This window comes from Delphinus delphis, chromosome 21 (assembly GCF_949987515.2).
Source record: "Delphinus delphis chromosome 21, mDelDel1.2, whole genome shotgun sequence".
NCBI lineage: Eukaryota > Metazoa > Chordata > Mammalia > Artiodactyla > Delphinidae > Delphinus > Delphinus delphis.
This window is the reverse complement of record NC_082703.1, coordinates 13,650,413-13,722,302: the sequence shown is the minus strand read 5'-3', so window position 1 is coordinate 13,722,302 and position 71,890 is coordinate 13,650,413. Positions and strand designations below refer to the sequence as shown.

At 43.7% G+C, this 71,890-nt stretch overlaps 1 protein-coding gene across 7 annotated transcripts; it reads right to left on the bottom strand.

The window, feature by feature from the left end:
- Nucleotides 1-52,659: 52,659 nt before the first annotated feature.
- Nucleotides 52,660-64,709, bottom strand: PPP1R3B (protein phosphatase 1 regulatory subunit 3B). Of its 7 annotated transcripts, XM_060001252.1 has the most exons (4): nucleotides 63,618-64,582; nucleotides 62,738-62,907; nucleotides 59,634-59,717; nucleotides 52,660-57,997 (listed from the first exon to the last, which is right to left on the bottom strand). In XM_060001252.1, the coding sequence occupies exons 2-4, from the start codon at nucleotides 62,800-62,802 to the stop codon at nucleotides 57,118-57,120; spliced, it is 1,029 nt and encodes a 342-aa protein (XP_059857235.1). In that variant the 5' UTR covers nucleotides 62,803-62,907; nucleotides 63,618-64,582; the 3' UTR covers nucleotides 52,660-57,117. The 7 variants fall into 7 exon arrangements, 6 of the variants coding, with proteins under 6 accessions (XP_059857235.1, XP_059857233.1, XP_059857234.1 ...); XM_060001250.1 differs by lacking the exons at nucleotides 59,634-59,717; nucleotides 62,738-62,907 and having other exon boundaries at nucleotides 63,618-63,746; nucleotides 64,469-64,709; XM_060001251.1 differs by lacking the exon at nucleotides 62,738-62,907 and having other exon boundaries at nucleotides 64,469-64,709.
- Nucleotides 64,710-71,890: the final 7,181 nt, after the last annotated feature.

The following is a 71,890-nucleotide window of genomic DNA, read 5'->3' as shown; positions in this document are numbered from 1 at the left end:
TGTGGGTTAATTCCCAGTCCAGGGACTGAGATTTAATCTTTAACCTATATGTTTATGTGTGTGTGGGTGTGTGGGTGAGTGTGACATTAATAGTAAAAGGAAGGAAAAAAGAAATGTGGACAAGGCCTTACAGATGAGTGAGTCCAGTTTCCACATTTTAAGTTGAGGAAGCTGGATGCGGTTGATTGCCAGGATTACACAGCTTATTAGAGCAGAACCAGTGCTGAAAGCCAGGTCAATGGACTCCTAGTTCAGTGTTCTTTCTACCTTAGTTTACTTCTCTCCTGTATTATGCAATGTTTCTACACATATTAGCACAGAGTATTACACCACCTATATATAACGTTCCTCCCCCAGCAGTCTCCTCCCCCAAGCAAGAACTTTCTACCAAACCTTGAACTATTCACTTAAAGCTTTACAGCTAAATAAGTAGAGGAAGCAGAGGGCATGTATTTTTAGAGCCAGAACTAAGCCAGAATTGCTTTTCTCTTTATCATCCATGTACTTCTTTCAAAATCCAAATTTTTCCCCTGATATCTCTGAAATCTTTTTATATGTGATTGACTTGACACCGTCTTCCTTATGCAGAAGCATTTCTAGAAGTTCCACCGAACAACCTCCGTTGCATCTCACATGCCGTCCTGCTCTTCAGATGGCCAGGAAAGATGGGTTTAGTTTTGTGTTTTCTTTTTGAGTTGGGGCTCTCTTCTTAAGGGTGAGAGGGAGGCTGGATATCGTCAGGGCAACAGCCTTTCTGCCACAGGGGGCTTTCTTGACGCCGACAGAAACGAGTTACTTCCTCGCCTGTAGGCCCCATCATATCCATGGCTTACTTCTCTTGTCAGGATTTACCACAGTCTGAATTTATTTTCTCCCTTCACCTGTGTTCTTATTCATTGTTTTGCCCTCTCTTCGTGAGGATGTCAGTTTCCTGAGAGCAGGGAGCTCGCCTGTGTTGGTCATCAGTGTACCTTGAGTGTGTAGCATTTGATAGGCACTCAAATATTATTAAAAGAATAAAAGATTTGTGGGGTCAGTGAGTTGGAACATTCATAAGATTTGGATCCATATGTTCAAATTGCCTCCCCCAAAATGTCAGAGTTCACATTCTCATCAGTGATGTCCAGGAGGGTCCTTTTCCTTGTATCCTCTCTGAACTTGGGTATTATAACTCAGTGAAAAGCCCTTGTTGATATCCGAGACAAAAAAAGAATTCTTATCTTAATTTATATTTGTTTGTTTCAATGTATTTTAGAAAGATTTTTGTTCAAACTCATTAAAATTTTTTTTCTTTTTTGATTATGGTAACATAAAGGGATAAACTTTAATGATGAAGAAAATTCAGTTAATCTTCCCTGTGTTAATTAAAGATTACTGTACAGCTTCTCTCAATTACGAAGATCAAACATGTTTGACAGCATTTTAAGAAGTATAAACAAGTTATGCAATCATAACGATTTGTTACACTCAAGATGGGAGTGCAGAGGATACTGATGGTTTTACTCAGCATATTTAAAGTACTGTAAAGATACTTAGTTAGACAGTCGGGGCTTCTGTATCTGTGGGTTCTGCATCCTCGGATTCAACCAACCTCAGATTGAAAATATACATACAAAAAAAAAAAATCCAGAAAGTTCCAAAAAGTGAAACTTGAATTTGCTACATGCCAGCAACTATTTAGATAGCATTTACATCGTATTTACAACTTTTTACATACCATTTACCTTGTATTAAGTATTATAACTAATCTAGAGATGATTTAAAATATCCAGGAGGATGTACATAGGTTATATGCAAATACTATGCCATTTCATATAAGGGACTTGAGCATCCCTGGATTTTGGAATACTTAGTGGGAAGGGGTGGGAATCCCGGCACCAATCCCCCACGAATACCAAGGGACGACTGTACTTGGTGAGACATTGGTGGTGTTCAGAACAACCAGTACGGACAGAAAGGAAGAAATGGATTGGTTCTCTTCACAACTACTTATTCACCCACAGAGCATTCATAATGAATACCCACAAGAACTCATTGCTTACACGGACCAGTTAACCCACTTAACCAATGCATTTCGTCCTTGCAGATGCACACAGAAAGAGAATACTTGCTATCTAACAGGATCTGGCTCCCGTCTCAAGGGTATAGGTCAAAGTTAATTTTTTTGTTTTTTTTGACTGTCGTTCTGTGAACTCTTGGGGCTGACTTTCTTTTAAATCCCTCTTTTTCTCAGCATGTTGGCAGTCCATGCACATGTGAAGGGCCCAGCGGGGATGACGCAGTGGTGGTCTGGGAGTGAGGGGAGAAGATTTCAGGGGCATCACAGTCTGCTGTCATCCTGAGCTCTCCAGAGACTGCAGGGTGATCCGAGTCAGACTTCTCTCTACTTTGTTCTTCTGGGTGTTTTGGTCTGTTGATTTTCCAGTGTCCGTAACCCAAAGCAACATATCTTTCTTGGCATGTTTGGAAAGGGAGCTGTTGCTAAGATTATTAAGCTCACAAGGGAAAGTTCTTATAGTTACACATATATAATACATTATTCTAAGCTGAAGATTGCATAGTTATAGATATCTGCTAGGTCAGTTTTTCTTAACCATTTTAATAAAACTAATGCTAACCAGTAAATTTGACACAGTCATTTCTCAAAGGAGCTTTGGTATTCAATAACTACTTTCCTTTTTCTAGGGTTTATGTTCTAGATATTACATTTGGAAGTAGAATGTACACCCATTATAAAATGCCTAACCTTTAAGCTCCTTCTTTGGAATTCAATATAATTAAAAACAGAAAGTATTTATTAAGTTTCTGGGAATGCCAGCCCTATGTGAGGAGCTTTGGGGGACACCCAAGAAGTCCAAGTCCTGTAAGTGATGTCCTAATAATGTAAAGGAATAAAAAACCTTTACCGGGTTTCAGTTCCCAATTCACTCATCTAAGAAACGCTTTCTCTAGATAGGACAGGATAATGATTCCTTTAATTGGACCCCCATTCTGCAGGGAGATGTGGAAACTGCTCCCATTGAGCCATTCTCTGGCTGGTACCACCCTTTCAAGTGTTTGAACTGTAACACGTTCATCACACCCATAGTTTGTGGGCTCCAACAGGGCAAGGTAATTCAACTTTGGAAATAGTGGTATCTAGACAATGACAGAGAGGCAGAATTCCCCTAAGAGGTGTAAAATATGGAATATGATGATTTTGAGTTTCCCTGTGATTCTTTACTTAGCATTTGATAATATCTTTCCTTTTTGGGGTCAGTTATACCCAAGTTTTTACCTTCTAGCCCTGGGAGGTTGCTGTGTTAAGGCTGGTTCTCATGCCACATTGACCCATCTCTCTAATTTCTTATAGGCTTAAAAAAAGGCTTTATTGGTATGTAATTCACGTAACATACAATTCACTCATTTAAAGTGTACATTCAGGGACTTCCCTTGTGGTCCAGTGATTTAGAACTCTGTGCTTCCATTGCAGGGAGCAAGGGTTCAATTCCTGGTCTGGGAACTAAGGTCCTGCATGCCATGTGGTGTGGCCAAAAAAATAAAGTGTACATTCAGATATGTGCAACCATCACCACAGTCGATTTTTTATTTTATTTTATTTTTAATTAATTTATTTATTTTTGGCTGTGTTGGGTCTTCGTTGCTGCGTGCGGGCTTTCTCTAGTTGCGGTGAGCGGGGGCTACTCTTCGTTGCAGTGCGCGGGCTTCTCATTGCGGTGACTTCTCTTGTTGCAGAGCATGGGCTCTAGGTGCACGGGCTTCAGTAGTTGTGGCATGCAGGCTCAGTAGTTGTGGTTCGTGGGCTCTAGAGCGCAGGCTCAGTAGTTGCAGTGCATGGGCCCAGTTGCTCTGCAGCATCTGGGATCTTCCCAGACCAGGGCTCAAACCTGTGTCCTCTGCATTGGCACGTGGATTCTTAGCCACTGAGCCACCAGGGAAGTCCCCACAGTCCATTTTAGAACATTTTCATCACCTCGAGAAGAAATCCGACATCCTTTAGCTGTCCCCTCCTAGCCTCCCACTCCCTCCAGACCTAAACAACTACTGATCTACTTTTTTTTTTTTAATCTTTGAAGCCCTCATGAATCAGCACTTTGATATAAATCTCCACTGTTTTTTGATCAGTTCTTCACCAGACCTTGACGTATGCTCTCCCCTTCAGTTGGAGCCAGTACCCTAGGGAACATGATGACCTAAAAGTAGTGCCTCAGAGAGGTTAAGGGTTAGGGTTAAGCACCAAGTGTTCTCAGGTGAACTGAAAATCTTGACCCAGATTTGGAGAACCTCCCCAGCCTAAAGTCTCTTCGTGGAGATCAAATTGCAGGATTCCTCTTTTGCCTCTTGGGAAGTACAAAAACATGTTGTGGTCTAGCTTTTTGCTGCACCTTCCCCCTCTGGTTTTCTTTAATTTACCTTTTACTGTGCTTGCCTTTAGGATGTTTCATCTGTATCCACCACATTTATCAGGGAACAAATACATCATCCTTCTTCTGCCTTTTGCTGTCAGTCTATTGGAATATTGGTTGGTTGTCTTCTCAGCCATGAGGTTTATCACAGCTTTGTCCTTGGTTTTGGAAGAAGAGTGAATCAACATTATTTATCTTCTCTGAAGGCTGTATCTTAACCACCTTCTGGTAGCATTAATCTGCCACATCAGCCCAAAGATGTAAGGTACTGTATACTGTCTAAACTGAGACTTACTGTCTGTTGAAGGGTATTATGCACTCTCTCATTAAAATATCTCCACTCATGACCCTGAATACTTCCAAGAAGGGTGAGCACAAGAGAAAGTATACGTGGGGACGTTTAGGTGGGGAGGAGAGCATGTAGAAAGCAGAACATGGTAGAGATCAGTGTAATCAGTCATTTATCATTTTGATGTAGAAGAATTTTGATGATTTTCTTTTGCTTTTCCAGTTCAATTTTTATTGTAACAATTACAAGTCTTTTAACCATTCTGTATTCAATTTTGCTTTGAAGACACTTGATGTTAGGCTTTTTAAAATGTCACTGAATAATTATATTCTTCTGGTGTGAAAAATTTGTGGTATTAGAATAAGCCTCCTATTTCTTAAATAGGCTTAAACATACTTCAGCTGTTCTCTTTCTGATGTAATCAGGATTGTAGAGACTGGAATGAAACTGTATCTAGTCCAGTAAAACTTTTGTTTTAGGGTCTTTCACTTATTAGTAATTCATTTCATGAAAGATTCAAACCCTGTAGTCTCTTATAAAATTCCATGATTCAGTCAATACTGTGCTTTATTTTTATTTATTTATTTATGGGTGTGTTGGGTCTTTATTGCTGCACGCGGGCTTTCTCTAGTTGTGGCGAGCGGGGACCACTCTTTGTTGCGGTGCACGGGCTTCTCATTGTGGTGGCTTCTCTTGTTGAGGAGCACAGGCTCTAGGCGTGCGGGCTTAGTAGTTGTGGCTCGTGGGCTTCAGTAGTTGTGGCACGCGGGCTCAGTAGTTGTGGCTTGCGGACTGTAGAGCACAGGCTCAGTAGTTGTGGTTCACGGGCTTAGTTGCTCCGTGGCATGTGGGATCTTCCCAGACCAGGGCTCGAGCCCGTGTCCCCTGCATTGGCAGGCAGATTCTTAACCACTGTGCCACCAGGGAAGCACTGTGCTTTATTTTTAAAGTGGCCACATATATATGGATGGATACTTCCTGTAATATCCACCTCCCTTAAAATAAAATTCCTGAAGCTTTAATTGATAGAGGGCATAGTCTTCTTGGCTTATTTCAGTCCTTCTGAGGGAAAATCAGCATGTGCTTGTGTTCTTAATTTTCAGAGCCATAAGAACAAGGTTTACTCCTCCGACACCTCAGGAGGCAGCATAAAAGAGTGGCAGGGGTACCATACTTTAACTTGCATTCATCTGGTCCTGGCTGAGTTAGTAGGTTTCCCACAAAAGCCCATTCTTCCTTTCCTGAATCATTTTTGAGCCAAAGGCCCTATAAGGGAAAGATTCCCTGCTTTGTGATGAAATGCCAGCACATGCCATTCTTTCTAATGAGTTACAGTCAATAAAAATTGTTCTCCGAATGAATCTGAGTATGCCTCCACACTGAGCTACATGAAAGAAACATCTTTTTCAAATCAAAACATCTCGTTTCATCCACTGAGTTCAGACAGACGTTTCACTTCTGTAAGCAAAGAGAATGAGTCTCCACACAAAGTGAAAATCCAGCCCGTCCTTATTTTTCCTTAGTTACACATGTTATGTCGTTTGACGAAATGAGGGAGACACATTGGAATATGTTCTCGGGGTTTGGAGGCTGAGGGGAAGCTACTGAGGAATTTTGTGTATAATAATAAAATGATTATTCATTAGTCTAAAGGTATTTTGAACTCCTGAGAGCTTCCATGTAAACATTAGGTGATAGGATTTGTTTATATAGCATGATTGAACGTGGTCTTATCTTGAAATCTCACTGGCCCTGTAATTAGGGGAAGGGGGCACTTGTTAGCAGTGCATTTCTGTTGTGTTGCTGCTAAGGAGACTTATAGTGGGCCCAGTGAAGCCACAAAGGATCCCCAGAGATGGCCACACATCAGCCACGGACAGAAAGGCTGACCTTTCAGCTTGGGAAAATGGAAATGAAGAAACAATGTAACGTTCGTCTAGAGACTACTATCGTTACACGAAAAGCATAAAGAAAATTTTAAGGAGGAAATACAAGCAAGTCTGGTGACACATTTAGGGGACAACAGAGAGGGTGTGAATTTCAGGGCTGGCATTCATAAAAGGGAAGAATGTGCAACATGTAGGGTTCAACTTTAAATCCGAGCAAACCCAAGTCAGAATGAGATGAAGGATTTAATTAACTACATCAAGCCTCCAAGGGGTCACCCATAGATGAATGAGAACCCACTTGGACCTTGAGCTTGAACTTCTCTCAAGTACTCCCAGTAAAGTTACCCCATAAAGAAAAGAGGCGGGGCCGGGAATTAAATTCTTATCCAAACATCAAGAGTTTGTTTGCTTAACTTATCCAAGTGCCTTTGGTAATGCTGTGTGCTTCTCTTTCTATGGGAGAAACAAAATTATATGCAGAGAAGGGTAACCAGAATGGCAGAGAGAGCCTCTTAAATGAGAAATGGCTGAAAATTTGGGTGTGCTTGGCAATAAGAAGAGAAACATGAATAAGGACGAGAGAGTTACCTGGAAAGTTAGGAGGGAGAGGGAGAGTGTGTTCTCCTGTAATGCTCCGGAGGGCAGGGCTGGGACCACGGCAGAGCTGCCTGGCGTTTTGAAAGGGGGAGATCTCTGGGGGAGATGATGATGTTTCAGAGGTTTGGGATTTACTCTAAGGCTACAGCAGTGGCGTGTGGGGAGGTGGTAAGGACCTGGGGTCGGGAGGGAGGGCTGTTAAGGAAAACTGACTCTTAACAGGTCTCTCTGCCTCCACAGCCTCCCCGTTCCCATCCCTGCCCACCCCACCCTGCCGTGTCCACAGACCAGTATTCCTTATCTTCTGAGCATGTTGAGCTGCTGATGAGAACCTTTCATTGGCTGCCCATTACCTACTGAATCATGTTCAAACTCCTTTTCTGGGTCCTCAAAGCTTACAGTAATGTGGCCTTAAACTCCTTCTCCACCTGTATCATTAGATTAATCATCTTCCCATACCCTTCATCTCCTTGTATGTCGTGCATGTTCCTGCCTTGCCCTTCACCTCCCTTCCCCACCCAGTTCCCTGCCTGTTTTTCCTGAAGTTCCCCGCATCCAACCCTTCCTCATGCCAGCTGAACGCATCTTCTTTCTCCGTGTTCTCATCACACTGACAGTCTCTCTGACACTGACCCCAGGCTGTGATCCTTTCTACTATTATGTATTTATACATAATATATGTAATATTTGTACAGCACTTTTCAGCCACAAAGAAGTTTCACAAACATGGGTATTATCTACCCGGGACGTTTTTATTCATATTTGCAGATAACTCAGGCTTTGAGAGTTTAAGTAACTTGTCCAAAGTCACAGAGCTAATATTTGGTAGAGCTGGAATTCGGATGCAGGTTTTCTGACCCTCAATCCAGAATCTACTTCCTCCTAGGATTGTGGTGAGGGCTAGGTTAAAAAAAAAAAAGAAATCTCTTAAGGATGAGAGCAATTTTCAAATGTAAAGTGTTGCTCAGATGAAAGGAGGGATTTATCCATCAGACTGCAGTCTTCTCAAAGCCAGAGACTAAGTCATTTTCATCTTTCATCTTTGCATATAAATGCATATTCTCAGGCCCACCCCAGACCTGCTGAATCAGTGACTCCAGTGTCTTTGTGCTGACCAACCCTCCAGGTATTCTGATGCATGCTCAGCTCTGAGAACCAGGGCTGTGAGAGAGGATTATTCTTTCTCTGTGGGTCCCTTGTCCTCCAGAGATGGGGCATTATCGGATCATTAGCAAGTATGCAAACCTTGATTCTCAGAGGAGAGGATGAGTGAGCAAACCATACATATATATAGTGCTGACTGAGTGAAGATTTTAACAGGGATTAAAAAATAAATAAAGACTAAACTGGCAAGATTTTGAGCTGTAAAGGGTGTTGTCTTCCCTGGAAGGCAGGTGTCAAGTGGAGCTTTAAGTGATGGAGGTAAGAAGACAGGACTTTGAAAGGGAAATTCTTCATGGGTGTCAGGAAAACTCATGGGGAGGGGAGAAAAAGAGTTATTACGGAGTTTTAACTTGGAAAAGAAATGACATTAAAGGGTTTTTTTCCTTTGAAAACAGTTGACAACAGGCCTTTGGTAAAAGAGTGGAACAACCCAGGTGTAGAGAACAGGTAATAAAGTACTGAAGGGTGAGGTTAACCCTTTAGTCTAGAGAATGGACTTGGGCATTTGAGTTCCTGTGACCATTTTCTTTTGAGTTCAGCTATAGACTGTTTCTATTTTCCCTAAGCAATGCATTGTTCTAAAGAGAGAAAAAAAGAAAAACAAACTCTGAAAGGTTCCTGGTTTCTTTAAGCTATTTTGAATAATGCAAAATGTTGCTTGGTACCCTCATTTGAAATGTATACAGAATTAGCTAGTGAGAAAGAGGAACCTGCTAGAGTTCGCGGAACCCGAATAGTCTATCGCCAGAGTGGATGTGTCCTGTAAGTCTCCAAGAACCCTCTGGTGTGAACTTACATCTAGTGTCCTGAGAGCACAGCTTGAGTCATCCTTCAGTACGCATATTGTAGGAAGCCACCCCCACCCCCCGCCCCGACCTTCCTGGAGGTTTCCGTGGGTTCCTGTTCCCTAGTCAACTTTGCTGTCACCTTATTTCAGAGTCTGAAAGCATATCCCCAGGGTGGAACTTGGCCCCTTTTCCAATTCTACCCCTCCTCAAAGCACCACTAACTAGGCTCCTCTAGGTAACAGGCTATGATATTGTGATTTATAATAAGAAATACATATTTGGCCTTTGTCCCTGTTTCTCGCACAGAGCTCCTAAAACCTTTGGAATTTTCTAAGTGGTAAGTGTTATGAAGGTGTCTTTTATTACTCATAACAAGCCCCTGTCAACACTGTGGACCAAAAAAATTTAATCAGTCATCTAAAAAGAAATAGAAAATTTTGTTTGCACCAAATAGAGATTTATAACCTGGGAAGCAGTCTTTCAGAAAGCTCTGAGGTCTGTTCTGCCCATTAGTAGGTCAAAACGTAGTTATCTAAGTTTTTGAGACATAGGGCTGTATGTTAAATGACATATTATGGACAATTTACACAATCCAGATCTGAGCATACAAAGTGAGTAGTGGGTCATGGATCATCGTGGCCCCTTACAAGATTAAGAAGGAATGTTATCTTTGAAGGAGTTGTCCTGGTGCCAGGAGAATGTTGCTTTTTATGGTTGAGCAGGTATTTCTGCCGATGGGGAGGTTTGGTCCATGCATAATGCAGATATACAGTGCACGGTAGAGGGACGAGAGGTGGCCAAAGGGCAGAGAAAAATTATGTTTAAATTTTCTTTGACTTGCCTTAGAATACGAATTTCATTATTTCATCAACCCCATCTGAGTTTATGTGAATGAAGTGACTTTTAGAAAGACTCTAAGGATGGGGGCTGGTGGCCAGGAGAGCCAAACACGTGATTAGAGGGTTAGAACTTTCAGTCTCATCCCTTGACCTCTGGGGAGGGGAGAGGGGCTGGAGATTGAGTTCAGTCACCAATGGCCAATGGCTTAATCATGCCTCCATAATGAAGCCTCCATAAAACCCCAAAGGACAAGGTTCCGACAGCTTGCAGGTAGGTGAACTCGTGGAGGTGCTAGGAAGGCGATGTGTCTGCTGGGGGCACAGAAGCTCCGTGCCCTTTCCCACATATCTGGCCCCGTGCATCTCTTCCATCTGGCTGTTCCTGAGTTGTATCCTTTTATAATAACCCAGCAATCTAGTAAGTAAACTATTTTCCATGAGTTATGTGAGCCGCTCTAGCAAATTAATTGAACCCAAGGAAAGGGGGTTGTGGGAACCTCTGGTTTATAGCTGGCAGGTCAGAAGCACAGGTGACACCCTGGACTTGTGATTGGCATCTGCATGGGGTTGGGGGTGGGGGAGTCTCGTGGGACTGAGCCCTTAACCTGTGGGATCTGACACTCTCCCAGGGTGGGTGGTGTCAGATTTGAGCTAGATTGTAGGACGCCCAGCTGGTGCTGCAGAATTGCTTCGTGTGGGGAGACTCTGCCACACATCGGTGTCTGAAGTGCAGTCAGTGGTGCTTTAGCAGGCTTTTGAGAGTAAAGGACACACGTGGGGATGTGTCTTTCTTTTATACAGGTTTTTAGGGAGGATATTGGCTTATTTAGGGAGACAACAGCACAGCCCAGAAAAGGCTACTACTTAAAATTGAATGCTATACTGAAATGTTTACCCAGGAAATATGATACCTGGAATTTCCTTCAAAATAATTTATGGGGGAGGGGTGAGTCAGTGGGGTGCTTTAGATGAAACAAGATTGACTGTGAGTTAATTGTTAAAGTTGGGTATGGTCCATGGAGGTTCATGATACTTGTCTGTCTACTTTTGTATATGCTTGAAATTTTCCATAATAAATAATTTTTTAAACGGATGCTAGGTATCCCTGAACTGTCCTAGGATCCTCAGCCCCCCCTGGCATGGGTAGTTTCTCTCTGGCCATCCTTCTGTCTATGGCCCTGCCTGTTGATGTGTCTGCTTGGATCCCCCTTCCCCTCTGCCACGCCTTTCTTCACCACTCTCTTCCCTTCTGTGACCCACTAAAACCCTGTCTTCCCCACCTATGGGGAACTCTAAAATAATGATAACAGTTATCCTGTTCTGTGCAAAGCAAGCACTTTCTTTTTTGTTGAGACTTCCCATCAGGCCTCCACTGGAAGCACCTACTCTTTTATAACAAAACATACCCATTCATACTGTTTTTCTGAACAAAAACCGTTCTAACCTCATGAAGAATTCTGCCTTCTTCCCAGTCCATCTGGATCCTGCCGCCGGCTTTTAAAATCACTGTATTTCTCCCATCAGAGCTCTCAAATTTGTTTAACTGCAAAGTAGAAGTCATGAATGGTAGATATTTCTATGACTTCAGGAAAGGGAATTTAGCCTCTGTCTAGAAACTTCCATCAGGAGAGGTTCGGCTATGAGACGTGACTCTTGGTTTGTCTCTGGTTGAGAGGCGCAGGCAAAGGGAAACTCCTGCAGTCTCCTAAAACTCGTGTTTTCTACATACTCTTCCTTTAAATTCCCCTTACTCCTTTTACCAGAACTTCTGGCAAGTAACATGTTGACTCATGCTATTTTGTCACTTCCTTCCTCTGGCTCACCTCCAGTGGAGATGCAAAAGAGTTGTCAAGTGACCAATAGGCAAGTCAGGTTGAAAGCAACGTCCCGCTACAAAAACTCGATCATCTGGAATTGGCAGTGACAAACTGAGACACAGTTAGGTTGGATGAAGCGATCTCTCCTGCCTTCCAGCATGAATCTCTCTTTCCCTGTTTCCTCTGGAGCTCAGATTCTACAGACCCCATCTGTGTGTATGAAGGATGCAGCGTCAGGAGTGACCTGTGCATCTCAGGGGTCTTAATTTCAGCCATGGTAGGAGGATATTGAAGGGAACTTGGGGGGCAGCTGGCTTTTAGGCAAATGGCTGCTCTCCTTCCTGACTTCTCTTCGAGGGCCAGAGGTCAGGCTGACAGTCTGAACCTGTCTAGGGTCGGGAAGAATGTCTTTCTAGGAACGTAAGGAAAGTTGATGGTAAAATACCCAGAGAGTCATAATTATAGGAGTCCTGTCTAATCACTCTGGGGGGAGGTGAGGTGTGGCATGAGTTGGAGAAGGGTGGGGAGGATGGACTCTCCTAAATTTTATAAGCCATAGAAGTAGAGTTGCTAGATAAAATACGGGATACCCACTTAAATTTGAATTTCAGATAAACAACAAATACATTTTGAGTATAAGCGTGGCCCAAATATTGCATGGGACACACGTATACTAAAAAAATGATACTTGTTATTTGTCGGAAATTCAAAAATGTAGCTGGGTCCTGCATTTTTATTTGCTGGAGACCCTGTATAGTAGCCCAGTTGTTTTGATCTTTTTTTGCTCCATTGATGTAACAAGTTGTCACGGTGTATTTGTTCAGTGAAGCAAGCACAATGATTATGCCTTATCTTTTTTTTTTTTTTTTTTTTTGGTGAAGTAGAAAAGAATAGCTTTATTGCTTTGCCAGGCAAAGGGGGACACAGTGGGCTCATGCCTCTCAAAACTGTGTGTCCCATGCCTTATCTTAATCGTGCCTTATCTTGGCCTACTTTCAGTGAAAAAGTCACCTATTTTTTCCCTTTGGGAATGTTGTTAAAACAATGATTGTGCTATGAAAATAACTCCCATCCAAAGGTCTTTCATTACGTCGTATATGCTTCTCGGAGAGAACATGCCATTGAGGGTTCAGAAATCATTACTTAACTCCGTGCTTTCCTGCTCTTGATGCCTTTTTAAATTTTATTATGAAAAATTTTAAACAGACACTAAAGAAAAAAGAACAATGAACCTCCATGTTCACTCAGCCTCAACAATCATCAACTCATAATCAATACTGCCTCGTCTATAACCCCCCTATTCTGTCCATCCCAACCCCAGCAATTTGAAACAAATTCCAGAGAGCTGGAGCTTTACTGTTTATAACCTTCTGCTCCTCACTGTACCTTTGCTTTCCCAGTAATGGAACTGTATGGATAGTGGTTCCCCCGAATCTTCTAAACATTGCTCCATATTGTTATAGTTCTCTAGTTGTGAGCCTTCCCAATATCAAATCCTCAAATCTGCCTTTTCCAGCCTCCCTTGCCCTCATGGCGCATATGCGGGACTTGAAAATCAGACCCACCTGGCGTAGGACTTTGGTTGGGACTCAGGTTACGGGAGGAAACAGAAGGGGTAGTGGGAACATGTCATTAGGCCCACTCTGCAGTGTCGCTCTGGCAGCTGTTCCTAGAAGCTGATCCAAGAACATATTCCTCCAGCTTTTGCAAAGAGCCTGAGCACTTTAACATACCTTAATACATCCTTCCCTCGTGCACTGTCTAGAGAGGATTCCATTGACTTTAACTTGCTACCTTGACCGAGACAAAAGCTAATAGTGCTTACCTTCCAAAGAGGTGAGAGAGGAGAGGCACACACAGCATTTAAGTCACTCAGAAGAGAAATGTGATGGCTCCTGTGAGTTTAATAATGCACTTCAGGCTTATGGGACTGCCCTAGAACAGAGGTGCTCAGAGTTTGGCCTCCAGCCAGCAGTATTAGCATCACGTAAAGACTCAAATGCTTGGGCCCACTCCCAAGACCTAGTGAATCCCTTGGAGAATGAGGGGGGCGGGGGGATGGAGGAGCCCAGAAATCTGTGTTTTCACAAGCTCTAGATGATTTAAATCTGGGGTCAGCCATGGCAACATGAGGACCAAATCCTGCCCACCACCTGTTTTTGTAAATAAAGTTTTATTGGAACACAGCCATAATCACTTATGTATGGTCCTGGCTTTCATGCTACAATGGCAGGGTTGAGTGGTGGTGACAGAGGCCATACGGCCGATGAAGCCTAAAATATCTGCTACCTGGCCCTTTACAGAAGAATTTGCTGACCGCTGATTTTGATTTATACTAAATGATGAGTCAATAAAAGTTAGAGGGAGTCCTCCCTGCCCTGGAAGGACCAGGCATTCAACTCACTTCCCCACACCCCTCAAACCTTTGTAAGCTACACACTTTCAAATGCTTGTTACCATATTTTAAAGTTTGGTTTAACATGCACGGAGTGCTTGCTATGTGCCAGATACTGTTCTGGGCTCTTTAAAACTAGAATCTCGATATTTTGGAAGGCAGCTATGCTCACCGCTATAACCAACATGAATCTCAATCTTTTGTATGCAGTATTTTATGTGTACACTGGATAGGATGACATGCCTTTTAAGATATTAATAACATCTTTTTAAAAGATTAAAGTCTTTTATCATGAAAGAAAAGAGGATGAGTCAATAAGAGTTGAACAGGAATGCCTGACACTAATTTGTGACTAAGTATAGCTGTGGGGATTGGCTTCCATGAGAGAGCAGTCTTCTACCATTTAGCTGAGGTCTGTGGAACAGAGAATAGCTGGCGATTTCTGACTTCTATAAATGGCAATCTTTGCTGCTGAGGACTTACATTTAACAGAATCTTATTTAATCAAACTACTTTTTAGAAGAAGGTGCGTGTGTGTGTGTGTGTGTCTGTGTGTCTGTGTGTGTGTGTGTGTGTCCAGAAGACAAATAATCTGTCAAACAACCAGGAGCAATCACAGGAAAATCAGAGCAAGGCCTAATTCTATCCCTGATATTAGAGAAATAACTCTAGTCCTCTTCCAAATCCAGATTTCTTTACTTGTGTTGTCGGGGCATTTTTCACAAATGATAAAAGGTAGGGATGGTGGGTTTACAAAGTGAGTTCAGAGGGTGCAGAGAGCGGCTAGGGTAGATTATTTGAGATTGATGTAAGACAGTAGAACTCTTCAGAAGCAAGTGTAGACAACTGTTACTTGGTCATGCTTCATTACTCTGCTTTGATCCTTCTCCATGAAGAAGAGGCAGCCACACAGCGAGGGCTCCACCCATTTTCTGGTCCCTCACTATGTGACCCCCAGGGCAACGCCCAGGAGACTGTTTGCTGGGTACCATAGATCCCGGGCAAGGTGGGTGTCTTCCTCCCTGGTCGTCAGTTTTCTCACCTGGAAAACGATGGGCTGGGACCAGATCTCTGAGTTCTGAGTTTCTAGTTCTAAAACTGCAATAATTGCTTTGCAGATGGTCTAATGCTTCCTCTCACACTGATTATGGTTTCTAAGATACCTCTTAAAGACCATGCAGCACTCAAACCTAGGCTTTTCAAGGAAGAGAGAAATAGCCATACTTATACACTGCTAGTGTGATAACTTTTCTGGAAGATGTGTTTCTAATATACATCAGAAGAGTTAACAAAGCAATCTCTTTGACCCACCAATTCCGCTTTTAAGAATTTATTCTAAGACAATAAGAAAGGGCGTATTCAATGATGTAGCAACAAGCTTCTTAGATTCAGCACTATTTATGACAGTGAAAAATTGAAAGCAGCCTAAATGTCCTACCTAATCAATGCAATGAGTAATCTGTGGTATATGCATATTGTGGAATGTTATGTGGTCATGTAAAATGATGTTGTAAAAGTATACTTGTTGACATGGATACATACTCATACTGTTGAAGGAACAATAGCTTCAAAGCATCGCTTTTTGTTACCATCTTTTTCTGGAATGGACTTACTGTTATTTATACCTATCTATATACCTACATTATAATTTATAAGGGTACATATAAAAATTGTCAAAATGGTTACTGCTGGATGGTGGGATTATGAATACTTTTGATCCCTTTCTTATCTTTATTTTAAATTTTTCTACAGTGATGAGATATTACTTGTGTGTGTATGTTAATGCACACAGAGGCACATGTGTATACATACACACATCTCAGTTCAGAGAAGTAACACAAAATTTAAATGGATAAATTTGGACAACCTGCCTTCTGTCCTAACTGAGAGAAATGCCTTCCCCATGTGGCTAGATGGGAGCAGCAGGCCTCATAAGGGTTACAGGTTGCTCTACTTTTGTGGAGAAGGAAAGAGGCAGGGATGAATTAGAGGACCCGTTGTTCCGCCCTCATTTCCTGGCCAAGGTGACCAACCATCCCAGTTCACCTGGGGCTGAGAGATTTTCCAGGATGTGAGACTGTCAGTGCTAAATTGGTGAAGTCCTAGGCAAACTGGGACAAGTTGGCCACCCAGTTCCTGGCTGACTGGAGAAGAATGGCTGGTACTCAACGCAGGTACATAGAGCCGCCGCATCTTCTGACTCACTCTGTGGTATGCGATCTCTTGAAAGATTATTTACAAAACTGTTGCTGACTCCTGGCTCTCCTGGCTAGGAGAGGCTGTGAGGTCAGCAGGGTAGGGTCAGGACTCAGAAGGGTGGGGTCAGGACTCAGAAGAGCCTTTCTGACCCCCAAGAAAGCAGAGCTCATTTCAGAAGACCCCTTCTCTTTTCTTCCTGTATCCATCCATGCATTTGTTCTGTGCCTGAGCCTGTGTAAGTAAAATGAAATGAAGTGTTATCTGAATAATTAAGGCCAAATTAGCCATTCAGTGACACAGATGACTTTGAATTTCCGACTTCAATTATTATTAAACTTTGAACTAATTAATGTTGCTGAAGTTGCATTAATTGTGTCCCATTAGCTCAATTGTGCCCATTCCACTAAAGCTCTCGACATCCTTTTTTATGAAAGTGAAAGAGAAAAGGGATCAGGAACGGGGAATGGCCAACCACAGCTGGTGTGGAAAGGAAAGTTGACATGTGATGAAAGCGGAAGTCTGTGTAAAATGCTGGGCTATCAACACTGAATACCTCTCTCTGTGTGTTGCACATGGACACATTTGAAGGTGGTGGCCAAGATGGTGCAGAGTGGGACCAGTGCCAGTTCTACAGATGGACGTTGTGGGCTCATCTGCCTGTCATCCTTTACTTGAAAGTAGAGCACTTTTTGCACCAGCTGAATCAGGGGACGTCCTCCTGGGTAGTTTCAGGGACTCTGAAATTACATCACATTCACATCATTCCCTTTGGATCTTAGGGTGCTAGGGTGCTCTTTCAGGGATGTGGAAGGGTGAGCATCTCCACAAAACAGACTGAGCCTATTCCCTGACTGGGTCATCAGGTCAGTTAACAGTGTTCCTTCTGTCCTCTACTCTGAAGTGCGAAATTGCATTGTTTTCCTGGCGCACAGGAAAACTCCTTTTCCGTTGAGTTTCTCTGACGGGTGCTCCTTTGTTGCCTGAAAAACATAAGGAAGGAGAGTAAGATTGATCCGGGGAGGTGGGGGGGATTCCAAGTGACTCTCGTCTTCTGGCACACGGGGCCTCAAGCATAGAGCCTGCATCTTATTCCTCAGGGGAACTTTCTTTTCTGACAAAGAGTGATGCAGGGGGTTGTAAAGCCTGTTCTGTGGACCACTGGTGCTTTACTGGTCCTCCAGGTGTCGTAAAATTCAAGGTGAGAGCGTGCTCATGTTTCCCTGTAAGGAGGAAACACAGGAGTCCCATTGGCTCTGGGTGAGGACTCTTGGTTCTGCATTAGAGCCCAGGGGAGATCCGATTCTTTTCTTCTCCGAGTAACTGTCTCAGTCTCACGAGAGCCCACATCTAATCCTTTGCTGTTTTCCCCACCTCTTCACTAGCAGCACAAAATGACAAGGTTCGGTGGCCAAAGCAATCCTTTGGGTTTTGTTGTTTATTTTACACCACTAGGAAGAACAGGTGGATTAGGTAAGAGACGCCACTTAGCTTTTGGGTGAGGAAATAAGAGGTGTGGTGAGATGGGCTCAGGTGTATTTTGCGGGTGGGAATGCAGATAAGATCCAGAAGAGGATGATGTGAATGTGAGCAATGAGACAGATTCCCTGAAATTACCCAGGAGAACACCTCCTGACGTGACTGACAGACGGAAAAGAGGGTGTGTTGCTTTCAAATGAAGGATGACTGGCAGCAAAATGAGATCACAGCTTGCATTATTTTTGAATTGGCATTTGTCTCACTCTGCATCACCTTTCTCAACTGCACATGTGTACGTGTGCAACACACAGACATCCACATCTGCTAAAGAGTGGGTAACGAAAATCCAAGGACCCCAGACACTTGCTTGACCCAATTATCCAGAAACTCAACCGCTTCCATCTCCTTACATTTAGCGAGAGAGAAAAGGTGGATGGAGTAATGAGAGGACAGGTGAGGTGATCTCAGGTGTATTCTGCTAATGGGAAGGCACATTGGTACCACATTTTAGAAAGTAATTTGCATGAATATAAACATCTTTAAAAGTTCTCATTCATTGATCCAATAATTCTAGTTCTAGGAATCCAGCTAGAGTAACTAACCAGTGATGCAGAGGAGCATGTAGTATGTTAAGGCTACTTACTGTAACTTTATATATTGTAGTAAAATATTGAGAAAAAATGGACATGATCAAGGGTGGGAAGTATTGAAACATTTTAAGTACATCTATCTGATGGAATTACACCACCAGTGAAGGTGATGCTTTAGATGTATTTGTTTTCTAAAATGAAAAGTAATACATGCATATTGCTTAAAGGCTTAAATAGCACAAAAGAGCAGAAACAAGGAGATCTGTCTCTCATCTCAGGCCCCAGTCCTTCTCTACAGATATGACTACTGTCATCAGTTATAGATTGTGTTTTAGAAAAGAAAGCAGTGAAATAAGAAAATGATTCTAAAGCAATGCTAAGTGGAAAAACGACACAGATAAGAAAACTAACTTTTCAGTATAATTGCAGTTTGAGGGGAGTGAGGTGAGGGTAATATGGAAAGGAAATATCCCAAACTGTTTCTGGGTGGTGAAATTAAGAGTAATTTTTATTTTCTGTGTTTTCTAATTATTTTTATGACGTATAATGTTGCTATCTAATACTCAGCATTTAGGGAGCTGAAGATTGCATTCAAGCTCGAATTCAGCAAAGAGCACAAATGATCTTTAAATAATAATTGTTTTTGAAAAAGCAAGGGTTTTTATATTTACGTGTATGTTCCCCAGTTCTTGTCATGTGTAAGTTTAAAATAGCACTGCAGGCCAATATGCTTTTGTTCTAGAAAACACAGAAAATCAAATTTATCTCCCCACCAGCCCTTCTCCATCATTCCACTAAATCAACACACACTAGAAAGTTAGAGTTCTTGCTATTATTTGTTGGTCTTGTGCTCAAATAAAAACTTCCTCTTATTTTGCATGTGAGGGCCAAATGCTGGAGTTTGAACTTTGCCTTTCTATAAATGAATCCATCAGGGAAAATAAACTTGACACTGGTTCTTAGGTCAAGGTCTAATGTTATGAGATTTTTGAAAAGAATCCCAGGGGAAAGTATTTGTCTGGTTTGTGTATGACAGCACTTAGGAACAAACTCTGCAAGTTCCCCAAAATGATAAATGTACATTTGACAGTCCATTGCAATGGTATTTCAGAATCCACACACGTTTTAAAGAGACAGACATTTTTGAATATCCCTAAAAAAACGCAGTAGCAAAAGTGTTAATTTCTGATGTTGGAAAGAGCTTTCTGCACTTATATTGGAGCATGTGTATGTGTTTTCATGATGAGATTCCCATGGTGTTGTGAAAACCCTTTTTGGAGAGGAGTTGGGAGGGTATCGACTTTTCATTCTGTTTAGAGTCTTCTTGTCTACACCATGCTTCTTGTCTATGCTTCATGTCTATGCTTCTTGTCAACACCAGCTGCCGGGTTCACCTGAGTCTGGGATGGAACAAACAAATATCCTATTTGTATCCACATGCTGGTTAATTGGTCAAGTAGATAAGGATGTTAGTAGCTCCGATTTGTCCTTTTTTTTTCCTAATATAAATTTGTTTGTTTATTTATTTATTTACTTATTTATTTATGGCTGTGTCGGGTCTTCATTGCTGCGCATAGGCTTTCTCTAGTCGCAGCGAGTGGGGGATAATCTTCGTTGCAGTGCGTGGGCTTCTCATTGCAGTGGCTTCTCTTGTTGTGGAGCATGGGCTCTAGATGTGCGGGCTTCAGTAGTTGTGGCACGCAGGCTCAGTAGTTGTGGCTTACTGGTTCTAGAGCGCAGGCTCAGTAGTTGTGGCGCACAGGCTTAGTTGCTCTGCAGCATGTGGGATCTTCCCAGACCAGGGCTCGAACCCATGTCCCCTGCATTGGCAAGGGGGTTCTTAACCACTGCACCACCAAGGAAGTTCTCCAATTTGTTCTTGCCATAGATAAAGAGATGAGGACTTAACTGAAGATTACATGGCACCAAATGAGCAATGTTCAGTCCTTCCCACACTTATCAACTTATTAGGATAAACATGAAAACTGTGAGCGGGTAGTGCTAGCAGCAATGAGGAACCAGGGCTGTGGGCAGTGGTCTGCTACTAGAACTAGTTCAAATTTTTACTTCCTTGTATTTTGAATTCTTGATTCCTGGTGATTTATGTATCTATAGATGTATTTTGTATTCATTTGTTAGGGCTACTGTAACAAAATAGCACAAACTGGGTGGCTTAAACAACAGAAATGTATTTTCTCATAGTTGTGGAGATTGGAAGTCCAAATTCAAGGTATCAGCAGGGTTGGGGCCCTCTGAGTGCTATGACGGGGGGTGGGGGGCTTTTCCATGCCTTTCTCCAGCTTTTGGTAGTCTGCTGGCACTTTTTGGCATTCTTCGGCTTGTAGATTCATTACCCCAATCTCCTCCTTCCTGTTCACATCGTGTTTTCTCTCTGTGTGTGTCTGTCTCCAAATTTCTCCTTTTTATGAGAACACCAGTCACACTGGATTAAGGGCTCACTCTACTCCAGAATGGCCTCATCTTAACTAATCGCGTCTGCAACAACCCTGTTCTATTCATTTTCTGAGGCACTGGAGGCTGGGACTTCAACATATGAATCTTTAGGAGACACAGTTCAACCCCTAACATACAAGCAGATGTGTGCATACATGTGTGTGTGTATAATGTGTTTTGAGGGCACATAAGCACAGTGAAGGCCATTTTGGCCTGTTCTGGACTCTGAATGATGGAGTCTTCCTTGAATACTACAGCATTACTGTGAAAAATGTGTGTGTGTTGGCAGTTAACAGCAGTTATGCATTACATACGTTTGTGGCATTGCCTTTGAATTTAACGTTTTGTGTCTTGCTATGTTTTGGGCAATAATTATAGCTACATGCACATGTGACTAGCATATGGGCCAATTGAAAAGCTTATGAGATGTGGTTTATGATTTCACAGAATTTCTTCCCTTTTGCACAGTTAATAGCATCATTTACTTCTTCATTTTGGTTTAGAAATGTATTTACTCCACACTAATTTCAACTTGGGCAATAGTGCATTGTCAGAGCAGACGCTCATGATATGGGTCAGGTGCATGATAGGGTTAGATCATCTAGAACTTAAAAACATCTACAGCCTTGTGGTGACTGAGAAAACGACACTTTATGGCATTTCTGGTTGGCTTAATCTCAGCAATGAGCCCATGTATAACCACGGAAATTCTGTGATATTACCCTGTCAGTTCTGATGGTCCCTGCTCTCGTCTGTTCTTTGAAGTCCTTCATGGAGAAACCGATGGGTATTGAGTAGCTATTACAAATTTCCTGGTACCAATCCTTCAGAGAACAGATCTGGCTTAACCTTTTACCAGGGGTCAGGAAAACATCACATCTGTCCGAGAGAGCAAAGCACACATTTAAGGAAACAGAACATAAGTCTTTGATTGTTCTAGAGAGCCTTATCCACCAGAAAACAGTGGATGAGTGTAGGGTACAGATATGAGGACACCAAATGAGAAGGCACAGTGCCCATATAAATAAGAGACTGTAAAAATAATTATTTTTCCAAGAGAGAGGTAGTTCTGAATTTTAAGAGAGAATGTTAATATATTTTAAATGTTACTTATTATTAAATACAGAAAAAACCTTTAAAAAATTATGATACCCACATACCTATCTGCTAGCTTCAACAATTATTAACAATTGTTATAAATTAATCGTGTAATCATCACAATCACAATAGCAGTTATTAGCAGTTTAAAAGTTTTGCTGAAGAATATTACAAATATCAAACAAGGCATTGAGGAAAATGGAAAAATTAGCTGGGATAATAAGCTCCAATTCCAACAGTAATAGCCTATTACATTATGGACACTAAGGGTCATTGTGGACTCTTTCGTAATGAATCCAGGCGGCCAGCAGAGTCTCCAGCAGCTGAGGACCTCACCCTGCCCTGGGCAACAGCCCAGAGGCCTCTCTGCAGGACTTAAGGCTTGCTATTTTGCCTAGCAATCCCTCCTTCCGCAGTTGCTGTTTGTATCGAGTCTCTCAAACTTTTGTCTGTGAACCTCTTTGATGAGGCAAAAAGCCTCCAACCATCTGCCCTACCTGTTGGCTCTGAGCACGAGGGGCGCTTGCCTTTGCTCACTCTTTCTGTCCAGTGTTTTGATGGACGATGCATTTCCAGTAACCCAACTGCTCAGAACAAAGACCACATCTCCTTTTCTCTTTTCTCTTTGTGCTGGTCGGGGAACAGAAATGTGTTTCTCATTATTTGGTCTGTTTTACAATGTGAGTTCCTGCTGGGGTTCATTGCTTTGGGGATTACTAGGTATTTCATCTCATACAAGACTGGCCCTTCCTTAATGTTTAACAATGGCAGCCTGTCCCAAGACAGGAAACCCTGAAGTGCTTTGCTAAATTTAAAGACTCAACCAAACATTAAGGTTCAGAAGATTTTTCCTGTCAAAAAAAAAACGTGTAATTTCCTTCTGGCTGGTGTGTATATGCATTATGAGGGTGTTGGGGGGTACTTGGAATGGGGTGGTGTGTGGTAGGATGGACCCAGAGATAATTCCTAGGTTAAAAGCCATTATAGCACAATGGAAAGAAAACAGGCCCTGGAGCCAGAAGGTTGGGTTAGAATCCCAAGTCTTTCTTTTTTAAAAAAATTTTATTTTATTTATTTTTTATACAACAGGTTCTTATTAGTTATCTATTTTATACATATTAGTGTATATATGTCAATCCCAGTCTCCCAATTCATCCCACCACTACCACCCCTCCCACTTTCCCCCCTTGGTGTCCATACATTTGTTCTCTACATCAGATGTCTCTCTACCTAGAGACATCTGTGTGTCTCTATTTCTGTCTTGCAAACCAGTTCATCTGTACCATTTTTCTAGATTCCACATATATGCATTAATATATGATATCTATTTTTCTCTTTTTGACTTACTTCACTCTGTATGACAGTCTCTAGGTCCATCCACATCTCTACAAATGACCCAATTTCATTCCTTTTTATGGCTGAGTAATACTCCATTGTATATATGTACCACATCTTCTTTATCCGTTAGTCTGTCGATGGGCATTTAGGTTGCTTCCATGTCTTGGCTATTGTAAATAGTGCTGTAATGAACATTGGGGTGCATGTGTCATTTTGAATTATGGTTTTCTCTGGATGTATGCCCACTAGTGGGATTGCTGGGTCATATGGTAATTCTATTTTTAGTTTTTTAAGGAACCTCCGTACTGTTCTCCATAGTGGCTATATCAATTTACATTCCCACCAACATTGCAAGAGGGTTCCCTTTTCTCCCCACCCTCTAGAATCCCAAGTCTTTCTTATTGGCTGCTGGAACCGTTAGTGACTTTGAGAAAGTGAATTGACCTTTCTGAGCCTTAGTTTATCATCTAAGGAAGAAGAAGATAATATAACCTACTCCTGGGGATTGTTGTGAAGATTAAGTAAGATGCTGGCCGAGAGCACTGGCACATTCTAGGTGTTCAGTAATTGGTACCTCTTGTTATTATTATATTCCTGTGTGATGGCGAGGAGTGTCAGCATTGCTAATATGGGGCCCGTGACCAAGGGTTACCCGAATCTATGGAACAGACGTTTACAGTAGAGCTTTGCTCTGTGTTTAAGGATCATCTATAGGGGGCAGGGAGAAAGCATTGCTTAACCCAGCTCTGTGACCCAGGGCGAGTCACTTAGCCTTAGTAACCTCGTTATTGAGGCCTTGTCTCCAGCTCCAGGGCACTGGGTCATCTCTGATACAGGGATCACAATAATCCCCATAGGGTTGACCTGGGGATCAGGTGAGATAATGTCTGTGAAAGTACTTGGTAAACTTGGAGCACAATCTAAATGCACTGCTGTGGATGTGAGGCAGAGGGAACATTTACTCTGTCCCATTCATGAGGTTCAAATATAAACTCTCCATTCCTGGGCATTCAGCAGAGAGCAAACACATTCTATTTGGCTTCCGCATTGAATGAAAAGTAAACAGTACCTTTTCAGTTGCTTTGCTTCCTCTCTTTGCCCTTCAAAACAAAGCCAGACTCTTTAAGTGCTTCCTGCTGAGTTGAGAAAGAGATGCTGGATTACAAATCTAGCCCCAGGTCATAGGGCCTTGGAGGAGGGGAAAATGGGGACGTCAGAACAAGGACATCCAAAGACTCATACACCTGGTTCTTAGTTAAGGGATTGGCCTTTTCTCAGTCCCCAAACCAGGGCCAAGTACCCTCAAGACAGTTGCCTTCTTCTTCCATGGGGGTAATGCCAGAACACATAGGAAAGCACTTGGACAATAGCACAGCTGGATTGTATCAAGTGTTACTATGACGATAAGGATGAGGTTCCCTGGGCTGGCCTGGGAAGTTCGGTCCAGCGGCTTGACTTTGGATCACGCCTTTCAGGATTCCTGTGAGAAGATTCCTAAGTGAATCCAAAGTTCTATGAGTTTTGTCCTTGAAATGTCTGTCACTTCCCTTCTGTTGCCATTCTCCATCTGAGGTCCTTCAGTCTCTTTCCTCCAATCTCACCAGTCCATCCTATGTGTCCTGAATACTGCCTTTGTGGTGGGAATTAGGATCTTCACAATCTAGACTAGCCTACTTTTCCTGCCTAAGTCCCAAACAGACTCCTGGCCCCATCACATTTGTGCCGTAGCTCTCTCACTGTCACTCCCTCTGGAGGTGCTCTTTTTTCTCTCTTACTGTTTACACCCTCACATCCTTCAGGACACTTTGTGTTCCCCTCATCATGAAGCCTTTTGTGACAGTTCAATCCCACTGCTCTTCCTCCGTCCACTGGTAGACTATAGTATAGTATGTATTTTCCGTGTTACTCTTTGGCCTTTAACGATTTTCTGTTCCTTGTACATTCATTTACAACTTGCCTTTGTACCAGGCACTGTACTGGGGACTGAGGAATCCAGTGGTGAAGCAAACAAATGTGGCCTCTCCCCAGAAGAAATTTGCCATTTAGTAAGTAAGAAGGGAGATTTCAAAAAAAGAAAGAGAGAAGAAAAGAAACAATACATAGTAAAGAGCATGGATTTTATTCTAAAAGCAGTGAAAGCCATTGTAGAGTGCTTTAAAACATTTTTAAAGAGCTTCATTGAGGTATAATTGACATATAATAAACTGTGCAATTTTTATTGGGGTATCGCTTTTTTACATACTATACATATTTAAAATGTATATAACTTGATAAGTTTTGACACATGTGTGTACTCATAAAACCATCTTCACAATGTAGTGAGCATACTTATTATCCCCAGAGTTTTCTTGTGCTCCCTCCTTCCCTTAGCCCTTGCCTCAAATGCTGATTAGTTTGAATTTTCTATAAATAATCCTATAGTATATGTAAGGTCGGATCTTAACAAACGGCACCGCGAAACAGAGGAAAGCTTCGAGTGAGCTTTATTAGGGAGCGCTCCCGGGCGAGGTTCACTGGTCCGAGAGAAAGGGGCCAGAGAAGTCGCACCCGGGCGAGGGTTGGGCAAGATTTTATAGGGGAAGAAGGGAAAGGGGTGTGGTGACTCTGGGAGGGCGCAGGGTATTCCTTATTTGGTGGTCTTTTCGGGTATCCTGGGGGACCGTTACTCCCACCCCTCGAAAGGCGGGAAGGCTGGGCTGGGTTCAAAGTCCCCAGGTCAGTTCCTGGAACTGGGTGGTCCGGAATGTCTCCAGGGCAGTTTCTGGAACTGGGTGGTCCGGAGAATTTCGGTCTGATGCAACCTGTGAATCTGATTGTGTTCCCCTGCCTCGGGCCAGTTGGCCTTACAGTATATACTTTTGTGTGTGCTTCAGCATATTTATTTTGAGATTCATCCACGTTGTGACATGTATCAATAGTTCGTCTTTTTTACTGATGAGTAGTATTCCATTGTATGATATACCCATTCGTTTATCCATTGACCTGTTGATGGACCTTTGGGTTGTTCCCACTTTGGGGCTATTATAATGTTGCTGTGCTATTATAATGTTGCTATACCTGCTAGAATGTTGCTATACCTGCTATACCTGCATACAGGTATGTGGACATATGTTTTCATGTCCTTTGAGTAGACAGCTAAGAATGGAATTTCTCAATCATGTGGTAAATTTATGTTTAATTTTCTAAGGAAGTGCCAGGTCTGTTTGACCTCAGGGCCATCATTCTATTCACATCAGCTTATTGTAGAATAATGTAGACATAGACAAAGATGGTGACGAAGGAAAATAATCACTAACATTTATTATGTTTCCCATATTCTAGGCATCGTGCTAAGAATTTTTAAATGCATTATTCCTTAATCCCTCCAAAAAACCCTCTGAGGTAGGCACTATGATTAGCCTCATGTATAGAAGAGGCACCTAAGACTTTTTGAAATTGAATAACTTGCCCAAGGTCTCTGACCTACTAGCAAAGTAGCTAGAACCTAAACCTAGGCTTTTCTGACCCCAAAGTTTGTATTTATAACCACAGTGTACGTAAGAGTAAGCCAGTGGACACTAAACTCAAGACACTTGCCTTATGCTTTGCTTTCTCCTCAGACTCGGGGTGGCAGGGTGGGGGCTGGGGAAAGAGCGTTCTGTGCCTACAGGGGGGGTTCTGTTTCGCTGAGATGCTGGTCTCAGTTTGTTTTAACTGTTAGTCTAAGAATCTGAGCAAAATAGAATGTGCAGGATACACTTAGAATTCATTTTATGGATTACTCTAGAACTCCATAGAAATCATTTATCATGTTGACTCCAAACATATGACTATATTTAAAAGGTATTTCTTTTTTACTCAGTTTAGATCATAGTTTTTTAGAGGGCCTCATCCATCAAAACACAATAAACGGAAAATGACTATATAAAGAATCCTGAGACTCTGTGATATTTGGAGGCAGAATGATAGAGCTGAGAGAACATGAGTTTGGGAGTAAAAGAGACTTGGATTGAATGCTGGCTCTGATATTTTGTACTTAAACTTCATTTTCGTCACCTGTAGAATAGAAATAGTAATTATTTTAAAGGGTTGTTTTGAGGATTACAGAAGATTACAAGTCAAAACCGTAGGTTCTCAATGAGTGCCAGATTCTAGTTTCTTTTTCCACTTCACTTTTTAAAAAAGGACACACACATCCTGGCTTAAAACCTAAAGCCCTGGGCTTCCCTGGTGGTGCAGTGGTTGAGAGTCCGCCTGCCAATGCATGGGACACGTGTTCGTGCCCCGGTCCGGGAAGATCCCACATGCCGCGGAGTGGCTGGGCCCGTGAGCCATGGCCGCTGAGCCTGCGCGTCCGGAGCCTGTGCTCCACAACGGGAGAGGCCGCAACAGTGAGAGGCCCGCGTATCGCAAAAAATAAATAAAAAATAAAAATTAAGGTTTGATTAAAAAAAAAAAAAACCTAAAGCCCTTTCTGCTTGAGAGTGGTGATCCTCCCAAACCATACACAAAATTGTGTATGTTTGTACATGTGCATTTTGGTGGGAAAATGTCCCTAGCTTCCATCAGATTTCAAAGAACTCCATGATTCAAAAACAATTCAGAACCACCATGAGACTTTTTTTTATTCATTTTGTCATTCAGCGATATTTACTGAATACCCACTATGTATGGGTCAAGAATTTTATACAGATAAACTCTGTCCCTCCCTACCTTTAAGGAGTTTCCAGTTAAGAGTCATGAGTAAAAAACTGCAGTGTGTTGTCAATTTGTGTATTACCACAGTAATTACATACATCAGAGAGAAAGCTTGTTGTGTGAAGAAGAAAGCAGAAGATTCCTAGGGTGGAGGTGAGCATGATAGAATCATTGCAGGGGAAAGAGTCAGGAATCCAGGACATACATTTCCTGACTTTCATGTGTTACTGGCAGTCAGCTGCTCCATTGCTGGAGAAGACAGTGCGGGTTCTGCCCTGGATAGAAGTGCCTCCCGGGGGGGTGGGGGTGGGGGTGTGTGTGTGTGTGTGTGTGTGTGTGTGTGTGTGTGTGTGTGTGTGTGTGTGTGTGTGTGTGTGTGGTGGAATGGGGAGTGAGGAAATGCACCTGGCTCTCCCCTTACGGGGCTCTTTTTTCTAATTTGCTCAAATGTTCTGTGCGTGCTGCCAGCCCCATGCGGTGCTGCTACACAGTGTCAAATTTCCCTTTAGTAATTTTGCTGTTAAACTTTAAAGTGGATCAGCTCAGGCTTCCCTGGTGGCGCAGTGGTTGAGAGTCCGCCTGCCGATGCAGGGGACGCGGGTTCGTGCCCCGGTCCGGGAGGATCCCACATGCCGCTGAGCGGCTGGGCCTGTGGGCCATGGCCGCTGAGCCTGCGCGTCCGGAGCCTGTGCTCCGCAACGGGAGAGGCCACAACAGTGAGAGGCCCGCGTATTGCAAAAAAAAAAGAAAAAGTAAAGTGGATCAGCTCGAGTCCTGAAACAAAAAAGTGTGCTCTTTACTCCATTGATCTCTTAGTGGACGTATTCAAGATGACAGTTGGATTTCTGTGTTGACAGTGTTTTGAAAATAAAGAAGGTGTCTTCCAGGCAGTTAGCAAGACGAGTTGGAAAAATCCTGAAGCCGGAGGGGAGTTGGGGTATTGTGTAGCTCCGTCCTCTCATTTTATAGATGAAGACCCTGGGGCCCAATTATGTGACTTCTCTGAGGTTACGCGGCTGTTCCTCAAGCACGGGCTGCCGTTGATAAGTAAAGCAGCCACAGAGCGAGTGGCTCATGAAGGCACACTGGATGTTTCCCTCTCATGGCTGTGAGCGCTGAACAGTGGGAAAGGGCCTCTGTGCAGTCAATCCCATTTCTGCCGGCCCTGCCCACAGGGACTGGCTCCACCTGCCCTATTGCATCTTGGGGGCCAGAGCCTGTGCATGTTTATTCTTTCCAATTCTGCACTTTGCTCTTTTATTTTTACTGGCCCTGCAGTTGTGTTTGTTCCTGGAGCCCTCTTCATACATATTGCAGGCGGCCCTGTGTTTACTTGAGCTCAGGACTAAATATAACCTCTGCTATCGCCAGAGACATCCTTACATGTCAGCCCCTTTCCAGTGTGTGTGCAAATGCCACTGCAGCCTGCAGACCCGGGACGGGTACAAATGCTGCTTTCATTTCATGGGAGTTCACTTTAAAATGGAAACTGTGACCGTAAACACGGATGGCCGGGTTCAGGAAGAAATTAGTTCTTATCACAGGCGGCTCTCATGCGTTGTCTCTTGTGTGCAGAAAGCCCAGTCTCCAAATCATAGGTGGGACAGGGCCCTCTTCTCCATTTAACAGCATGGCAGGTGCCCCTCCTCCATCCTGTGGGCCCTTCAAAGGGAAATAGAAAGTGTCTGTAGCATCTGTCACAAGCTTCCCTCGTTTAGGACCTTCTAAAGTATCCCTGGAAGAGTCTGGTTAGTGGCTTTCCATAGTGCCAGAGACCTGAGACCCAAGTTCTCAGGAAATTGCCACCACAGTCCACGGAGCACAAGGACAAGCTTCCAACCCCACACCCTCCAGGAAGCTCTCCCTCACTCTCCTATCAACCTTGCTCTCTACCGTCTATAGTAATACTGTGCTGGTTAAAAGTTGTCTGTATGGTTCATAAATTATTTTGTGGTTTTAATCTGCAAAATGAGAGTGAAAGCTCTTCAGAATTGTAGTCTGTGTCTCCTTACCTTTACCCATTCACTCTAGTCTGTGCTGAGAAAACAGTTGCTTGCCAACTTCCCATCTTCTTGCAAACATGGAAAATTCAAGCTGGCATTTCTCCTCTTCTCTGAATCTGGTAGAATCTGCTATGGCCTCCATTCCAGGGCTGGTGAACTACGGGCAAGAAGAGGTGGCCTTGAGTGACGGCAGGACCTCTTCTAAAATACACTTAGTGAGAGAAGAGCGAGGACCCTGCTCAGCTGATCGACCTAGGGACAGTAATAGAACTTGAAACCACATTGCCTTCATATCCTCAAAGTGGGTCTGAAATCAGATCCTTTAAAATTTCTCCAAGGTTCATAACGTCAGAGATTCACTCCTTTGAAAGAATACTATTTGCAGTGATATCATTTCCCAAACCAGCCTCCCTTCCTTCTAGCAATTATTCAGCACCTACTGTGTACACCTACTATGTGCCCTGGGTCAGCAAGGCAGGCCGACATGTACTTCTTCTACTCACGGCCTTTACTATCTAGGAGAAAAGACTTACCCACCAACGTGTTAGAAGGACTTAGAAAGGACCATTACATAAGCTGTCTGGGCTGCTTCGGGGGTTGTCAGGAGAGCAATTTGGATGTTTAGAAGCAAAAGACACATTGGCAGGGGTTCAGGGAGAGTAAGAAAGTAGAGAAAGAAGATGGTTTTGTTTGATTTTTGAGCTTGTTTCTACCCCAGGAAGGAAGCAAGTGGAGGAGGTAAGACTGCAGGTCCTGGAGAAGGCATGAGAGGGGCAGCAAATGTGATCCCCCCCCGGACAAAGAGAGAACACATGGGGGAGGGGCAGCACCCGCCACGCTTCGTGTGCTTCTCAGTCAGAATTATTCCTCATCGTCTTGGCTATAGATGGCTAACTAGCGAATTTTCTGCATGGCTGGCCAGCCAGCTACTAAGCCTGTTCTTCAGAAGTTCTCCATTTTTGTGTTCGCCGTGGGTGAGGAAGGGAAATCATTCTCGCTCTTTGCCCCCAGTTGTATTTACAGGGTCACCCCCCTGCTATCAGGACTTGAGTGAGGACACAGTGTCCCACACCGTTCATCAGAACAACTGTCTGGTCAGTGTGCATCTACCATCGGCCGCAGGGCTGTTGCTGGGGGTACGGTGGGCGCTGATGGTCAGAACTGGAGAGTCTCTAGTCTGGCTGTGACATCCAACAGCAGAGAGTGGGCCTCAGGGGGCCTGAGGAGGGTGTCCTTAGGTGCCGCTGAGAACACAGAGGACGGGAGCCTGTTGACAAGGAGGTGGGGCTGGCTGTGAGCTCAAGATGGGGCCTCTTGATTTTCAGTGATTCATTGTCAGAACCGGAATTTCAGGGTTACTGTGGCCTGGGATCTACATAGGTAGGCGTTTGAAAACTAGAATTACTGGGTCATTAGGTGGTATTCAGTGTGGCTATGTCCAGAGTGTGAAAGCTTCCCCCCAGAATACAAAGCAGGATCTTATCTTTACTGCATCAGTCAGACAAGATATTACACTGGCTGTAAGATAACAGCCCGCATCTCCCTTGGAAACAGGCAGAAATGTCTATAAACAATAAATGCAGATGAAAAATGCTCAGCTTGTCTTTTAAATCAGATTGAAGACCCATTCATTTTGTTCACCGTCATATAGTCTTTGTTATGCCACAGCCCACATACAATGAGAAAACAGGAGTCGTGGGTAGCCCAGCACCTGGTAGATGCTTAGAAATGCTAGTTACCTCTTGACCCCCAACCCCATTTCGCTTGTTCTTGAAGGAAGAAAGTCTCAGCCCCGTATACACTTGGAGGCTTTTTTCACAACCTGCTTCCTTTTCTTGCGTTCAGTAAAACATGAGCACCAATTGTGTGCTAGGGGATGAGATGAAGTCCCCACCCTTGTGGAATTTAGATTCTAGTAGGAGAGAACGTCAAGAAACAAAGTGTATAATGTCAGACAGTGAAAAGAACAATGAAAAAATAAAAAAAGAACAGGGTAAGGGGAGACAGCAACTGCTTTTATATCTTTATTGGGTGCATTTCAGCAATTTCTTTCCCCAGAAATGCTTCCCGACTCCCCTTACTCTTATCTCTCCCACCTTTGTTACGTTGTCATTGATTCAGATCTCATTGCTGTTTGGACTTTTCCATTTGGGTTCAATTTCCTTTGTAAAGTTCACCCTTTTCCTTGAGGGGCAGTGAGTAGTTACATTCTTCCAGTCTTTGTCTGACTGTATCTTTATTTTATCTTTTGCTTAGTAGCTTAGACCTGTATAGATTCTAGATTAAAAGCGTTTTCCTGCAGCACTTGGAAATATTATTCCACTGTCTCCCGAAGCTGGTGAGCAGCTTTTTATTAGGATAATTGCTGTCCTTTGCATAATTTGTCTTTTTCTCTCATTTTTTCTCTTCTCTTCCCTCTGTTTTTTTTTCTCCCTCACTTTTTCCTTTAGCTGCTTTTAGGTTTTTAAAAATTATGTGTGTGTGTGCATTCTGTAACTTCACCGTGGGTCATGTTGGTATAGGTTTAATTTTCTCTGTTCTGTTTGGGACTAATGACTTCATATCTTCAGATATGAATCCTTATTTGTTCTCCCAAAGCTTCAACTCCAGTGAAATGTCGGTCCTTCTTTTCTTCTTTTATTTCTTTTAATACTCTAATATTTTCTACCTCTTTGTCTCTCTGGCTTCATAGTTGGTAATCTATGCATATCTATTTCCCAATTACAAATTACAGTGACCTATTTTACAATTCACATAGTCTCTCTTCAGTTTTGCTAATATACAATTAAACTGTACATTGCATTTTAATCTTAATGATGACGTGTTCATTTTTAGAAAAAAATTTCAAATCTTTTCCATTTTTTCATAATGCCTAATATTTTCTTGGAGTTTTGGCCTTTTTTGGAGGGGTCTATATTTAGTCATTTCAAATATTTCTTTTAGATTCTCTTTCAGATTGATGTTCTATTCTCTAATGCCTAATTCTTCATTTTGTTTTGTTTTCTCATTCTCAAAAATGGTGGGTTGTTTCCTTATGTATTTTATAATATTTTTTTAAAATCTAATAGAGATGGTGTGTGTCTGAAAAGCTCCTGTGGCATGGATTTTGAGAACATCTTTCTCATGGTTGCCTCTGTTTCTGCCAAGGACTCTGGGTATCACTGGCCCAGAACCAGGTCTTTACATTAATTCCTGGACTTAGGGTTTTCTAGATCACACAGGTAGATTTGAATCCCTCATCTATGCAAGACACAGGCTAGAGTTCCTGTTTTTTAGGGGAGACTTTATTTCCCCACCCAGAGTCCAGCCAGAAACAGAAAAACTTTCTTGTAATATCTTGGTACTGATGGGTAGATTTTTCTAGTCTATCTTTTACCTGAGGAGGGAAGTCTATTAGGGTCCCGTCTTAATGCAGGAATTTCAGTTCCCAGCTCCACATCTCTATCAGGCTCAAAAAGCCTTGTTGAAGTCTAATACGTTGGCTAAATATTTACTTTATAACCCAGTGCTGCACCAGGGACCTCCAGCAGCATCAGCAGCATCTCCGAGGTCGTTAGAAACACAGAATCTCAGTCTCACCCAGAGCTATAGAATCCGAATCTTCATTTTAACAAGATCCCAGGTGGCTCATGTACACACTGCGGTTTGAGAAGCCCTGCCCTGGATCATCATGTTGTATAATGCTCCTGCTTCCAACCCCTCCCCTAGAGAAGGGACAGTGTCAGCTCATGTGTTTTCTGGCTTTGTTTTGTTTTGTTTTTAACTTTCCTCCGCATTTTTGGGAAATGAGAATTTCACTGTCTTTCTTGGGAGCTCACCTATGCATTTAAAAACACTTGTGTTGAAACCTTCTTAGTCTGCCGTATCACCAGGCCTGGAAGGCCAATCCTACTGTCTTCACAGTCCAGCACTGAGTATTTAGCAGCTTCCTATACAGCCCCTTGCTTACTGCTTTTGTATGCAGACAATCAGTAACTGTAGCTGCCACTGTTCCAATGATAGGTTAGAACTGATCTTTTGAAAGTTACAGAGTAAAATGGATAATTTTTGTTTAGTTTTCTTCCCTTGCATGGTGGTCTCTTTTTTATATACTAATGCTTTTGAGACAGGCTGGGACCTGGGACCCTTTACTGCAGTGCCTGCGCCCGGACAAACGTCTCCTTGAACAACACAATACAAAGAAAGTGTAAGGGACTAAAAATAACTGTGCGCATGCGCAGTTGGGGCAAATTGTGAACAATAAGATACAAAAAGGCCAAAACCTAACTGCCGCTTCTGAGGTGCCAGGAAGCAAAAGCAGGATCCTGTGCACAATCCCCGCACACAGCACCACCAAGGGGGTGGGTAGACCCCCGAAGCACCCCTCCGGCCAGATCCACCTACCTGCTCCCACCCTCATCCCATTTAAGGAACCAGGTCACCCACTGCCTGGGGGAGTGAACAAGGGAAACTCTTACTTGTTTTCTCTCCCTCCAGTCCCAGTAAAGCCTTGCCTGAATTCCTCATCTGGCCTCTTATCAATTTCTATTGGTTGATGAGTCCAAGAACCCAGGTCTGTAACACTTTGACCCATTACATCCTCTGGTCCTACTATGTACTTTTTTTTTTTTTTTGGCTGCATTGGGTCTTCCTTGCTGCGTGCAGGCTTTCTTTAGTTGCAGCGAGAGGGGGCTACTCTTCGTTGCGGTGCGTGGGCTTCTCATTGCGGTCGCTTCTCTTGTTGCAGAGCACGGGCTCTAGGTGCACAGGCTTCAGTAGTTGTGGCACATGGGCTCAGTAGTTGTGGCTCGTGGGCTCTAGAGCGCAGGCTCAGTAGTTGTGGCGCACGGGCTTAGTTGCTCCAAGGCATGTGGGATCTTCCCAGACCAGGGCTCGAACCCGTGTCCCCTGCATTGGCAGGCAGATTCTTAACCACTGAACCACCAGGGAAGCCCCCTACTATGTACTTTTTATAGAGCTGGGTCCGGCTCAAGGCTAGACCCCCTCTTGTGCACCATGGAATTTCTGTAGTGAGATGGGAGAAATCGGTTGTGCTCTCAGAGTCACAGGCACCAAACAACACTGCAGGGGCCACTTTATTATCAGACACCTCTTTCAGAGCCCCAGTTGAACAGTGGGTTATCTCAGCCCGTGCCCAGTCAGCCTACATGTGCAGGCCAGTAAAAACAGCTGTGGAAGCAGCTCTCTCCAAATTCATTAACAGGCATTAATTATGCACTCGTCTATGGCATTGCAGTGTCTCAGGGAAACCCGAAGGGGAGGAGGAAGCAGCCCCTGACTTTGGGCAGCTTATCATCATGTGGTAGTGAGGCATCCATACCCAAAAGAATGAGAAGGAAAATCCCGAGATGTTAGATAAGCAAGTGCCTCCTGGAGAGGTAGGGGCTGTACAGAAATGCTGAGGGAACCTCGATTCAGAGAAGGAACTGCAGAAGGAACTGCGGAGGTGCAGGGTGACATCATCCCTTCACTTATTAAATTGCCACTAAATCCTTATCCCCTGCCTGCTTCTTCTTGGGGCAAATCATTCTCCTTTGTTTCAGAGAGAAGTTAAGAGCACCTCTGCCCTCCCCTGCCTGGGTAATCCATCACATCAACCACAGAGACCTTAGCTTTCTAACACCATTTGGGGAGATCTGCTTGGCATAAAAAAACATATCTTCCCTGCGTGAGATGAGGAGAGATTTCAGCTTTCTTCCCACCTCCTGTGGGGTACATCTGGCCCACAGTCCCTGATCATTGTTTGCAGAGCTTTAATCCAAACGTGTACATTGTTTTTTGAATGGCAAAAGACTGGGCCAACAATAACCACAGGACTTGATCTACTCCGTTCATCTGGAGGGCAGGGTTATTATATGAAGCTCCCTTCCAGCCAGTCTGATGTGCTCTTTGTTTCCTGGGGAGCCAGGATCATTGCCTTTGAAACTTTGCTTACAGCGCACCCTCCCCTGGAATCCCTTACCCCATTCCTTTCCAAATCCTACCTGTTCTTGAATGCCCTCTTACACGGGTGACTTTGTATCCGCACTGATTTTTTGAAACTTCATTCATATTGAAGTTCATTAGGAATTGCTTTTTTTGTATTATTAGGAATTGCTATTTTGTCTTTCTAACTTATCTCCTGAAATGTATTTTAAGCTTTTTGAAGTCAGAGAACTTGTAGCATGCAGCACAGTTGGCAGGCATAGAGCAAGTTCTCAAAGATCTCAAGAAAGTCTCTTGATTCCAGACTCATAAAATGACTCATTTTCAATATATACAATTATTCCCATGCTCCAATGAAACATTTCTATATGATGCCCAGGTTGTTGTGGAAATCATACCAAAGAGTGGCTAAGAACATAGGACTGTCTTGTTTATAATGGTTCTAGGAAATGAGCCAGGTTTTCCCTTGTAGGAGGTGGACTGCCTCACTAGTGCTTACCTAAACACAGTGCCCCCCTCCACCTGCCATCAACACTTCCTACCACCTTCTTTCTCATAATAAAATGAGAGATAATAAAATGTCACATCTTCCTCATTTTATATATTTGGAAGCTCTGTTATTAGGAGCATACACATGTGTAATTGTTATGTCTTCCTGATAAATTGATACTTTTATCATTATGAAGTCAACTTCATCTGATATTACTGCCACTTGGCATTATTATGCTTACTCTTTGCATGGTGTGTCCTTTTCCATTCTTTTACTTTACTTTTGCTTGCAACCTATCTATCTTTACTGTTACAGTGCATCTCTTGTAGACAGTGTGTACTTAGGTCTTGTTTTTTTAAAATCCATTATGACAACCCCTGCCTTTTAATTGGGATGTTTAGTCCATGAATACTTAATATAATTTTTCTTATGGTTGGATTTAGGCCTACTATTTTCTACAGGCATACTTCAGAGATATTGTGGGTTGGGTTCCAGACCACTGCAATAAAGCAAATATCATAATAAAGTGAGTCACGCTAATGTTTTGGCTTGTGGATATAAAGGTTAAGTTTACACTATACTGTAGTCCATTAAGTATGCAGTAGCATTATGTCTAAAAAAACAATATATGTACATTCATTTAAAAAATACTATATTGCTAAAAAATGCTAACCATCATCTGAGCTTTCAGTGAGTCGTAGTATAACATCAGAGATCACCGATAACATCACTATAAGAAATATGATAATAATGAAAAAGTTTGAAATATTGCAAGAATTACCAAAATGTGACACAGAGATACAAAGTGAGCAAATACTGTTGGAAAAATGACACCTGTAGACTTGCTCAATGCAGGGTTGCCACAAACCTTCAATTTGTAAAAAGCACAATATTTGCAAAGTACAGTGAAGTGAAGCATAATAAAATGAGGTCTGCCTGTAATAATGACAGTTCATGTATTCTTTGCTAGGCACAGTGCTAAATGTTCCATAAGCATGATCTCATTTAGCCTCTCCAAAACCTTTCAATTCAGTATAACTGTTACTCTCATTATGCAAGTGAATTAGTGAGACCTCAAATGATCAAGTGATTCGTCTCTCAGTCACAGAGCTGGAAGTGTATGGAAGAAGGACTAAAGTCTGGATGTGCCTAAATTTAAGGCCTCTTTTCTTATAAGCTTAGAGTGGATCTGGGTTTTACTTATCCTTCCCTGTAGACAAAACATGATCGCATAGTTCACAGCCATGTAAATATATACCCTGAATATTTACTTTTCTGATTCCCTTGTCTCCTTCCTAAGTAGAGAGAATATCTAGGTCCAAGTGGCCCTTGCAGTGCCAGGAGCCCAAAATGGGGGGAATCTCTGTGGATGGTGAAGACTTGCTTTCATCGGAGAGACAGGGGGGTCTGACTGCAGCCCTCATTGTTGCCAACTTCTGGTATGAGGTTGGGCAAGTCATTGTGCCTTATTTTTTTTTTTTTACCTCTGCTTCCTCATCAGTAAGTCTGGAGGAACTCTGAGATCTTTCCCTAAACTACTTAGCCTAATTCTCAGGTTTCTTTTTGGTGCCAGGAACTAGAAAGAAGACTCTTGGCAAAGTTTTGCTTGTGGACCATGAATTTAACAGTATCCATGGTAACTGTCCTTGATATCTTTAATACCCAGATATCTTCCAATAACTTAAATCATAAAACCAGGATCTCTCATTCTTAAAACAGGATTTTTCAATCTCTGACTCCATCTACAGGCTGCCTCCCCCCCACATCTGTCATGTTCCACTTAGTGCTATTGGCCTATCTGTCATTGCTTGGGAGAGCCAGGATCCTGGCTGGGTCACTTTTTGGTTTTCGAGCTCTAATTCTTACAGATGAAGCAAACTTAAGGGTGCAGTAGCCATCCATCTTGGTAGCCTGCGCTCTGGAGTTGAGTGGTTGACCTTTCCACCTAACAGAAAAAAATCTACCTGCTTAACCTATTCAGGATGGGCAGAAAAGGTGTTTACTTTTCCAGTTCCCTCATGGGGCTCGGTTTCCATGCCTGCACTTCAGTCACCACTTGCAGCCCTAGACTCACAACACAGTAGGCTGGATGTGGGCCTGTTCTCTGAGGACTTCATCAATCCATAGGTGTTCATTAAATACATCAAAGAATTAAAATCCTGACTGAAATGACTCCCTGTCACCAGCATTATGTCAGTTTCTGGAATCAATAAGGCCCATCTCCCCCCTTCCTCACCCCCACATTGTTGTTGTTTTTTTTAAGATTTATTTGTTTTATTTATTTATTTGTTTATACTTATTTTTGGCTGTGTCGGGTCTTAGTTGCGGCACACAGGATCTTCACTGAAGCATGCGGGATCTTTCATTACGGCTCACCGGCTTCTCTCTAGTTGTGGCGTGCGGGTTTTCTCTCTCCAGTTGTGGTGCGCAGGCTCCAGAGTGCATGGGCTCTGTAGTTTGTGGCACACAGGCTCTCTAGTTGGGGCACGCGAGCTCGGTAGTTGTGGCGTGCGGGCTTAGTTGTCCCGCGGCATGTGGGATCCTAGTTCCCTGGCCAGGGATTGAACCCGCGTCCTCTGCATTGGAAGGCAGATTCTTTACCACTGGAAAATGACAGTTTGGGCCAGAGCTGGTGGAGGCCTTCGACTTCCTGATCTTTCCAGAAATGGTTCTCATAGGTGGAGTGTAAACTGTACTTTCCTTTTGACTCACTGTGTAACTGTGGGAAATGAATTCAACCCTTCAGTGGTCCATGCGTGAATGATAGGTGCCCAGGTGTTGCCTCTCATAATTTTGTGACAGTGAAGACCCTTCAGATATTAGGAGAGTCTTAGAGAAAGTGACCTTACAAGGGTGACATTTCTGGTCACTGCTTAAAATGATAACAATATTTAAATAGGACTTTCTGGTTTGTCATCAGTTTATGGCCTCAATTGCTCCGAGCACGCACTCTCCAGGTCATTCTGGGGATGTCTAAATCAGATGTTGACATTTTACGGTCTGTGTGCTAGACATCGCAAGGACCGGATTGTCCCACATGAGGGGCCAGGTGTTGCCACTTTTGCTGATGACTTCTAAGTGTCTTTTCCCTCTTCACACTTCTGCTGCTTCCCAGCTCTGATCCACAGTTGCTAACCTAGACCTGCTGGGGGTTGGAGTCGCCAAACAAGAAGAGAAAGCCCTTATCTTGGCAAAACTTTTGAAAAGTTTCCACTTCCTTATCTAAAGAGGGAAAATATTCTTGCCTTAGAAGGAAGAGTTAAGCTTTCCCAGGACTGCTAAAACAACCATGGGTGAATAATTAAATGCTGTCAAATTCTCACAGCAGGAATTTCCCAGAAGGGCAAAAGGTATGCCATTTAACTTCTCTAGGCCTTAATTTTCTCATCCTTAAAATGAGGCAATAGGAGGCACAGGGGATCCAAGGTTCTTTCCTATCTCAACAGTCTGATTCTGTCTTTTTACTATTATTGTGTTCAATTATCATTATCAAAGCTGGTATACTTAAAATTATTTATTTTATTACCTTTTTCCCCCCTAAACAAAGTAATCTCCAAGCTCCTCTCCTTCCCCTTCTCACACTTTACTTTATAAAGTACTTTATAAAGTACTAAGATTAGTACAAGCCCATGACTTCTGTCATGTTCTAGGTCAGCAGAAGACAGGAGGATTTCATCCTCCTAGGGAACTATTTCAGGTCTCATCACTGACTTGAGTTTTCCTTGGTATATATAGTATCATGGAAGAATTTTTATTTCTAGCTAACACGTCTCCTCTGTGCTAGAGACCCACCCAAATATTCTAGCTTTATCTTCTCAACAGAGTCCTATTCTTGTATTTCCAGCTACCCATAGGAAATTTTCACTTGAGAAGAACGTCTCACTCTAAGTCAATCAACAGGTATTTCTGAGCAGCTATTATAAATCCAACATTATGAGTAATCTAGAAGGTGCATTAGACATCACCCTTGCTCTTAAGGATCTTAAATTGAAACTGGGGAGAAAAAACTAAAGTACATCCAGTCAGGAAACGCTTGTCGAGGGCCTCTTTGTGTGGGAAAACATGAAGCCTGATGGGTAGTGTGGCAATATATCTCAATTTTCCAGGAACCGTCCTACTTATATATGTATTAGGATAATTATTGATTAACCCTCTGACCTTCCGAAGCATCCTAGTTTGGGTGAAAAATTATAAGCTTGCCTTAATGTTGGGGAATGACAGGGCCTTGGTATCCTCACCCATGGGAGTTAGAACAACAGAGACGACTACCAAAGCAACTGAGAACCGTGAAGATTAGTGCTTTGTTAACACGGGAAAGCCGCTGTCACACCCTGGGCATTTTTTAGTTTGGATGAGGCAGTTCCTTTCATTACCTGAGATATTTGTATAGGCTATATTGTGTTGTTGGTTAATGGAATGCAAAGGGTTATTTTCTCCAGGTTAAAATTCTGATCAGCATTTATGTCTCTGAAATGGGCTTAACCTATTGCTGAGACGTGTCAGATCTTTTATTTATGGGAAATAGACCAAGAAGAAGCCTTAAGGAATGGGCAAGAAGTAAATGGCAGCAGCTTGTGTGTCCACATAACGAAAAGGGGCGTGGGGTCTCATCAGCTCAACTCAACACCATGCCCGGGTATCTACTCCAAGCCAAACACTGGCTTTTACTCAATAGGGCAGAAGGAATTTTATGAGCAAAACCTAGAGGTAAGAGGTAGTGTGGGGAGTGTGGGGACCGCCAGACAACTTGGCATCGGTGGGACGTGGGTCAGTGGGTAGTAGGGAATGTGGCTATGGAGGTAGGCAGAAGCCAGATGCTGGAGAACCTACATCAAGAAGCAAAATGCTTTTTAAGTTTGGAAATGAAATGGTACCTCAGATAGAGCTCCATCCCTAGGGCTCTCACTGCTCCGGCAGCCACCACATTTGCAGCAACGTGATCTGGTTTTCAGGGTTTCTGATGATCCCTGAAAACCCTCTCTACCCGCTCCAGGGCGCTGTTCACATACGTGCTGCTCATATTTTCAGACATAACAGTGCTGATGAGATTGTTTCTGGAGATCCAGGACAAGCAATGCTAACCAGGAGGGAATAACCAGCCCGGGGCAGACAGCCCCATGTTTGATGTCACCTCCAAGTGCTACAGAGGAACTGGAGCAGGAAGGACCATTGATTCACTGGGTCAAGGCAGTGGTGTTTGTGTTCTTCCTGAATGTGCCACAATCGCGGACAGTGCTGGGCTGGCACTGAGGATCCTGCTGGTTCTTCCATGGTTCCTCCAGTTGGTGGACTTGGATGGCCCCTAAGGCCATGTGACCCAGCACGGTGCACCACCCCCAAGCTGCTGGACCCTGGAGTCCCTCCCACTCTGAACTGCAGTGTACCAGTCAGGTGATCATATTTACCCTGGCAACACACATTCTCAGCAGCAGAAGTGGAGCAGTATGGTTTGGTGCATAAACACAGGAAGTTTAAAAAAAGAAAAAAAGCTCACACCAGTTTGGACTGAGCCAGTAGAATCCACCAAAAAGGCGAAATGTAAAACTAGCAGGAAGCACCGTCTCCAATCATGCGAGAGAGACACGCCAACAGAAATTTTGTTCAAATAATAGAATTATTAACAGATAGGCGACCAAGAACTTCTAAAATTGAATGCAGATGCTTGTTTTCCGGTTTGCTAGACACAAACACTAAGCATGATATTTGTAAGAAACCTCCCTTTTAGGTACAGGGGAGGTTTTCCTTAAAGTTTTATGAAACTTTTTCCCTTCGTTATTTCACTTAGACATGTTTCCTTAATTAGTATTTTTTCTTCTCCGTTGCAAGAATCTAACCAGTGTTCATTCGGTGAAGAATTAATGATGAACTATGGGAGTAAGGAGAGGTGTTCCCTTCCTTTGAGGGCCATATAGATGCCAAGATGGAAACCATCTTGAACAGAGAACGTCCATGAGGTTGTTGGTACTTGCAGCTTGTGCTGGGTCCCGTGGGTGCAGATCACTTTCATCCAAAATGTTTTGAGGAGTATGTTCTGAGCCGGACACTTGAGAATTATATGCTTATGACTATTTTTAACTGTGACTCACAAGAGAGAACTGCATGGTAACAGCCTGCTTTATGAAGTTTTAATCCATGTTTCACTGTCACTATGACAGTCTCTGATGACATGAGGGGCTGGGTCCAGAATGTAAATCAATGTACTACTTCCTTCAAGGAGGAAGTCAGGCTTTGAAAAACTCATCAGCTGAACCACGGTGTGCTTCATGAGGTGGTTGATGTGCAGTGTGGCGCAAGCCCCTGCTGATGTGGGAGGTGAAATCTGCAGACTGCAGTTTGACACATGCTGACATACACATTACTGTCACTTAGGTCACCATTTTTTTAAAAAATAAATTTATTTATTTATTTTTGGCTACGTTGGGTCTTCATTGCTGCGTGCGGGCTTTCTCTAGCCGCATCGAGCGGGGGCTACTCTTTGTTGCCGTGCACAGGCTTATCTTTGTGGTGGCTTCTCTTGTTGCAGAGCAGGGGCTCTAGGTGCGCGGGCTTCAGTAGTTGTGGCGCGTGGGCTCAGTAGTTGTGGCTCGTGGGCTCTAGAGCGCAGGCTCAGTAGTTGTGGCCACGGGCTTAGTTGCTCCACAGCATGTGGGATCTTCCCAGACCAGGGCTTGAACCCGTCTCCTCTGCATTGGCAGGCAGATTCTTAACCACTGCGCCACCAGGGAAGTCCCAGGTCATCTTTCTAATCTATAACTCTTAATCTGTCTTGATAGATTTTTTTGAAGTACAGTTGATTTACAGTGTTGTGCCACTCTCTGCTGTACAGCAAAGTGACTCAGTTATACACGTATATACATTCTTTTTTTAAATATTCTTTTCCATTATGGTTTATCCCAGGAGATTGGATATAGTTCCCTGTGCTGTACAGTGGGACCTTGTAGTTTATCCATTCTAAATGTAATAGTTTGCATCTGCTAATCCTAAACTCCCAGTCCATTCTTCTCACTCCCTATAACTATTAATCTGTCTTAATTTAAAAAAAATAAATTTTGTAACAATTTCAAACTTCAAAAAAGTTGCAAGAATAGAACAAAGAACTGTGTGTCTTTCACACAGACCCTTCCAAGTTTCACTCATGATGTGCTTGGTAGCAAACATACCAGTTCTCCACCACATGATCTAGTCTGTTTAGATCTTGAGTTTCATGCCCTTGACCTGTATGAAGATTACATTTCCTAGAACGACCCTTGGCTTAGGTTTATCCGTGCTTCTTCATGATTAGTCCCAGGTTATGCAATGAGAGCAGGATTGTCATGAAGGTGACATTGTGTTCTTATTGTACCCTGTCAAATGGCCTGTGATGTCACTTTGTCCCGTTAACTTTGTGTCCCAGTGGTATCTCTGATCACTTGATTAAGAGAGTGTCTGTCCCATTTCTCCACTGGAAAGTTACTTTTTTCTTTTGTAATTGATACATATCATGTAAATATTCCATTACTCATTCCACTTTCACATTCCACTTCCACTTCTTTTCCACTTTTCACATTCACACATTCACTTTCACTTCCACTTTTGTTTCAGCACCCATTGATGTTTCTGGGCCTGAATTTATTACCGTGATGTTTGCCAAATGGTAATTTTCTAATTGTATCTTTCTTACACATTTACTAGTTGGCATTCTATTGCAAGGAAATTCTCATCTCCCATTTGTAAATGTATCTGTTTATAAACAAATGAGTTATTGTTCATTATAATCTAGTATTCAATGGGTTATTATCTGTTATTTTCATTAATTACCTTGATGCTCAAATTGACCCAGATTTTGACAGTAGGAGCTCTGCAAAACAGGCTTCTGTGTCATTTTGACATGTGCCCATCACTCTTGAGCACTGGCTTCACAACAAGCTGTTCCTGGCTTCTCTTGTACTTTCCCTGCCCCAGCTCGGGATCAGCCAGTTCTCTAAGGAACTTTTCATGCAGAATGATATTAGAAGCCAAGATCTGGGTGCTAAGTGTGTGCAATGCTACTGGAGTGTTGCTTCTCCCAGGCCCTCCCAGTGGACAGAGCTAGGAAATATATGTATTTTTATACACACACTCAGGCATACACACATATGTATGTATGCATGCGTACCTTTCCTTCTTTGCTTCTGTCTGTTTCTCTGGGTCCCATTATCCTTAATATGCTTATTTGCTCAATCCACTGTATGTAGCCATTCTCCCTAACTACATGAGGCTGCCTTTCCATGCTGCTCTGATACTATCCTTGTAAAGGTCATCATTCCTAGCTGTTGCAAGCCACCCCTGTCACCTTGCTTTAATACCATCCTTGCCCAGGCCCTGTTAACCTCCTGCTTGTGCCTGCCCAATGACTGTTGGACTGAATTAGGAAGGAAGGGAAGAAAAGAAAATTTTTGTTTCTGTTTCTTTTTTTTTTTTAATTAAAAAAATTTATTTATTTATTTGGCTGCACTGGGTTTTACCTGCAGCACACAGGATCTTCGTTGCCGCGTGTGGGATCTTTAGTTGCAGCATGTGGGATCTTTAGTTGCGGCCTGTGGGTTCTTAGTTGTGGCACCCAGGATCTAATTCCCTGACCAGAGATCGAACCCATGCCCCCTGCATTGGGAGCATGGAGTCTGAACCACTGGACCACCAGGGAAGTCCCAAATTTTTGGCTCTTAATTAGAAGAAAAAGTAAGCAAAGGCTAAATGGAAATTATCTGCAATGATTACTTTTTTGTTCACTAGTACACTCCAGGATTTAAGCTATAAGACAGCCCATCTACCTTTATGGTATGACTATTGACATAAAAGGGTCTTAAGTGCCTCTAAGTCTACTTCAGGACTGTAATTATGAGCAGGAGGTAGGGAAGAGGCAGATGCTTCTGCCTTCTGTGCTGTATTTTGGCCTTGGCTGTAATAGCAGGGATAGGGCTGTCAGCATAGAATGCTTGTCAGCTGGTCTAGACATGCATCATGCCTAATGAAAGAAGAAAGAAAAAACGATTGATTTTTCAGTGGTTCTCACCAAGAGGTTATACTTTTCACCTTCAAGGTGGCCTTGACCTCTGCTGAAATAAGCACCAGAAAAATGAATGTGTTCCCATAGTTGGTAATGACTGTTACCTAATTATGAGGTCACATTTCCTGTCACTTGGGCAATAAGTAATTGCCATTCCTTCCAAGTTGATTGCAGGCTCCTTGAGGGCAAGGTGCAGGATGGTTACTTATGAAATCTCCCACAGAGACTTGCAGTTAGTGGCCGATTCGTAGCTGATGACTCAACGTTTGATTCTCCCCACCGTTCACCCAGCCAGACCATTAACCGTAATACTGGGCAAAGACTCACACCTATTTTCCTGTAGTGGTTTCGTCACCTCCATTGTTCACATGTTAGAAATTATTCAAATCTGTAAACTTCTGAACTGATTAGGGAGGCAAAAGCGGAAGTCGGCCCTTTTGAATTTCATCATCTCATCCTCCCTTCGTCCTCGCCTCCCTCCCTGCCCCTGATTCAAATGCTGGCAGAAGTTGATGCAAGAATGACCTTGACCTAGGTAAGAAAATGGCTCTGCTGCTGAATTGTGCTTCTTCAAGTTCAGAGCCGGCCGAGTGGCAGGACATCCAGGCTTGGGACTGCAGTCGGAGCCCTGGTTGTAGGCTGGCTTCTGCTGGGAACTCTCTTGTTCAGCTTTCATCAGGTCTCCTAACCTCCCTGGGCCTCATTGTCTGCATCTGTAAAACTGGAGGTTGGATCTCATGATCTCTTTACAGCCTCTGGTTCTACAGTTGTCTTACTCGGGCCTTGTGAAATACTGTGATTCATGGCCACATCCTGAACGATAGCACAAAGGTAGCAAAGTGACAAGGAAAACTGAGAGTAAAAGTGTAGTTTATGATAACACTAGAAAGACCATTCTCCGAAAACTCAAACCTAAACCTCTTTTTCTCAGTGTGTGTGTGTATATTTGCTTGCAATTACAGGAAGAACTATAGAAAGCCACTTACAGCTGTTGCTGGAGATTATTTTTAAATTTATATGGAAAACCAATCCCTAGAATAGCTAAAACAATTGTGAAAAAGAAGAATAACGTAGGAAGACTCACTACCTAAGACTCACTACCTATTAGGTCTGACCGTACAGCTAGAGCGATCAAGGCTGTATGGTATTGGTGGAGGGATAGACAAATCCATCAGTGGAACAGAATAAAGAACCCAGAAATAAACCACACAAATATGCCCAACTGCTTTTCAATGAAGATGCAAATTAATTCAATGGAGGGAAGAAAGCGTCTTCAGCCACTGGTGCTGAAACAAGTGGATCTCTCTAAGCAAAGAGAATGAGCTCAGCCTTTCATCTTCTATAACAGTTAACTCAAAATGAATCATATTTAAATTTAAAATGTGAAACTATAAAAATTTTAAAGGAAAACATAGGGAAAAATCTCTGGGATCTTGGGCTAGTCAGAGAATTCTTAGACTTGACACCAAAAGCATGATTCCATGAAGGGGAAAACTGATAAACTGATAAAAAGTAAAAAATTTTGCTCTGGGAGAGTCCATGTGAAGAGGGTGAAAAGGCAACCTATAGATTAAGAGAAGATATTTTCAAACTACACATCTGACAAATAGTACCACCACCAAAATCTGATAGGTTGTGGAGAAACTGGATATATCACCAGTGTCATTGTAAAATGGGGCAGCCACTCTGGGAGACACGTTGGCAGCTTCTCACAAAACTAAACACGGGACTACCATCTGACCCTGTAGTTTCACTGGGCATTTACCCCAGATCAGTGAAAATTTATGTTTGCAGAAAAACCTGTACATGAATATTCATGACTGCTTTATTCCTAACAGCCCCAAATTAGAAACAACGGAAGTGCTCTTCAGTGTATTAATGGTTAACCAAACTGTGGGACATCTATACCATGGGATAATACTCAGCAATAAAAAGGAACACATTTGATCCGTGGGACAAGTTGGCTGAATCTCCAGGGAAGTATGCTGAGTGGAAAAAGACAGTCCCCAAAGATTACATACTATATGATTCCATTTATACGACATTCTCCAAATGACAAAATTATAGAGAGGGAGAACCGAAGAGTGGTTGCCAGGGCCGAGGACCTGGGTGCGGTGGGAGGACAGAGAGGGAAGAGGCGGCATGCCTATAAAAGGACATGAGAGATCCTTGTGGTGGTGGAAAGGTTCTGTTTTGACTGCACCAATGTCAGCATCCTGAGTGGGACATTGTGTGACAGTTTTGCCAGATGTTCCCACCGGGGGAAGCTCGGTAAGAAGTACATGGGCTCTCTCTTATTATTTTTTTAAAATTTCATGTGAATCTACAATTATCTCAAAATAACAAAGTTTAATTTAAAATAAACATTGGCTTCTCTGTCTGGGCTCAGTTTGATACAAGTAAATGGAGTTAAAAAATGTAGAATTTGGGAAAAGAAAAGACTAAAATAACCTTTGGAGGGATTGATTATAAATCGCTTGGTGACAGTGATACGTCTTTTTCTTTCTATATTCCCCAGAGTACTTGGCCCCAACCGTCAGCTTACCCATAGAAGCACTCAGTAATGTTGTTTTGTGTATCACTGTTAGTATGGAGTAGAAGTTGCCTTGTCAAACAGTTTAATTTTTGTATGTAAATGTAAGACACGCATGTACCGTAATAAGCAACTCAGATGTGGTTGTGTGTGAATAAGCCGATGATTTTTTGTGAAAGGTGGTAATTAACCTTGATAACGTAAACAAAACATAACTAAAGTCCTTTTGCATAATATGGGGTTAAATCGTTGTGTTTTTCTCCCATAGAGGGTGTTTGCTTGTTTGTTAGCTTGCTTTTGTTTTATTTTACAAGATATCCTTGACCTACGTTCACTAGCATAGGAAGCAGGGGCAGTGAACTGTGCTCTAAGGCACAGGTTCTCGCCTCTATTTCTGGAGCCCAGGGCTCTTAGGAAGTGTCTCAGGAGTGTGGGGTGGGGGGAGATGGCTGTGGTTCCCTGCTTCCAGCAGTATCCACCTTAGGCAGCTCTCTCTCTTGTCTATTTTGCAAATTGGGTTCTTGTAAGATTTGGTTTAAGAACAGATTCCAGTGCTTCGTAAAACCCCGTCGTTCGCCGTTTTGCAGGGCTGAGGTTGCAGCTGGAACCCAGTGTCTCCAAATCCCCCTTCTGGGGAGATTGTGGAGAGGCTGAGCAGATAAGGGTGAGAGTGCTGTGTAGGGGTGAAAGCACCAGTGGCATCTGGCATCACTCTTTCTCTCCTGCTGCAGTCACTGCCAGCAGTGTTGTGTATTTAGTGTTGCCTTTGCCCTGGCTGGGACAGAACACACCACCTGCAGAAGCTCTGAGGCAGAAGCTCCCCATTTCAAAGCAGAAAAATGAACCAGTGTGAGAGGGAAGTTTGCAGAGAAAATACTTTTTGATTTTTCTTTTCAGTCTGTGTTTTGTGTGTGTGTGTGTGTGTGTGTGTGTGTGTGTGTGTGTGTGTGTGTGTAGTAGTAGTAGTAGTAGTAGTAGTAGTAGTAGAAGAAGAAGTAACACACAAGTAACGTAAGTCATGAAGGACCCAAGGTGTGAGGTCGTCGATCAGTTGATGAGAAAAGCAGCTGGGGACTGGAGAATTCAAACCAACAAATGCTTATTGCATGCAGAATGTGCAAAGCAGTGTGCAAAAAAGAATTTATGAAAATATGTGGGGGATATTTCAGTGTTTGTTTTAATAGGTAATTGATTAATGGTGAATAATTAATATTAAAATAAACTTTAATAAAATGGTGTGATAAGATCAGCAAAATGTCACTTGGCTAATTCCACATTCAAATGGGACCAATATGTCCACCAGAGGGCAACTAACTAGGTGGCCCTGGGAGTGAGCCCAGCAGGTGGGGAGTCATTTTCTGTTTTCAGTGCAGGTTGTGATGTGTGGTGTAGCTATGTTCTCTGAGGAGGGATGAACCCGGGGAAGCTTAACCCACATCTGGTGATGGAGAGCTCCCCTTGGATGTATCGGGGCTTCGTAAAACTTTTTCAAGTCCCTGCAGCACTAGCATTGGGGTCCTCTCCACACTGCCGCCCCTCCTCCAGCACTGGGTGACAGTAAACGCCAGCCATAGGCGGTGACAAAACTTAAAACAAAGAGCATGTGTGTCCACATCACAAAGATGGCCATCGGGGAGGAAGAGGGGATCTTCAGGGCTGAGGCCTGGAGCGTTTTGGAGATGAATTTCTACTTCTTTGGTCTCCTGTGGTGCTTAAGGCCTCTTGAACTTGCTGGGCCAGAGAGAGAGGAGCTGAGACCCTGTAGTTTGCAGAATTCCTGGGAGCACTTAAGTGGTACTTTCTGGGGACTGGGGCTTGGAATACTGCGAGATTCAGCCTGTGTCTCAGTCCACAATGAACAACTTTCTCCGGGAGCTTGGTGATGCCCTATTTTTGGGCACAAGGGTTGGGGTGGAGAGGTAGTAGGACATAAGCCCAAACCATTAATAACCCCTTTCCTTTTAAATTCTCTACTCTTAAGAGTGAATTGGCTGGAGTTTCCAGAGGGCTTTTGGCCATCAGCACTACAATTAGGAAACAAAACCTAACCAACAAAAACACATCTAAACCACAGACAAAATCACCACTCTGTTATAACCCATCCACCCAAAAGCACTACGCAGCCAGAACTGATTCTGGCCCATGACTGGCCAGGGCTTTCTGAGCTCCCTGAGGGTCTGAGAAGATCCCAAAGGCCCAGGATAGGTAAGCCCGACAGGCCTGGCACAGTAGGGTTGGCCCAGCTGCTGGTTTACACGAGTGCTCCAGGGTCATTCAGAGCGCCCCTATTCATTCTCAAAAGCATCCCAGTTTGGACGATAAAATTATATGGTCTTTAAACAAACAAACTAAAAAGCTGACTCCAGGCCTCAGCTGAGGGTCTACAAGTCACCTCTGAAGTCTCACTCTTTCTATGTGACTCTTCAATCGGGGTCAGCAAACTACGGCCAGCAGGTCAAGTCCAGCCCTTGGCCTGTTTGTGTATGACCCACAGCAGAGAACGGTTTTTACATTAAACATTTTTTTTAAAAAAAAGAAGAATATGTGACACAAATCAAATATGATCTTCAAAGCCTAAAATATTTACTATCTGGCCCTTTACAGAAAAAGGTTGCCGAGCCCTGATCTAGCCGCCTGATCTTGCGTTTGGCGTAGAGGGCCAGGGGCCTGGATTATCATTGTCTTTGGCTCCAAAGAAAAGAGTATTGTGTATCCCCATCCTACCTTGGCCAAGCTCAAGTCTGGCAGAGGGCCTGGTGCCGGGGAAGTGCATCAGTGTCTGTGGAATGAGTGTCAGCTACCAGAGAACCCCACGTGGACAAGACCTCTGTTGCGATTCCCTGTCTCCTCTCCAAGGGTGGGTGATGGCAAAGGGGGAGGAACAAGGGTTGGGGCGTCCTGTGCTACAGGTGAAAGGCAGTGCTGGCCCTGAATCTAGCCCGTCTCCTCGAACACATGGGGAGCTACGGGGCCCTTTGGTGGTTTCCTTCCGTCAATCACATCCTGCTGTCCAGCTGGGCCCTAGGATGCCCAAATCATTTAATGTTGACCTTTATGCTTTCGTGTGGTCAGTGGTCCTTGCCATGTGCCTTTTGTGTATAAAGATGCGTGTGTTCACCCCTCCCCTGGCGATCGCATCTTTCTAGCCTGAGGAACTTCTTCTCAGAATCACCCTTTTAGTCTCAGTTCTGTGAGAGAGACTCCAGTTTGGGGTGACACTTCTCGGAAAAAGAAAAAGAGACCCTCGTGCGCAGTCCTCTCAGCTGTCACCGACTGGCTCTGTGACTTTCGGGAAAACACTGAGGGCCTTCAACTCTTCACCCGTAAAAAGAGCTCCCTGACAGCGCTTACAGTGCGAACAGTGATGGTTTTGTGAAGTCCAAGCTGTTGTCTGGAATGCTCTTCGTGCCTGTGATCCTTACAAAGAATACAAATAGTGTATGTGGTACTTCTTCCAAGTTTATATTTAGAACCGTTTTAAAAACAAACACGTTGGCCAACTCTGAGAAGTACTCAGGCCACCGCCAGAGCCCCTGGTTACCTTATTCCTGCTGAAAACACTCAGAGCCCCGTCAGAGCAGTTGACAGGGGGCGGCAGGGTCAAGGCCAGAACCCAGGCTTTCTGACTGCTGATACCTCTGGTAGCACCACCCACCACTTTACACGGCTCCCAGAGGACTCACCTGAAACATGTCTCTTACAGGGTTGGGTAGAAACAGCACCTAGAAACAGCCTTGCACACAAGCAATAAATGTTCCACTGAATTATTTGGATATTTGCTATTCTGGGGACATTGCTCTAGAAAAGTGGTTTGGTGGTTTTTTTGTTTTGATTCCTTTTTACTCCAGACATCTCTGGGATGTCTGTCTCACAAGTTAGAATTATGTAATGATTATGAAAACCACATTGAATCACAAGTAGACATTCATAAAACCAGTGTTATTTTTTTCCCCTTCCCATTTCTGTGGAGGCAAAAACGTGGGCAGTGTTTGCCAGGCTTGAGAAAGGCGGTCATGCATGTAGCTCACTTTGGGCGCTTACTGACTGGGTGCTAAGATTAAATGCTCTGACGTTCCACGACAGAAGCACCACTGCCTTTCCCGGCGTGGCCAAGACCGATTGGCAGGAAACACCTGGCAGCAGTTTACCTCCCCTGCATCCCATCTTCTGAACTTGGAAGTAAAACATCTCTAAAATCTTATTTAGGGTGAATGTCCTGTACCCAGTGGAGACAGGGCCCCACCAGGAGCTGCGTGGTTTTGCCGCTTGCAGAGTTTGTCTGATCAAGCAGTGCAAAGCTATGATAGCTGCTTACAGTTTTCCCACTGCTGCGTATACACCAAGTCAAAAATATGCTTCAAGAGCAAGTGACAGGGTAGGAAGAGACCTGCCCTTGGATCATTAAAAATGATTCAGAACAACACGGCCCCCTGTACCACTTCCCTGGCAATCACTCTCTTAGGTGTACCCAGCCTTGGCTGCTGTACAACTTAGAAAGCAATTACCCCCCTTCCTCTGAACTTTACAGCTTTTCTACTTAGCCATTGATTGTGTCCTGTCCCTTTTGGAAACCGGCATTCCAGATGTGGAAATACACAGACTGAAAATGTTCCTCCCCAGCCTCTGACTCTAAGAAGAGAGTAAGTTTTAAAACAGGACACTTTCAGTTTTGTTTTCAACCTTTATTACATTTTTGCATTTGAGATTCAAACAAACCACTCTCTTACACCACACAAAAGGCATCCATTCTTGTGATTTTAAAGTGCATTTCCCCTTTAACTTTGTGTACAAAAATATGTATTTTTTTAAAACCTGTGGAACTTTCTCAACAAGGCACTTTTAGGCATGAAAATGAAGATGAGTCTCCGTTTCTACATTCACATAACATAGAAGGAAGAGTGAACCACCACCATCACAGCTGCATTCTGGGAGTCTTCATGGGTCCAGCCGACTCGAGGAACTGATAAACAAGACTGTAAAAACATTCACAACCTTACAACCTGGGCTGCAACGCTTTACAACCATAACAAGGAAAAGCTGCCCGTCAGCACAGCTGTCCTTCCCCGTCCAGAGGTGTCCCACTTCAGGAAGCGAAGATACGCTGGCAAGTCGTCTCTGATGACCCTGGGAGATCCCACTGTGTGTGTAACTTAGCCCCAATGTCAGTGATCATTTCGGGAGAGACAGGCCATCAGGACCTCCCAGAGCCGACAGCCATGTGCTTTCTCCAGCACACCACATCCATTCGAGGGACTTAACATGTGGAAAACAGGAAAGACACCGAGGTTTTCACTCACTGTCCATTGAGAGGGAAGACCTAGCCAACGACACTTCTGAAAAGTAAGCAAACACTTTTTTGGTTTATAAACATATATATACAAGCCATTTAATGTCCCAGTGACTACAAGTAACGCTTCTTTTAAAAAAAGCAAATTATATGCAAAGATCAAAACCACAAAACATTCTTTTAGCAGTTCAAGATTTACATCTTTAAGAAACAATGAGAGAGTAATGTTTTGCCACCATTAAAATTAAATCTTAGAGAGAAATAAACTCTACCTTGACTCTGAAATTGTTTTGATTTCTGGAGAACTACATAACTCCATTGTTTCTCACCAGCTCTCCTATAACAAGAATACTTAAAAAAAGCAAACAAACTCGCCCAAATGCTTCACATCTTCCAAGAAACACTGAAAGCTTATTGTTTAAAATCTGTCTTTAGATAGTCTAGCTTATTTATTGCACCTAATTTGCAAATGCTCCCCAGGACATAGCGGGGAATAAATATGAAACAGAAATGGAGCTGCCTCCCCACCCATGGACAGCTGCACCAGCGGCAGAAGGCTGGTCCTTTGGGGGCAGGTTGGGAAGGGGGCCACGTGTCATCATAACCAAGAGCTGTCTGAGGGCCAAACCTACAGGTCAGGCTGCATTCATATCTCCAACTAAGAAACCTGTCACTTTCCAGGGGGAGGGGGAAGGGTAAGCTGGGACGAAGTGAGAGAGTGGCATGGACATATATACACTACCAAATGTAAAATAGATAGTGGGAAGCAGCTGCATAGCACAGGGAGATCAGCTCGGTGCTTTGTGTCTACCTAGAGGGGTGGGATAGGGAGGGTGGGAGGGAGACACAACAGGGAGGACATACAGGGATGCATGTACATGTATAGCTGATTCACTTTGTTATACAGCAAAAACTAACACATCATTGTAAAGCAATTATACTCCAATAAAGATGTTAAAAAAAAAAGGACAGCTGCAAAACTCATGGGTGAGCCTATTTTTGGCTAGGTAAATGAATCATGGACACAAACGATATTAAAGTAATTCAGTTGAAAGAAAGCATACAACACACAAACTTGGGGGTAGAAAATGACTGTGGCCTTGAATTATCCACGTGCACAATCTCCTTTGCGTGGAAAATTCCCTTTCTCCTGCTCTTTGTCTGCTGTTGACCTGCTGTTATCAGTTCTGATTGGGTTTTTTTCCCCACCTTTGTTTAGTACCAGTTTTAAGAATTATCAATTGAGTTTCAAGCTGTTTCCACTGGAAGAAAAAAAAAGATGTTTTTCTTAATTAAAATGGTGACATTATAACCTTGCAAGTGAGGAAAAAAAAAAGAAACCGGTCACTTTCTGCAATGTGTCACCTGTCTACTGCCTGTGAGCTATGAACAAGGAGAAGGCCCATAGAAGGAGCAGGTCCTGAGGCCATCTGTTGATTTCCTGGGACAGAACCGCCCCAAAAGGAGACAGACTGATTGGTAAAGAGGAGACTATTTTTCAGGTGCTGCAACCTCACTGCATGACCGTGCTGACAGGGACCTCGGGCGGGCACTTGCTTTAGTCAGAGAAGCGTCTTTGCCAGCAGGTGAGGACTTGCCTGGTGGGGTGAGCAGCCCAGGTGCACCGGCAGGGGGCTTGCAAGCAGTGCCCCTGGCAGGAAAGCAGGGGTCAGCTGGGAGGAAAGAGGGGTGGGGGAGCGTTTGTGGTGTTTTAAAAGACATACTTATCACTGAATTACCATATTTCAAATTCTGACATGGAAATGCCTTAAGATCCTTATTACTGAAAACCATACAGAAGTCACTTGAGGCATTTTTCTTACGAACAGGGAACGATCTTGATACCTTCGGTCTGTTAATAGGGAAAGGACAGTACACCTTGTACCCTTCATAAACTGGAGGAGGAGGGTGGGACTTCCTAAAGCAAAATAAATTCATGACCTATATAAGATCAGTTTTGCTTCCCATGGTGTATATTTACACTGTTACATAATAGTTCTGATCACCTGATTTGTAACACAGGGAGTACTGTCTGTGTACCTGATGTAAGACATGCTTAGATAAATCCCAGTTCTGCCCAATGTCAGCATAAAATAAAAAATGTGACTGTCCCATAAATTATCATATAACCCGCAGTGCTGCCCACCTAGGAGAGACATAAAAAATAAAGCAGTAGATTGCAGACTAGTCACAGCCAGTCTTAGGAACAAGAACTCCGTGGAACACCACTTGAGAGCATTTAAAAAGTCAAAACTTTTTAAAGTTCAAGAAAGAAAAACCCAACCACAAAACTCTAGGAGCCAAGACACTCCAGACCTGCTTGATGCTAATTTACAAAGCCACAGAAGCTGGGAGGTCTCTTCCAACTGATCTGGATAATGCAAGTGAAAGAAGACTCTTTGCTTGCAGAGTCCAGGAGCTGTGCCCCCAAATCCAGGCAGTGGGGCATCCCTCTTCCTTCCTCCCTGAGGAAGACCTCACTTTAGTAAGGTCAGGCAAAAGAAAAATGAGGCAGTCATTTAGCTAAGCTCCAAAAACAAAAACAGAACAGAAAAAGACCCCAACCTTCTACAAATACACATGTAAAAATATTTTTAAACACCCCCAAGGACCAACCAATTTTGCCCAAGAAAAATCACAGGGTTTGGGGGTCCATCTGACAAGGAAAGTCCCAGGAGTCTCACAACAGTATGAACCAACAGACTTTTAATGCTTTAGTCCAATGTGGTTAAGAACAAATAATATCTGATATTTCAGAGTTGGCAAACAGCGAAAACGACATCTGAGAACTCGGTGAGGTTCTTCTCCCCTATCCCTTTACGTACCCACACACCATAGGTAAGAACAACCAAGTCAAAGTCCGTGGGGGCTTGTAAGGTGCTGTTTACAACGTGGAGGTTGTAAATCACAGTCAAGATACAACCAAGCACTTCCTGAAGGTGCCGAGGATACATTTAATCTGCAAATCCAAACGTCCTGAGCACAGCATAAAAGATGACTCTCCAGGAAAAGAGATCCTAAAATCCTTTCGTGAAGAAAGAGACACGGGCAAACCAGCTTGGCAAGTTACAGCAAGTCTTGTAATTGAGCCCTCGGGTGACTCAGGGTAAGAGTGCTTAGAAAGTTCCCCCCAGCGCCAAGAGGTGGAGCTAAAAGTGTCCCCCTCCTGACTGTCCTGCCTGGCACCAGCCTGCCATGGGTGGTGACACCGCACAGCAGCCGGTTGACTTTTCATAGCTGGTGTGTCGTCCTCTGCTGGGATATCTAAGTGGGGTCAGAAAAAGGAAATGCCTGTCTCCGTCATGAGCTGATCTGCCTTTATTATCTTTTCCTGAACTGCAGATGAACTGTGGAAGAAAATCAAACACACAGAGATAAAGTGTGAAGCCCACGTAGACACGGGGCAGCTGCAACAGGCGGGGAGGCCCTGGGTGGGCGGGGAAGACCACAGGAAGAGGGGGCCGGGGGGACTGACTTCCCACACCCGAGGGGAGAGGGGCTCCTCGTCACTGAGCCACCATCCTCCGGCCTGGCCAGCGCTCCCTGCAGGCCTGGGTCCTGTCCAGACTGTTTCCAGCACCATCCTGCTCGGACCCTCATTGCCACCACGCGGGTGCCAAACAGACCACACCCCCATCTCCTCTGAGTGTGAACCCAGTTCTGTGATCTAAGCCTGGCTGGCTTGCCTGCTCGAAGAAAAAAAGTGACTAGGATCCTTTCTTTTCGAAAACTGTGCCTGATGGCAGTTCAGCTTTTCTCTGGGCTTCCATCTCCATCCTGGGGTGATGCAGCTCGGCTCCTCTGCACCCACTCAGCCCGGCTCCATCCCAGGCCGTCACTAATAGTAGGGCCCAAGCTTCTCGTATCCTAAATAACTAGGCCACTCCGGAAACAGACCATAGGAACACCGAGGGCTTCCAAACTGGTCAAAAGCTATTCCAAAATCTGGTCCATTTGGTGGCTGGGCTGTTCCCTGGGTGGATTTCAACTCTGCCCGGATGATCCTATAGTTTTTGCCTTTATTGCTGTCCCAGTACGTCTGTCCATTGCACTCATAGCACACGGCAAACTCCATCCTCTCATAAGACTGAATTTTTTCAGGCAAGCTGATTTCAAAGGAGAATGTGTCCTTGTCTGAACCTGCGTACGTGTCCTTCACGTACCAACAGGGAAAGTCTGTGAAGCTTTTCCAGGTGTCGAATGTCATTCTGACTTTCACCATCTTCTCAAATGCGAGGTTCTGCACCTTCACCGTGCCTGCAATGGCTCTGTCCTTCAAGACGCAGTTCTCCAGGCAGACGTGGTCGGTCCGAAGCCGATTTCTGAAGTCCAGGTAGTCTGCAGAGGGCTGCGAGAAATCCAGCACAAAGCTCTCGCTCTCCGCTGTTGTCAGACTCACAATGCTGTCCAGGAGCTCGGTGATGTTCAGTGGAATATCTAACGGGTCATCAAACTCGGAGAACACTTTGACCATTGTCAGGGCCAGCCCTTGGTTGTCTGCAAAGGACACCCGCTTCTTCACCTTTTTCTCCTGGACGGTCGAGGCCACCGTCCCGCTGGCTTCATTCTTGCCGCTCAGCTGAATACAAGGCCTCAGGGGTTTGCTTGACTTCGGGGAGATCTGGAAGGCAAACCGCTCTCTGCGCAAGGAGGGGGCCATGCAGCTGTACCTGCACTCAATGTCCACAGCCATCACGGGGCTAGAGCAGGCTAGAACCCTGGCCAAGGGGAAGGAAAGAAACAGCAAGGAGGTCAGACAGATGTTCAGGCTCATCCCTCCGACAGGGACCAGCGAACTACGTTTGCCTTCATCTTTGCCCACGTGGCTACAGCTCAATATTACCTCAAGTGTGGTCCAGTGTGACCTTGGTATCAGGGGAGATTAAGAGTGTAAAGTGGGGGGGCGGGGGGAAGAGGCCCAAGGTTAAAACAAACACAGAAGTACGGAACCACTGGTTTTAAAACTAGTTCATGGGTTTCCCTGTCAGGGCTTGTTGGGGCCGTCAGTATACTGATGGGCCATGGAGAATAATGAAAACAGCGTGCTGTTTGCCGGATTTCCTAAACTTATCCCAAACAAGGAAAGTCTTTTTTTTTTTTTGGTGGAGCACCTTGCTGAATGCAGTTTGGTAAATACTGCTTTGCTCCGATAAAAAGAAATTAATTCCTCCCACAAATACTGATTGGTGTTTGCTATGTGCCAGGCATGGTGCCAGAGACTGGGAATCAGGAGTGAAGACCGACCCACACTTGCTTTCATTCAGTGTACAGATTTTTATATTCTAGTATATCTTACTTTTAAAAAGTGCCAGCAATTTAGTGTTTTTAAATCTTTCGTATCAGTGAAGAATTATGTTTTTCTACAGTGAAAGTAGCCTCTATAAGAATAAAAAGCAAAGAGAATCATGCTAAAGATTAAATTAAATCTGACTTCATAAAAACAATTGTTTTTCTGTAAGTGAAAAAAAATAAGTAAAACCAAAAAACCGAAGACTGGGAAAACATTTTCCAAAAAGCACGGCAGCGAAGTTTTAATACTTTTATAAAGAGTTCTTATAAAACAATAACAAAGTCAAATATTCCATGTAGAAAAATGAGCAAGGAGCATGAATAGACAATTCATGAAAGAAATTTAAAAGTGGCTCATAAATATGCAAAGTGTCCAGCATTACAAGTAACTTAAGAAATTCAGATTAGAAGACAATGCCTGTTTTTACCTAGTGAGTTAGGAAAGAATTTTAAAAGATGATACAAATATCTGTATTAGTCTTAATGGGCACAACCTTTCTAAATCATCATTTTCGGTTCTAATACCACATACAGGTATTAATCTTGGAAATAATTAAAAATGCGCGAAGGTTAACGTACTAAAATGTTCAGTGCAACATTATGGAGGGAAAAGGGGTGAGAAAGTAAACTAAATGACCAATAACAGGTATCCAGTTAAATCAAGTGCACCACATCCATGTGATACAATTTAATATCATCATTAAAACCATTATGTGGATAAAGATTTAAATGGCATAAAAATTTATAATATATGATTAATGTAGAAAATGGAGAAGATAAATTGTACATAGAGACTAGACTTGTAGGGAAAAATACTACGTATATGCACAGAAAAAAGACTAGTGATATAATTAAAACTGTCAGAATTTTCCACGTGATGGGATTTCAGGAAATTTCTGTTTTCCTGCTTTGTACTCTCTAATATTTTCTAAAATAATAAACCTTCTCTTATCAAGAAAACAAAATGAATCTAATAAAACACCTCAAGTATCTTAAGATTCTTGGGCCAAAAACCCACCCAACGCTATTGCCTCCCTAAAGCCAAGCCATTTTTATTCTAATTACCATGGCAAATTGATATTCTGATTTGACAGTTCCAATGGGCTAATTGAAGAAGTCGGCGATGAAATCAGGATTAAATTCTCTAGCCTGAGAATCACAGAACACAGATCTGGATTAGTTGCGAAACACATCTCCCCTCACTACGGCAGAGGTGTCGGTGTGTGGTGGTGTGCTGGGGTACCAGCTCTCAGGCCTCCCGATCCCTACCCCCCCACCCCCGCCCCGGGAGGTGCTGTGGGATGATGGCGGTAGTTCAGGAGAAGGACAGGCAAAATGCCGCTCATCATCTGACAAGAGTGGGGACCACTGGTCCAACAAATAGTATCAGTCCAATAAATAATATCTCATTTTCAACTTCTGATTTCGTTTAATCAAATATATTTTAAAAATGAGAAAGGATGAAGACGTATTGGGCTTGATCCCATTTTCAAAAACCACCACCAAAAAACCCAGCACTTCCCCAGGATGCAGGAATCACTTAGTGGTGACCAAGTGGGGAAACACAAACATTCAGAGACAAAACAATAATAATACAAATACCTGTATTAGTCTGAAAAGACCCAACCTTTCTAAATGTTCTTATCTTAATTTATAGCCATAATGTAGTTATCTAAACATGCATTAAAGGATATCTTATCCTTTAAATAAGGATATTTAAATATCCTTTAAACATCTTATCCTTTAAATATCCTTAAATAGCCTTATAGTTTCTCCTCTAACAAAGTTAAACAAGTAAAAATTTTAGGAGCAAATTGGCTATTATCTTTTCTTTCATTTTTTAAATTTGTCTATTCTTTTATTTATTTATTTTTGGCTGCGTTGGGTCTTCGTTGCTGCGCGCGGGCTTTCTCTAGTTGCCCCGAGCGGGGGCTACTCTTCGTTGTGGTGCGTGGGCTTCTCATTTCGGTGGCTTCTCTTGTTGCAGAGCATGGGCTATAGGCGCATGTGCTTCAGTAGTTGTGGCACATGGGCTCAGTAGTTGTGGTTCACGGGCTCTAGAGCGCAGGCTCAGTAGTTGTGGTGCACGGGCCCAGTTGCTCCGCGGCATGTGGGATCTTCCCGGACCAGCGCTCAAACCCGTGTCCCCTGCGTTGGCAGGTGGATTCTTAACCACTGTGCCACGAAGGAAGTCCCTATTATCTTTTCTTATACCCATTCAATTGTTCTGGAAAGGAAAGTTCTGACTGAATTGGGCAAGACAGCTTTTTTAAAAAAAGGCAGAGGGTTCAACATAAAAAAACAAAACAAAAACCCTATACTTACAAAGTACTTGAATTTTTCTTTTCCCCTGTTCATTGCAAAACTTTGTTAGAATGCACTGGAATCACATGTTCAGTTCTACTTTTAATACAGGTAGTTTTTGCTTTTTAAATTAAATGTTAATTAAAAATAACCAAACAGCAGGCAAAGTCTTGCATCCCAGCACCCCCCCCCCCCGACTCTGCCCACCCCTGACAACCTGGGTGTGAACTGAGGAGGAAGGAGGGGTTCCTCCTCTGTTGTAGCCGCTTCCTCCCTGCCTGAGTCAGCACAAGGTCAACTGCAAGCTCTCTATATGAGTGTCCCGCAGGCCTGCAAACCATCCTCAGGCATGCTTTCCAGAACCACCTTAAAACAGCTCATTAGAAAATGACTGGGAAACTCTCAAGCTATTGTGGAAACAATTCTAAAACAAGGAGATCAAGCAAAGAATCTGCATACTTGCAGTGGACTGCAGTCACTCTCAAGGTCTAATCCTGCAGGTTAGAAAGGCTTAGTTGAAGGCCTTGGTAAAGTTTCAGTGTTTGGACCCAGCAGTATAAACATGCCCCTGAGATCCCTTTTATCACCAAGCTTTAAGAACTGGGGGTGAGGAGGTGAAGCTGGAGTCGGAGCCAGAGGTAATTAAACAATTCCACTGGCACTTTCTGGAACCGAATTGGTTTTGCAGCATTCTCCATGGAGGGCAAAAGGAAGGTGAACCACCTGGCGGCCCAGGCATTCTTCCCAGGCTCCTGCTCCAGGCCCATTGCACAAGCACCCCTCCCCAGAATCCCTTCACTTTTTTGGTGTCACCAGCACTAACCCCGGTGGCTTCAGTAGAGGGTGCAATCTGACTCTTGGCTCCCTTGCCTATCCTCACAGGTAGATTCCAGCTTTTATTAACCAGATCGGTCTCCAAGAACTGGTGCACCAAAGTGCTGGTTTGGTGTAAGCCTTCCTGATCATCTGCTCAGAAATTCCCACATGGACCGTGACAGGGATGACCAACACCCAGACGTACTCGTAGCCACGGAGACATGCAAGGTAATAGTTTCCTAAATCCCTGAAAGGAAGGCACCTGGACAAGTGTTTTGTCCTCAAATGGCATGAAAATTATCAGTTCCAACACAGGACGCATAAGGCTGTACCTCAGGGCCCCTCTTATGACAGACTCTTAGGCCGCTCTGTCTTTCTCATGCCCATGCCAGGGGATGTGAGTCACCAAGGTTGGTCTGGAGAAAAACCAGAATGAGATGTGGACACACAGTTGAACCAGCACAGCATGACATGGGACCTGGATACCAGTTTGTTGCAGGACAGGGTCACGAGAATGTGAGTAGCTGTTACTCAGACCAGAACGGATTCTCAAAACCTTTGCTTCTAAATAGATGCCTAGGAGATCAATTTTGCCCCATGAGAGACCGGACATGCACCAAGGGTAGATTTCAGTGTTTCTGGTCAAAAGAGGGCAAACCCTAACACGCCATGCAAAGACAGAACATGGATAGTTTTGCATAACTGCTTTCCGTGTTCCTCTAGTGACAAACAACAGACCCTCTCAGCCAGGGTTAGATATTGTGGTGATTCTTCTCTAAAAACTATCGACTTGTACAGAAAATAACCCCACGACCTTCACAGTTTCAGGCGGCTGAGCTACTGACTCTCTGGCTGTGCCTTTTATAGGAAGCAAATCTTTCTTTTGTATTGAGGCCAACACATTGCCTCCTCCATTCTCTTGTACTCTGATAAGAAAAGACAGAAAAATCAGACGCACCAAGAACCCAACAGGAACACTGAAACAGCATTAAGTAAGCATTCGCAACCAGGTTACCAGGTATAATTTTTTAAAAGACGCGGCCACTTACCCCTTCGGCATTTCTTTATTCCCTCCCAAAAGGCTTGGCTGCCACAGTATGAGTAAAATTGGCATCTTTCCCTTGGTATTCAGACCATGGGGCCCTTATTCACAGCCCTAGAAGCCACTTGGACTCCTCTATTCTGTCACCATCATCCAAAGCATCTTTGAGATAAATATCTGTGGATGAGGTGGCATATTATAGGAAAGAGATAAGTTAAAATGGCAGTGTCTGCCATCTAAAAATGTTCAATGTGAAACACAGTGCACTGGCCTAGGAATACCTGCACATGGCTGTGCCACTTGGGGCAAGTCACTCAACCTCTCTGGGCTTGAGCTTTCTCCTCTGAGATCCCTTCCAGCTCTGACATTCCAGGTTGCTAATACTGCCTGATGGTTCTCTTCTCCCTAACTTTTCCCTAAATACCTCAACTTCACTTTTGTAGTCAGTCCTCCAGCTGTCTTCACTTTAGTCTTGGCTCCTGGATAACCCTGCCAAGTGAACTATTTCCTCTTCTCTGCACCCCAGCCCCCAAAGCCCTAACACTCTCTTCTCCTGGACCCTGGGTCTCCCAAGGAGGCCTGACCACGCAGACCACAGGCTCCAACATCTTCTAGCAACTCTCCAAGTCCTCAAGTCTGTCCTCAACTTTCTCCTCCTCTGCGGGAAACAATATCAGGACAGAGCCCAAATCTTCTAGTATGTTCTGGGCCCCCTAACCCCTCTTTTGCACTGAGTCCCTTCCACACCCCTTTCTCTGGATTCAAAAGGGTGGCACGAACAGGACACAGGCCAGAGTGTCCTGCCCTCTGTGTCCTGGTCCCGCCAGGCCCGGGCTGCACCCCGCCCCCAACCCCTCCCCGAGGTCCTTCGCCTGTCCGGAACCCACCTGTTGGGCCGCGGGGAAGCCCCCTTTCCAGCTGGCTCGCTGCATCGGAATGCCCGGAGGGAGGTGGCAGGGGAGGCTGCCGCCACCAGACTACGTGAGCCTCGGTGTGTCCGGGAGGCAGGCCTTGGGCTGGGTTCCCGGAGTTGTGACCGGCAGGGGGAGGAAGACGACGAGGAGGAGGAGCCCTAGTTATCACACCAGGGCGGGGCAGCAGGGCCACCCGAGGCGGAGCGGCGCCACGAGAGCGTCCCCGCGCGGCCACGTCGCCCCCGCTGGCCCGGGACAGCCCGTCTGGGGACCGGGAACCGGAGGTGGCTCTGCTCCGGGAGGCCCCGGCCGCCGCAGCGTCCTGTGTCCCGTCGCCCTCGGCGGCCCGAGAGATCACCAAGTGTGTTTCCCTACGTTGTACCGGGAAATCGAGGCCGGGGGAGAGACGAAGCGACTTTCCCCTGTGCTGAGACCCCATCGCTCAACTCCGGGGACACGCTCTAGAAGTGTCGGGTCCCAGGTGGAAAAGCCTTGTGTCAGGTTCGAACTCGTCACAATAGGGATTAAGAGTATCTGAAGTCCCAGCCCCCAGCCCCCGGGCCGCCCGTCGCGGCCGGGACCCCCACCTCGGTGCATCACGTGGGTCCGGCCAGGCTCCATCCCACCTCTGGTCCCTGGATTGCCCTCCCCACGTGGAAGCAACAGCCTCCTTGAGCCCTTCTAAAGTGTACCACTCCCCGAGTGTAACTGCAAGTTGGACGGAGAAAGTGTAGGTGGCACGACCAAAGACGGCCCCCGCTACGCGCCCTCGCCGCCGTCTCCGCGGCCGGGCAGCCGGCCTTGCGGGCTTGGGAGGGACGTACCTGGTACAGCTCATAAGCCCCGAGGTGCGGAGGCGCCAGCCCGCGGCAGCATCCGCGCCGGGGTGGCAGGGGCAGCGGCGGCGACAGCAGGAGCGGGGGCCGGGGCTCAGGTCGGCACCCTTCGCGGGCAGCCGCATCCGTCCGTGCGCGAGAGCTGCCCGCCCGCCTCCTCCCTGCGGCCCCTCACACGGGACTCGGTCTCCCAGCCGCCGCACGGCTCCCTTTAACTTTGCGACCACTTCTCCCCACTCGGGATGTTATCCTAGACCCCCTTTCACGTGAACGCCCCCCATAGCCAATGGGCGCGCCCGGGACGCGCGCCGTCGACCAATGGCCGTGGAGCCGCGGTCCCCCAGAGCACCGCCGCGCCACGTGATCGGCTGCGCGCCCGGAATGATAGGGCTGGCGTCCAGGGCCTGCGAAGAGGGCGGTGGGTCATAATTTCATCAGAAGCCCGAGGACCGGCGCCAGGGGGCAGAGGCACTTTCCTACAGCCTAGCATCCCGTTACAGCAAGAGGGCTGGACGCCGGCGGCTGGCAGAGTTCCCTCTCCCTAGGCAAAGTCCTAGCCGGGCAAAGTCATTCTACACCCGCGGACCTGGTTGCAGTTGTATTCCGCCGTCCCGCCCGCCCCGCCTTTGTCTTACACTTCAGCTACCGGGGGTTCGCAGATGACAGTTACTTCCCCCATCACACGTGGAGCCCAGAGGAGCCCCAAGAGAATGCCAAATGCGTTCCCCTCCGTTTTGGGTGGAGCCTTTTCGGGATCAGTATCCCCAGCTCCAGCGATAGTGTCGAAAGTAAGTAATTACTGAACGCTTGCTTTGTGCCCATCACGGTCCAGGTGTTACTGTGAAAGGAATACAGTAAAATCCTTTTTATGAAGTTGTTATTGGGGCAAAGAACCAATACCCATCTCACAGAATACCGCATATATAGTTGAGGGTTTCTCAGGTAGGTATATTTTCGAGGAAACTACCTGAATTGAATCTGCATGAACAGATTCAGCCTGTACCACGGGGCCTCGGTGATCTCTGTGCTATGCCTTGAGATCTGTAGAGAATGAGGAGCTTAGAAGAGAGCTTAGAAGCCCCTCCTCCCATATGAGATCAATTTAAATATGCATGTATATAGTCATATATATCATCTCCTTGGTGATCAGCTCTGCGCTAGCCACTTTAGGGATGAGAATCCCAGTTTTCCAGTTTTAATGTATTTTGGAAATTAATATAGGATTGCCAGCTTTCTAAGGTGCCAAGTAAAGACACTAAAACAAACAAATCCTACCATCTTCTGTTACCATCTTTTATTTTTAAAAGAAGTACTCTTTAACAGCAATAACAATAAAATGCAGGAAAAAAAAAAACAATAAAATGCAGGAAGGGCATAATCTCAAGAGTAGAGGCTAGTCCTTCACATTGCATATGTTTAGCTTTCTGAAAATTCATTACATTGACTATGGCATATGGGAATTTCTGCTGTAAGAGATTTTAAAGCAGCTTCTAATTTTACTAGGAATGTAAGACAAAAACGCTAGTCCACTACAATAATCCAGTTGAAGCCTTCAGCTCCATAGAGAACTTCCCCAGACTCAGTCTTCCTGTCTGAAGGGTGATCATTAGTCCTCTTCCTTCTCTTTCAATGGACAAATCTGATAAAGGACCACCTGTGAAATTAGCTATTGGTAGGCGATTGGCAAATAAAGTTTCTGTGCAATATTCCCTTTGCCAACTCTAAACCCCCTTTTATTAGCTGATGAGTAGGTTGAAGATTTATGATGCCAAGTGCTGGCTACGTTTCTCAAGTGGAGGGAGCATGCTGGAGGAGTGGGCAGAGATAAAAAGCCAACAGGTATTGCAAAATGTATGCAGGCAAAGGGCGATCTGAACCAAACTGGGAAGGAGTTGGGACAAGTAAATACAATTTTATAGTGTTAGGTTTTGGAAGCATCTTCCTTACATAGATCTAGGAAATCATCCCTGTGGTTTAGGTGACTATTTCAGTCCGGGAGAGTGGGGCTAAACTTAGTTGTGGCACACCCCGGTCTTGGTAGGTAGGAGTGTAGCGTCTATGAGTTTACAAAGAGCGCAGTCTTTGCTATCAGGATAGAGCTGGGATGCAAGCTCTGGAGAACTGTTCCAGTAGAATTCACAGCAGTCCCGAGTTTCAGAACCTGAGAGCTGGACTGGCCCTTAGACACAGTCTTGCTTCACCCTTTCATGTTATAGCCACAAAGAGGGAAACTGAAAATGGAAAATTTCAACCTGTTAGTCAATGCATACCAAGTTCCTTTTCTAATATCTGGCTTTGAATTGTAGCCTTAATTTCATTTAATAAGCCAACCCTCCTCCCCGCAAAAACCAGGAAGCCTAACAGTGGCTAAGCATAGCTAATGATCTTTTTACCATAAGCTGTTGTTTTTCATGGCTGTTAGTAGCACTGTCTTCTTCTTGCACTTGGGCTCATCTGTGACTTTTTCAGTTCTCTCTTACACATTTGTTCATTCATTCAACAGCACACTATTAACTACCGTAAACCTGGGTGCTGGAAATGGAAAAATGAGTGAAATATTATCTTACTCTCGAGAAGCTCTTAAGCTAATATATAATGATGTGGGATGAATGTGTGAAAGGCAAATCTTTCTTAGGGGAGCTAAGAGGAAGACTGTGCATGTCTGGCAGTGGGGCAGGGGAGGGGAAAGTCTGAGAAGGCTGACCTTTGAGAAGTGACCGTTGAGCAGGATCCTGAAGGGGGAGTTAGAGTTTAGGGGTAATGGGAAGAGAGCATGGCAGGAATTGGAAATGGCACAGAGTTCTATACGTTCCCCCAAAGAATTTCCACGCCATTGATTAAAAATTAGATCCTCTTTCTGGCTTAAATATTGGACGCTGCTTCCTTCTGCATGTGTAAACAGCAGCTTTTTTGCTCATCCAGAAAGTTTGAAAATATATTGTTAATGCCTTATCTGCTCCTCAACTGAAAACATTTCAAAAACAGCTCAAATCATGCAAGATTCTGGAAGAGAAATCTTTTTCTTTCTTTTTTTCTTCTTCAAATTCTAACATTGCTTCTCTTTGAATGAAAGTGATTGCAAAGTGAATCTAAATAAAAATAACCAGCATCGAGTCAGAACTAAAGAAGAGAACATTCTTTTGCTAGATCAGAATAGAAAGTGGGGAAGACTGTTTCCAAACTGCTTAAATCCATTTATATTTAGACGAGTGGAGTTGTTTGCACCTGTCAGAGCTGCAGACGTGCTCTGGGTGCATCATGTTACCTGGGGCCCTCTGCTCCTCTTTCAGACTTGACTGAAAGGGACTTGCTAGGTCATGTTTTATGGGACAGGCAGAGGAATACGAGCCAAGGGATTCTGTAAGCCTCTGTCTACGGAGAATGTGTCCTTAGCGTGGGGAGAAGAGCTTGAGTAATTTACATGTCAAAGCTCCTAGAGCCCATCAGTGATTTACACGGTTGAGGGCTTCTGAGTTTCTATATGATGCTGATGTAGGGACCACTCCTTTAAAAGTTACATATACAGAGCAGCTTTTATTCCCTAGCTTTATATCTTGTGCAGTGCTTTGTATGATCCAGATATATCTTTAATTTGTATTGTGTATTATTCTTATGAATATAAAACGAATACAAGATCACTGTAGACACTGTATTTTGTGGAAAATACAGAAAAATATAGAGGTGAAAACAGAATCAGTACCACCCAGCCATAACTACCAATGTAACTCACTGTCTTTTCTTTCAGTATTTATTCTGTGCATGATAGTATAGTATAGGATCATAGTATTGATATATATAAAATTTAATATCTTAACTTTTTAATCATGACTGCTAATTTTGAGTGTATTAGTATTATTATAATTTTTCTGACATGCTTTTTAATGACTGCATAATATTCCTTCATATAAAGAGACTATAATTTATTTTCTTATTGTGGGATACTTAGATTTTTTTCCAAATTTTCTCTATTGTAAATAAACTTTGATAAGAATCTTCATATTTAAATCTTTGTCCACAGCCCTGATTATTTCTTATAAGTCTGTTTCCGACAGGGTACAGACGTTCTTCAGACTCTTGATTTGTATTGTCAGATCATTTTTAGGAAGATCAGTATTAACTTTTTATTCACTACTGGAGCAGTTTAAGAGTCAAGTAATCCTAATTAGGTCTTGGTTTGTGGACTTTGGACAAATTATACCTCATCTTACAAAAAAGCCATATGAGAATTTTCACTAGTGAATCATAGACTCTGTGCCTGGGTGAAAATAGCTACACACTTGTAGCTTTGAGTCTCAAAATACACAGCCAATTTGTGTTATGAATGGGGACTTCATAACCCATATTATTAACTTAAATGATATTAAGTGGTGGCTGGTCAGAGAGAAAGGCAGAGGCTGAGAACATGGGGTACCACTTTGCCACAGGCTTAAAAGGAATTAGGCAGAACCCAGTATGTATTTATATTCTTTGCTGATTCATCCCCCGTTTGTGACTGGTGTGATCATAAATTATAGTTGAACATATAACTATATACATGTGATGCAACCTGTACCATCCGGAATGTCATGACAAGTGGCATGCGCTTTTGTGAGAATGACATGTCAAGCTGCTTCGAGAGTTACGACAGGCCGCTTGGCCTTGTGTGCCTTGGATCTTCGGCCTGTTCGGCTGCACGCCTCCGCCTCAGATACTGCAAGCACTTGGGGCTTTTGTGTAGATAATTGCATTTTGGCTGGTTCCATCCTGATCTTGACAAAACTGCCTGGATTGTCCTCTTAGAAACAGGCAATGATATAATTTGTATAGAGAAAACAGTGACTCACTAGAGGGATGAGGAAAAAAGACTATTTAGGTGCAATAATTTCTAAATGTACACACTATGTTTTCCCACAACTTTACATTCCTATCACTCCTCTTTTTGTTTGAAATTTAGAGTCAGAAGCTGAACTGACTTCATGGTTTTCCTTCTGATCATTTGATATCCTCTAGAGAATTACAACTTAAAGACTGCATTCTTCCTTCTCGAAACTCATGGTAACGATCTCTCCACACAGAGCCACAGGCTGTCGGGGCAGTTAAAGCTAGGAAGTCACCACATGTTGAGAATATTCTGTCTCTGCCCTCTGCCTTGCGTGCGTTCCCAAGGAGGCACAAATCTCAGGGAGCAGTGGGAGAGCCATCGTCTAACGTTGTTAGTTCACCTACTGCATATTGTCCCCTGCATAAAATGCAGGGGACAATAGTGCATTTGTTGTAAAGGCTACTCAAGCTTGTTATAAAATTACAGTTCACCAAAAACAACAACCTGATAACTATTTGTATGTCTTACTTGGCAAGCAGCCAGGACCATAAAATATACAAAGCCAAACTTTGACATCTAAGCCTTGGAAATTGATATGACCATATAGTAAACCTTAGCAAAGATATCTGGCATGATTCCTATTTTCTTCTGTTAATACTTTGGTCGTCTTCAAATGCAGAGCCCCTGATAAGTAGGGTCTGTTGTCTCCTATTTTTCTTATTAATCCAAAAGGTGTAATAACTTAAGCTTTCTTCCCTGATTTTGACCCTGGGTCTTTTTCCTTCCTTCTTTCTTTCTTTTTTGGTATTACTTTTTAATTTGTAAAAATCTAGAAATTTATCTCTCCTAAGATTAGTCAAGAAGCATTTCTCTTTCTTACAAAGCAGCATTATCCATCAACTTTCAGGAACAATCCAAAGTCATAGGTGATGAGAAGAAGGAACATATTACAAAATATAAGAGAAGGTTTCTGGTTTAACTTCCTATAAAGATTCCTAGGAAGACACATAAAAATATAAAAACTCATATAACTCTCATGCCCTAGACACAGTAAAATGTAGTTGGTTAAGAGCTCGGTCATCTGGCGGTCCTGGATTTGAATACTAACTCTGCCACAATGAGCCGTGGACCTTGGAAAAATTACTACCCAACTTCGTGCTTCTGTTTTCCCATCTGTAAAATGGGAATACTAATGCCTGCCTGGCAGGGTTACTCGGAAGATTTCCCAGAACACTTTCTGTGTAACCAGGATGACTCGTTGCACAAAACCCAAGTGCAATGAAAGTCACATTTCTGGATTATTCTAAATACAGTAAAATCTGGATCTGAACCCTCTACTTACCAAGTCCAGTAAGAAGCTTAAATATCGGTTGTTGTGTGCAGCTCCTCAAAACTGGGAACAGGCCCTTTGTTCTTAGGCTCTGCGGTCACTGCCTGCTCCTTTTGCAGCCCACCTGCTGTGGAGGTCACATCCTCACCACCCACCCACTGCAGCTGCTGTTCAGGCAGGCTTCGGTGAGGCCCCCTTGCAGGCCTGGCGTGAAGGTCCTGCACTCCCGGATCTCAGCTTTTTCCCTGTGAGCAGGATGTCAGCTTCCATCACCTGTGGAAACTTCAGATCCCACAGATCCCAGGCTCTGGGATTCACCTCCTCTTCAGGGTGGACCTTTCTGCAAACCCATAGAAGCCCCAGGCACTATGCCCTCCCAGTCTTAGACAGTTCTGAACCCTTTCTGTAGGAGCCAGAATTCCCAAACAAAGCGTTGTGTGGGGGCTATTTCTGCAGATGATCCTGAAACTCGAAGGAACTGTTAGCACCTTGTTAGGGCTAAGAGTCAAGACTTTAGGGAAAAAAAGACCTACCCTTTTCTCTGGTGTAAGGTGTTGGGATATGTGAGAATAAGGCACACACGTATATGCTGACATATTTGTAAACTACCAAGCACATGGTAGATATTCCAAGGACATCACTGGTTTGCCAAATACTCCCTCATCTGAGGGTAGGTGAACAGAAACAACTAAGATATAGCTTAGGAAAAGGGGAAAGGGATATCCCTAAAGACTTGGGAAAGGAGCAGACCTCTGAAACAGGCTTACTACAGGAAACAAAAGAAAAATTTAAGGTATCTTTGATTACAAAAAGACATGGTCTTTGTAAATTACATAAAAAACTCAGATGAAAAGTTACAAGCTGATTTTTTTTTAAATGTGCATTTATCCTGTATGGTTCATTGCTTTCTTAGATAGTCCTGCCGTATAATAATTTTTGTAGTAAACCCTTAGTAAAGTATAGCACACACTTTGAACAGTCAACAAATTTGAAGTGTATAGATTAATGAATTCTCATTATATCCATCCACTAGCACCACAGAAACCCCTTTTATTTCCAATTCTTGTCACTCTTCCCCACAGGGGTAAGAATTATACTGATTTCTAACACCATAGCAAGATGGTTTCTTACAAAGCTAAACAGACTTTTATCTTGCAATCCGGCAATCATGCTTCTTGGTATTTACCGAAAAAATTGAAAGTTGAAAAATTATGTCCACACAAAAACCTGCACACGATTTTTATAGCAGCTTTATTCATAATTGCCCAAACTTGGAAGC

Coding starts and splice junctions, on each gene's coding strand:
- PPP1R3B (XM_060001250.1), bottom strand. CDS start 64,605: ATGCGGCTGCCCGCGAAGGGTGCCGACCTGAGCCCCGGCCCCCGCTCC. Junction 63,747..64,468: donor GGGCTTATGAGCTGTACCAG/GTACGTCCCTCC, acceptor CCGGGAACCCAG/CCCAAGGCCTGCCTCCCGGA. Junction 57,998..63,617: donor GCTTCCCCGCGGCCCAACAG/GTGGGTTCCGGA, acceptor CCCCTTGGCCAG/GGTTCTAGCCTGCTCTAGCC.